This window comes from Ornithodoros turicata, unplaced genomic scaffold, assembly GCF_037126465.1.
Source record: "Ornithodoros turicata isolate Travis unplaced genomic scaffold, ASM3712646v1 Chromosome13, whole genome shotgun sequence".
NCBI classification, from domain to species: Eukaryota; Metazoa; Arthropoda; class Arachnida; order Ixodida; family Argasidae; genus Ornithodoros; species Ornithodoros turicata.
Genome location: NW_026999307.1, coordinates 1924765 through 1996853, shown reverse-complemented (window position 1 = coordinate 1996853; position 72089 = coordinate 1924765). Strand labels below are relative to the sequence as shown.

Genomic DNA, 72089 nt, shown 5'->3' with positions numbered 1-72089 from the left:
CCACCACTCCGCAACTACAGCATATCATCCTGCTGCGAATGGACTTGTGGAAAGAGCCAACAAGACCATCAAGCAGATGATCAGACTGTTGACAGCTACCGGGGAAAAGTGGCCGGACGTACTTCCTTACGTGATCTTCTGCTACAATACCGGCTATCAGGACACCACCAGGTACTCTCCGTTTTACTTGGTGCACGGGCGGGATGCCGTTCTGCCTCTCGACGTAGTGTACAACCGAAGACAGTTGGCCGAACTGCACGATGCGTCTAATTTTGCTGCGCAGGTTCGCGAAAACCTTGCAAAAGCGCGTCAGCTTGCAGGGAAGCACATAAAGCTAGCGCAAGAAAAACAGAAGCGCCTTTTCGACAAACGTCGGATCGACATATCTTTTTAGAAGGATCAACTGGTGCTACTCAAGACACCGCCAGTTGGTGTGAAGAAGAGAAGTGTCTACGAGGGTCCACACAGGATTGTTTCGAAGCTTTCGCCTGTGAACTACGAAATAGAGTTCGGCAGCAACGGTGGGCGAGAGATTGTACATGTGGATAAGCTGAAGCCTTACATTCAGCCTTTAGCTCAGCTACCGCAGACGTAATTCTGTGCTTGAACTTTGTGTAGGAACTGCGGTTTGAGAGTTCTGAGAAGAACTTACTGGGACAGTTTTTAATCATTATCGTCATTAGAACATGTCTAGTAATGTAAATATATTTTAGCTATTTTAACATCGGGTCGATGTCATTCAAGCCCCCGCCATGTGTGACGAGAGGGAAGAAGATGATGCCGGACTGTCTCGTGGTTTGGGGCAAAGAAAGGAGAATAAAGTTAGATGTGAACTGGGACAGACGTGGACTCGCTCTCTGGTCCAAGAATTGACCCGTGACGGTCTACAACGTCACAATATTCATCCTTAATTTTCCTGAGTCTGTCCCATACTGTTTTTGAGGGAGTCTTAGTACTTAAAGAGGATACGAAGTATCTCCACTATTCGCGTTGAGCTCCTCTTCGTATCCGCCTGATTTTAGCCCTGGCATTTTTATTATAATTAAATTTGCTGTTGTAGGGTATCTTCGAATGATACCCCATAGACGGTTTTGTTCTTTACCCAGCTGCTTCGCAATCACTCGTCCACCAAGGCTTTGGGCACTTGGGGAGACGACCGGATGTTTGCGGAATGGAATTAGTGGCTGCCCTTATGATCGTGTCTGCAATCACGTTGATCATTTGTTCAATACCCATACCTTGAGTAGAAGACAGTGAAAGATCGGTTTCTCTCTGAAACATGCCCCAATCTGCCTCTGATAATTTCCAACGAGGTGGACGTGTTGCAAGGGTATTTGAAGGAATAATTTTAAGGCAGCATTTACACATGTTAGTGTACCAGCATTGAGTAGTCACATTGGCCTTGACAGTAATAGCCGTTCTAACATTTTGCCACGCCTATCCACCCTTGTGTTGCCCCACAACTAGCTATCGGCATTAAAATCTCCAAATAAAAGGAAAGGTGGTTCGAGTTGTTTTTGTTCTACCAAAGCTGACGGCGGTAGATATAAGGAACATATAGTTAGCAGCCCGTGAAGACACATCTGAACAGCAACTGCTTCAAGTGTTGTTTTCAGTGGAAGGTGTTTTGCAGGGATACTCTGTGACGTGAGGATAGCAACACCTCCAGGTGCACGTGTTGCACCTACCCGATCTCTTCGTAACAGGTTCCGTCGCTGGAGTGTATGTGTGTGTGTTAGATTCAGATAGGTCTGTTTTAGTGGAAAACAGAGCGCATCTTACCTGTCCGAAAGATCACTGACATCGTCAAGATTCGTGAGAAGCCCTCGACAATTTCACTAAAGGATCGTCATAATAGAGAAAATGAGAGAGATGCGCACAAGAGGTGTCTTTATACTAGAATCCTCTGTCTGTTCCTTGGCGAGGCCTGTTCCGGTACTATGAACGGATGCGGGAACTTTCAAGGCTTTAAGCTTGGACTTTTTCCTTGCCTGGGCCCTCGTTTGCATAGTGGCACTTTTATCCGGGTCGCAACTCGGCTTGCTGGGCTGCTCTTTCTTTCTTTCTTTCTTTCTTTCTTTATTTACCCTCAGGTCTCAGAGGAATTACAGAGGGGAGTGGGGGCAGTGAACATGTCTTCAAGGAGCTTTCGGAAACGTGTAGCATCCTGGACGACGACCAGCGAGGCAGGAAGGCTGTTCCATTCGAGTGCTGTCTTAGGAAGGAATGAGTTGTAAAAATGGTTTGTGCGGCTGAACGGTACGAGAACTTTTTCAGAATGATCCAAGTAATTGGACATATGATGAGGAGGGGATAGCAGTGAGTACCTAGGAAGGACGTTATTATAATAGAGCTTATGAAATAATGAGAGACGAGAGAATTTACGACGTAGAGATAAAGGCGGGAGAGATCCGTTTAGTTTAAGTGAGGTGACGCTAGTGAAACGAGAGTAATCAGAAAAGATGAAACGAGCAGCCCGGTTTTGTAGAGCTTCTAGCTTGTAGTCAAGGTTAGCCTGGTGGGGGTCCCAAATAGACGACGCATATTCCAACTTAGGTCTGACCAACGTAACATAAAGTTGTCTCTTTAGTTCAGAAGGTGCCCTGGAATAGTTTCGTTTAATGAACCCTAGCGTTCTATTAGCACTTATGAGTACGTTATTAATATGGACGTCCCATGTTAGGTTGCTAGTGAGGTGAACACCAAGGTACTTATAAGAACGTACAGAGTCTAGTTTATGGCCTCCAAGAAAATAGGTGTTAAATGGAAGGTTACTGCGATTAACAGGCATGTGTTTGCATTTGTCAATATTTAGACTCATAAGCCAAGTATTACACCAGCTAGAGAGAGCGTTGAGGTCATCTTGTAGGGCAACAACGTCGGACGGAGAAGTGATTGAGCGATAGATAACACAGTCGTCAGCAAACAATCTAATATGCGAGGTAATTGAGAGCGGTAAGTCATTAATATATATCAGAAATAAGAGAGGACCAAGGACTGACCCTTGGGGTACTCCGGACAGAACAGGGACGGAGGGCGAATACGCATTGTTAACATACACGAATTGTGATCTATTATAAAGGAAGTCTTTGATCCAAGCTAGAACATTAGGGTCGATTTTTAGGTAGGACAATTTGTAAAGGAGGAGGTCGTGCGGGACAGTATCGAATGCTTTACGAAAGTCGATGAATATGGTGTCGATGTGGGACTTGGCATGTATAGACGTGAATAAGTCATGGGTGAAATACACAAGCTGTGTTTCACAAGAAAGACCACGGCGGAATCCGTGTTGTGCATCACTGAAGAAAGACGTAGATTCAAGAAAGTTAATGAGGTTGGAATAGATTATATGCTCAAGAAGTTTGGAAGGTACAGAGGTTAGTGAAATGGGCCTGTAGTTACCTGGATCATGCTTACTGCCTGACTTGTAAACAGGGATAATCTTTGCCACCCTCCAGTCGTCCGGGATGCTGCCTGTTTGTAAACTTTGCAAAAATATATTGTACAGCAAGAGACCTGTTGACTCCTTTGTGCTTTTTAGAATTTTAGAGCATATATTATCGGTTCCACAACTAGAAGACATTTTTAGTTTATCAATAAGGGAAAAAATTCCACTAGGAGCAAGAACAATAGGGTCCATTGGAAACATCACGTTATTATTCCTGAAATCATATGAAGTGCAAGCAGGATGAGATTTTGTGAACGATTTTGAGAAAGCTTCGCTAAGAGCAGAGGCGCAAAGGGCCGGCGGTATCGCGGAGCCCTCAACCTCGAGTTGTAATGTGGAATGATCTTTGGGTAAGATGGCGTTCCAAAATAGCTTTGGATTAGTGCGAAGAAGAGATGGTAGGGTCGAGTGGAAATATCTTGTTTTTGCGGAAGCCAAGGATAGTTTATAATCATTAGAGGCAGAGTGATAGTTAGCCCAATGCTCAGTAGCGTTAGTCCTTCGTGCTCTTTGAAACGAACGTTTTTTCCTATTTCTTAGACGTCTCAGGTCACGGCTAAACCAAGGAGAGCGACACGAGACAGGGAAAGTAATACGCGGAATGTAGAGCTCAGTGAGTCGATTGATCTCATTTTTAAAAAGAAGCCAATTCTCATTTACAGATCGCGATGAGAATCCTGCATAGAAGCCTTCTGAGAAGACAGTGAGCTCTTGAATTTCTTCATCGCTCTCAGTTCGCCAGTCCGGGTTCGGATCAGCAACGTCTCGTACCCCGGCAATGTTTCCAAGGACCAAATCATAAAGGGGGTCATCCATGCACTTGGCCATCACTTCTCCCTCGTAATATGGCGTGCTTACTGTCACCGTGTCCTCGGGCAGGTATCTGATGGTGCGGTCTACCAGGTAGACAGCGCTTTGCTTTCCTGTAAAGCTACCCTCCGGCACCAAGGATTTTCTAACTACGACGGTATTACTTCCCGTGTCCCGAAGAACATTTACGTGCTGGCCCTCGACTTCTCCCGGTACAACTGGCAGTCAGTTCCCCTGAAACATTGTAGCCCTGCATGACAACGCGTTCACCACCGGTACTTGCGTGCCATCCTTTATTTCCACGTAGGGAGCGTTTCCTGGCACCGCCTGTTCTTCCGTCATGAAGCACGAGCTCTGGCTGCTTGCAGTCGGCTGGTTGGAACAGTCGTTAGCGCGATGTCCATTCTTCCCGCACTTCCAGCAGGACGTGCTCCGTTGGTTTCTATAGAAATTACTTCGGCAGTCAGCCGCACGATGTCCAATGTTATTGCATAAGAAACACTTTACGGGGGGTCTGGAGTTCCCCTTGCTACCCGTAGGGTTATCTGCATTGGCCCTGCCTTGGTTCTCAGGTCGCTTTGGATCTGACGTTACCTGTCTCCCCAGTCTCGTTTGACGTTGTGCTTGCTGGAAATGGTCGGCCAGCTCCAACATCTCAGCTCTCGTCTTTGACTTTCCCTCCTTCAGATAAAGCGCCAAATCCTGCCTACAGTCTTTCAAAAACTGTTCAGAGAGCATCAAATCTCGCAGGTCGCCGTACTCCTTCTTAATGCTTGCCAGTTCTATCCATCGGTCAAAATAGTTTCCAAGACGCGAGTAATACTGCGATGCCGTTTCTCCGTCGGCCGGCTTGCTGTTCCGGAGCCTATCTCGAAAACCATCAGCGGTAAAACGGAATCGCTGCAACAAAGCCGTCTTGACCTTTTCGTACACCACCGAATCTGCTGGCGTTAGCCGACTAAATACGCTCAGTGCCTCTCCGGTGAGACACATGCTTAGCGCAACGGCCCACTGATCCTCGGGCCATTTTTGTCCCGCTGCGATTCTTTCAAAGCGGAGAATGTACGCGTCAAGCTCGTCCTTCTTTTCATCAAAGGGCGCGAGCAGCTTGTTAGGAGTCAGGTTCCACATTATTCCACTTTGACTGGTTGCATTACTCTCAGATACGACAGCGCTCCCATTTTGACCTTGCTCTTGAAGTCGGAGCTGCATCTCCAAAATCTTGACTTTCATGGCGGCTGCTTCCCTAGCTCGCTCTCTTTCGGTAGCCCTTGCTTCCCGTTCACGCTTTCTTTCTTCATCTACCCACGCCCGGAGCTCTTCTCCTTCCAGACCGAACTCTCTTCCCAAGACTGTGAGTTTTTCTATCTCCATGTTTCTTGTTACTGGCCTTCTTCTTGGCCCTCAATCACGACACTTAACAACGCTTCTCTTTCTCTCACACACTATACGACCTAGACGGCCTCCTGCTACTGTAGCCCTTGCACCTCTTCCGGCGCAGCTCACGAATGACTCGCTACACGAGTTCCGTATTCTCCCAACTCAACCCTGAGTTATTCGGGTTCCCTTCCGGTACACAATCGTCACAGCTAGAACTGTCCCAGACCAAGTTGCGCGACACTGCTCGACACTGCTCAAACTCTAGGCAACACAGCTCGACAGTTTCCCAAATGGGTTCCAAATGACAGTTTCCCAACCCAGGGAACAGTTTCCCAGGGTTCCATGGGTTTCGGGTTGCCTATTGCTGTACCAGTTATCTGCATATAATGTTTGCCGTCGAATTCGAAGTTATTGCATGTTACGATAATGGAAAGGAGATTGGTAAGGACGCGCGGACCGTTAACGTGTTCAACATGACTTTTGAATGCAGATTCGGCTACGTGGGGAATGTTAGTACAGACGACCTGCACCCCTACACTCTTAAAGTGAACTTCACCGCATAGCACACTCCTAGCCAACCATCATCTCAAATGATATCGTTATCCGCCCTGATTTGTTGAAAACGGGGGGCGTCCGCCCTTTTTGTGACAATTATGAACAGCATAAGTGTCACCGAAAAGGCGAACGCCCCCGTTTTCAACAAATTAGGGCAGATAACGATATCATTTGAGATTATGGTTGGCTAGGAGCGTGCTATGCGATGAAGTTCATTTTTACGAGTATACATCATCGATTACGTTTCACCGCCGCGCAAAGCATGCTGGTAGGCACCTATCAATCTTATCAGCGTTTTCGACCTATCAGCAGACGCATTTTTCCCGCTTCCTGCCCACCACAGCAAGAGATAACCTGGAACCGGTCTTTTCGTTACGTCACAAGTTTGTAAACAGAGGGTCGTCAATAGACGGACGTGACACCGAATGTTCCTAAAAGACAACCGGGGGGACGGTAACCTGGGACAGGTCCTGAACGAAATGATTGGTACCCATTAGGTATGACGGCGTTTCTGGACGAATAGGCTTAAGAAGGTAGTCAACGAATGACGAACTATTTTCGCAGGAGTGCCGTTACATGATAGAATTGAACTTCCTGGATTTCCTGCTGTATGTATCTTTGCTAGCATATAAAATGTGCCTGGTTTAGGGTTTTTAGGAAGAAGATATTGAAATGTAGCTATGTCGATCTTCTTTGGAATCTTCACCGTTTTAAGTACTTCAGACATTTTACTGGCGATTTCATACGTGGGCTGACTGGTTTCAGTATATAGGTAAAAATGGGAAACGTCTAGCACTCGCAAGTGAATAAGAAACATTGAAACAATGAAATAATTTATTTTACAAGCTTTCGGAGGAGTCTGTCCTTCCTCAGGTGCGACCACCTGAGGTGCATCGATGCACCTGAGGAAGGACGGACTCCGTCCGAAAGCTTGCAACATAAATTATTTAACTGTTTCAATCTCTTTAAATACTTATCTTGTTTCAGTATATAGTATAGAATGAGTATACGTCGATTCCACGGGAAATACTAATAACGAAGATTAAAAACATAAACTGTGTATAAGAAATCTGTACCGCTGCTTTTAAATTAGCGGAGAGAACGCAGAAATGTATAGATAAGAGACAGGGTCCATACAATGAAGAGAAGAATTCTACATTCTAAAATCTGTACCTCTTGAAAACCCCTTTTATAAGGTACATTTTTGAAAAAATGTACCCTTTGTTTTATGCGGTACGAAAGCACCTAAAAGGTACATCACTTTTAAGGTACTGCCGTCTAACAGGTACCCCCGTATAAGAGGTACAGCCGTGTAAGAGGTACTGCCGTCTAACAGGTACGCAGTTTAAGAGATACATCCGTCTAACAGGTACATCCGTCTAAGAGGTACGCCCGTCTAAGGGGTACAGTTGTCTAAGAAGTGTACAGTCCGCACACAACAGAGAGGAACATGTTTGTGGTGACATAATCCGCACGTGACGTATGGCACGCACAGTAAAATGCACGACGCGCATCATGTATTGTGCGCTTATGCTTTGGTATCGGTAGTGGTAATACACACTCGAAGAAGTGTGCATCTGTAACATGCGCGAAGGCGACCAACGTGTTGCAAACACATGCGGAACAAAGACAAAAGGCGATCTGAATACTGATTCGCTCTTTATTTGACTTTCAGCGATTTCACCAGCTGCGAAAGCCGTGGCTTTCTGTACGGCTTCTGGAATTCGTTGTCGCCCACGGCATATATTTGCAGCAGGTCTAACAACTGGCAAAAACGGTTGGGTAGTTTTTTACGTAGTAAACTCTCAAGCAGCACAGCAGCACAAACTCATATAAGCATGTCCGATGGTTCCAGCTGCACAGCCTCTCCGTCACTACACCAAACAAGGCTCTCCTGCCCGAAAAAGTGTTTCGGTCCCGGAGAGACCACCTCTTCGGGGACGGTCTGGAGAGGAACGCCGCAATTAGTTCGTGTTTGTGCCTTCCAAAAGATTTGTCTGAAACAAGGGAAGCAGTCCACATACCGTTGATATCAGGTCATACTTCTAATTTCTTTGACGTAAGAATACGTCCACATCGGCGAACGTCGGCGATTCTTTTCCTTCATGGCTGAAAAAGTCGCCAGGATGTTGGTCAGCACCACCATAGCTTGATCAAAGCTTTTGCGGAATCTGACGTCGAATTCCAGTATCAGCTGAGAAACAAATGAAGTTTAGATATTAGAGATAAAAATACACTGTCGGCTTGAGCAGTAACATAATAGCAAAACCGATCACTTCGCTTGATTTATTTCGATCGTATGAATAAGTAGTGTTGACAAACTACATCGCTACGCCGTTAAGTGAAGACGTCATTCTGACCCATGGGTGTTTTGCTGACTGGCTACTCTTGCTGGTGCCTGACCTTCCAGCAAAGCAATGCATAAAGGTGATCAGACTTCCCTCCAGTATAGAATTATATAATTTTATTCCTTACTCGGGGAGCTGGATTCGAAAGTATCCATTGGAGGTGGCCATGCCGCGGGGTAGTAGTGTTCGTTATACTGACGGGAGGTACATTGGCGCGCAGAGTTGTCTTAACCAGTGGAGCGCGTGTCATTGGACGCTGAGACGCAGCTGGAAGCGAGGTTGGGATGATGCACTATCCCCTTGAAGGGAGGTCGATACGCACAGCGGATGAGGTCCCGTTTCGGCATCTCCGTTGTGCATACCGACCCTCCCTTCAACGGGATTGTAGATCATCCTGATCTCGTTTCCAGCTGTCCATCAGCGCCCGATGACACGCGCTCCGCTGGTTAAGGCAAGTGTAGCGCCACCGTATCTACATCGGAAAATATTGCAGAGCTACAACTGGGACGATAACCTGCAGCGCTAGACAAGCCTGTAATATTACACTGGCGTGGAACGCTTCTAGGTTGTTAGAACCCCCAATGCAATCGCATACGCACTCTGACAAGCCACTCTAAGAAAAAAAGGAGTCAACCTGAACCCTTTGAGGGTTTTTGCAGCTTGTCCGTAGGGGGCACCTATTGGGGGTGCTAACTTGAATCCATTGAAGGACCCTTTAAAAGGTTCACGTTTGAACCTTTTAAAGTGTCCTTCATTAAACCATTTAGTGGTTCACAACTGCACCCATAAAGGGTTAGTGTTTTACGTTGTAGCCATGTGCAGCCTGGAACCCTCAGAAGGTGCTCCCTACGGACAAACTCAAAGAACCCTGAAATGGTTACACACAGAACTATCTCGGATTTGACTCCTTGATGGTTAAGTTCAAAATATATATTTGCTGTTTCCGAATATTTATTGTACTGATGATTAGGAGCTGACAATACACTGGCACATGAAAAGAAGCATGATCGATAACTCTCATACCAAACGATTTGAATGTTTCAAAGTACTGAAATGACTAATGTTGACAAAGAAACAAGAAAGCGCTTAATCGCTAACAATTCTGGGGAAGGATATATTTATTAGAAGTAAAAAAAGAAATAAAAGGGAGAACGGAATGTGGGCTTGCATTCCGGAAGTAAATACTCAGCAAATAAATGAAAAAATAAATACGTAAGGATGAAATAAATGAACGGTTGAGATAATGTGTATTAGGGTGGGGATGTACACTCATGAATAATGTTCTTTGCAGGCTTATGGCCTCAAGTCCAGTGATACAGGACTTGAGGCCATAAGCTGTATCACATGTATGGAAAACTGACTGCAAACACAACACAATGTACAGCTCGAAGCAGAGTTAACTGGAACGCCGCTTCGACCAGCGGAGCAAGGGGGGAGCCACCCTGGCGGCGTCTAGTAGAAATAAAGGGCGAGGAGGTTTTGACATTTCCATTGTAGTCGGAGGGGTGCTCGCTGTGGCGCGCCGAAGAGTGCGCAATCAGGTTGGCGTTATCAACGCTGGGTTCGTTGGTTTTGGACGACCCTGTCTGAGGGATATCAAAGAATCGATGATATCCCGATGGCGCGCGCCGGGTTTGCACGTGCGAACCAGTCGTCTCTCACCTCTCCTAAACTTCCAAAATTTTAAATGAAGGTGAAGTGACCCAGATGAGGAAAATTTTGAGAAAAAGGATTGATGTGGGACAAAAAAAATCAACATGCGATTTATGAAAGGTGGGAGAGGCAAATTTGGGGAACGTGCAGTCGATGTAGGGACGAACCTCCGCTGACGGACATTGAAGTGAGGACAAAGGTCATGGTGAATTTGTCTAGCTCTGATCATCATTCACTTCTCCAATAATAGAAAGCCTTCACGGTGACTCCCTGCACTGTGTGCCAGCATGCACACAAATATTTGTGTGTACTAATTGGCTGTTCTTCCGAGGAGCTCCCGAGAAATGCGAGATGCTACACCATGAAAGCATTGTTTTATTATTATTGAAAAACTCATTACGATGGTTTCGCGATTACCATTGTTAATTATTTCAAGTCTCTTCGCATCCTCTATTCTGAGCACAGTAAATTTTCCGAAAGAGAAGTTGTCATCTATTTCATTCGATCACATAACGAGCGTTTCGGATGACGCGTGGCCATGCGCCTACCTGTTTCCAGGCGCGTGTCATGACATCGATTCTCCGCATTATCTCAGACACAATCTCCCGCCCAAAACACAAACAGGCGCAGCGTTGATAACGCCAGCTTGATTGGGCACTGTCCGGCACACCACAGCGAACACCCCTCCGACTGGAATGGAAATGTCGAAACGCCCTCTCCCTTTATTTCTGCTAAAGGCCGCCAGGGTGGCTCCCCTCTTGCTCCGCAGGTCGAAGCGGCGTTCCAGTTAACTCTGCTTCGAGCTGTACAAATACAAAAAGGGCATAACACCAATGTAGATGAAACAAGGTGCTAGCATTTTGCAGTGTACAAATAATGACAAATGATGATTTTACACAATGATGATAATGACAAAATGATGATTTAACACATGTATTAGGCTAGAAGATGCACACATATATGTCAAAGTACTGCCAAGTAGCATACCAGTCTTATCCCCCAATCACCGAGAACAGTGGCCAAAATTAATTTAAACTGTGCCAACAAAGATAATGGCAATGCACTCATGGAAACACAAACAAACTGAAGTCAATGCTGAATATGTTGTGGCATAAATTTCCTATGATAGAAGCACACTGCAATGCAAGAAGTTCGTATGGGTTTGGATATGGACTGCATCAAAAACATGATGTAATGTATGATTATGATATAATGTAATGTATGATGTAATACACATTTCACAAATTGTGCAAAACTCTGTTGTCATGCAACATTTGTACCCTGGACTATTATTTATCTTGAACACTGAAAAAACTACTAAGAGGTGCAGGAACACCTACTTTTTTCAATCCTCTTATGTACAGTGAAAGGATGGTTAAAGCTCAGCTCTGCCGATTTTCGACTGCGACAGAATGGAGCCATGCTTGGGCGGTGCGTTCGTTTCCGCACAGGGAGCATACATGCGAAAAATTTTCACCCATTTGTTTGTAGTTTTTAAGAAAACAATTTTTTAAATTTCCCTGGCACGGCGGTCCTGTGGTCGGCAAACCCTGACCAATCCCGGCTTCGTCCTGGCTTAGCCGCGCCCGTGGCTTGGCTAACGCCAAATCGTCGATGCGATGGCGGAGATCTATGGGCGAAGGTGAATGTTTTGGGTGTGTTCAGTGATAATTGCTGTCGTTAATAGCCTCAAAGATAGTTTTGCCGGTCTTCTTTAACAAGCCTTACAGGATGGCCTCGTTGTGCAACGACGGCAGTCGTGAGCGGACATTCTGTGCCCGCACTGTGCTTCATGCTACCAACAAGACCTAACACCTAACGTGTGACCTACTCGTACGCATTCTCAATAGCTTTGGCAGCGCACTATGCGCGGACTTGCTGCGCGTGCAGAAAGCACCACCAAAGCTATTGAGAACTAGAACGAGTACGTGCTCGAAGACGAAGTATTTCTTATAAGAAACATGATAAAACGGTGCGGTGGTCCCCGATAGCTCGTGACAGCTATTTCAGCACGATACAGCGGCCATGACGGAGTGTAAACACAAACTGGTTGCCAGGCAGAGTTGGCTAGGTGTGGCTATCCAATCCGCGCAGTTCCAAGTATGACGTCACAAGTGGAACCGCCACCCGGTAGTTTTTCTCAAATTTCTCACGAAGGAGTATGGAAATTTGGAAAGCAACGTGCGTTTATGAATGAAGTTGGGACCACGGTTCTGAATATCACAACGTCTTCATACTTTCGGAACAGCAGCGGAGCTGCACTGGTGAGCAAGCAAGTGAGCTGGTAATAAGTATCCATGACAGCGAAACCCCAAGACGAGGGACAAGAAGGGACATACATAAACAACATATCAAACACAGCTGAAGGGTTTATTCAAACACAACATACTCAAACCACAGAGACAGAAAGCGAAGCACAACGGGAAAGTGACCAGCTTCCTAAAGGCCGCAGGGAAGGTCACTGAGGGATTGCTGACACAGGTTTTCGCCAATCAAATTCGCATATCAGATTGCTCTTGGATGCAGTTTTTGTTGCACTGGCCAGCCAAAGCGATGTTTAAATGACCAGCTATAAGTGAGCATCCATTGAAAGTAAAAAATAATGATAATTGTTCAAAAATTTTGAAACATTTGGAAATTTGCAAGGGTAGCGTCCATTGTGGAAGGATACTGTTGTGATGACCAAAGAAGGTAACCGACAAAAGATGATTGTTAAGGAAACGCTCTCCATACTGGGTTGTGGAAACTGTGCCAGAGATCCCTCAGTCACCTTTTTTCTGGTCTTGAGGAAGGTGGTCACTTTACTGTTGTGACTCACTTTGTGACTCTTTGGGTTGAGTATCTTTTGTGCGAATAAAACCTTCACATGTTTTTGAGACAATGTGTGTGTATGTCATTCGTCTAAAGGTTTCGCTGTCGTGGACTCTTATTTTCGTTTGGTTAGATGTGTTGCATGAACAAAAATTCCAAGCTTGTGTTGCAGTTGGTCCATTTGATTTCTCACAGCTGATTACTACATAGCCAACAAAAATCATGTATAATAATTTTAGAGGCAAATTTCACAAACGTTGCTCAAGCGAGAAAGCTCTGACCCTCTAGTTATCCCACTATACATGCACAGTCACGTCGTCTCACACGTTTCCATGGCACATTATTGTATACTTGAAATCTGTGCAGAAAGATGCGATACTGGCTAGGCTTTAAGCTCAGAAATGTAAACTCGAAATGTTGAAATGTGTGCTTACAAGGACGCTTTACATGAAACAAAAACGCAGCAATGTAGTTCATGAAGTCGTCACTGATTCTTCTTAGTCCCAAAGAAAAGCTTCACCATTGATACGGACGGAGTTGGCACTGTCGCTGACATTTTGCCACTTCCCACAATTTACGGCCACCGTGGCTATTGGGCTCTGAAAGAAAGTCGTACAGAAACAAGCTATTAAGTGTGTACAAAAATGTGTACCGTCAGAACTAAGCAGTAGGGTAACTAACGCTAACCGCCCAGATTTATTTGCGGTATGCTTATGTACACAACACACAATATGTACTGGATTTAAAAGCACACGTTCTATTTTTTCATTAAAAACTATAAAGGAGCATGTACCCGTCATTCACAGCAGTTTTGTGCTCAGTCGTTTTACGATCTTACATCAACACCCGAACGCACAACACTGCTCTAAGTAAATAAGGGTTTGTTACGTAACCTTTTAACAACCATAAAAATCGCTGAGGTACAAAGAGGCACTGTACAAGCAGTAACAAATGTACGCACGTGACTTCCTTGTGATTACCGATCTCCTTCGATATCAGTATGTGCGCTACGCACTCTTAACTCGGTACCCTTTAGTAAAGGGTAAAAAATCGCAATATTTTACCCTCTATTTCAGAAGCTACCAGGTACCCTCTGAGCGGTACCTTTTATAAAAGTTACAAGGAAACCCACTGATTAGAGGTTACGGCCTTCAATCCTGCACCTGCCCGTAAAGGTTACGCCAACGTGCGGCTTTTTATACAGGATGCTCATTTTTATTCGCAACAGAGTAGCGCTCATTTGGCAGGTGAGTTATGTGAATTTTTGCTAATTAATCGATCCGTAGTTACAGACACACGCGTCAGGAAATGTCGGAAATGTTTGTAACTACGGATGGGTTAATTTGCGAAAATTAACATAACCCACCTGTCAAATGAGCGCTGGTGTGATGCGAATAAAAACAAACACCCTGTGCGTGGGATATGGACAGACATTTACAGAACACACCAAGGTACCAAAATGAACCAGCAGAAAAGGAGATCTTGAACATATGTATATTACAAAAACAGAAGTCTGTCGAGAGGTGGCACATTGTGCACAAGTGCGATTATTCTGATGTGAGGAGAAACCATGGTCGCTTTACCATGTATGTGGAAAAAAGAACTATCTTCTAAGTGAGAAGCAATGCATAAGAGTGCGAGGAAGCCAGCGAATCAAAACAACTGACCTATGTTTGCTAAGCTGAACACACCCAACGAAATGGAGAATTGCAGCAGAAAAAAAAATATTCCACGTTCGTGTTGCAGAGGCGAGCGCAAATGGCAATACAGTATTACATAAAACGCACACAACCTTGAGGAATATGAGTGTACAGTAACGCAGGAGACACTACATTACTGCGTTATCAGCGTTGGAGGCGCTCTGGGACGAGTTTGTGAGGTACTGCATTGCGCTGGTGACGGTATGTGAACCTGCATGTGGGATCCTGGGAACAAAAGTTTGGGCAATGAGAGTAACATTTACGGAACCATTCAAATCCGTACAAAGCACAAGGTACAAAGCAGCATAAATGCGGGAAGGCGTTCACTCCGCGATTGAGTCTTAGAATATCGTAAGAATACAACAAGTAGGACGCTGCGAATTATATATCTCGATGCATATATCCGCAGCTCGCAAAATGCACGCCGGTGTATTGACTTGGCGACCAAGTAAGAGCAGAAAAGTAGCAAGCGTAAGTGGCGTTCATATGCAGGACCGCAAAACACTTGCCATAATCACAACAAACATGCGCTAAGAGCTCTTGCTATCAAAATAACGCACGTACCTAGCACAAAATGTACACTTACCCAGTGTATGAAGTGTGTGAATTAGGGCTGCGGTGGTGACGTCCGTTTTCGGTTATATATTCTTTGCAATCTTCGCACTCACTACACTTTCCCCTGAGAACACCGAAAATATCCTTGTTTGCTAGCGACATCTAGCTTTTCCGTTGTTCCTGACGATACTATGATAAAGGCGAGGAAAACCACTGATTAAAACAGATTACACTTGTTAACGGACGGACGACGAGCGTTAAGCGTTTCAAGGAAACCGCTCTCAGTGTGGATAGACCTAGACCAGGCTCGGCTACGCAGCGAAATCGGAAATCTTGGTGGTTGCGGCATTGACAATGGTTTTCCACCCTTTAGAAAGAAACATACTATCAGTATTTCAGACTGCGAATATATAATCTGTGTTCATACAGCATTGATAACATGTAGTTGACGTATAGGTGACGCTGAAACAGATAAAAAAATAACAGCGTAGATTCGCAACTGTCGTCTCGAATGGGAGGCTGAAACGCGGCATTATGCTGAAAAACAAAAGGAAAACAAACGATAAGAAACTAACAAAGAGATCGTTGGAGATTTCGCTTAGAAGTTACAGTGTCGGAGTAGAGGGTACATTTATAAGTTACAACAAGCTGTTTTTGTTTTTTTCCGAGATGTAACTTCTATTCGTGTTGTAAAGACATGAATTTGGTCTCCTTATTTAACCTCTAAATATACGTTACAGTGGTGTAACCTATAATAAATCTCGAAATCTACGTCTATACAGAAGTTACATGTTTCTAAAAGTTACAATAAAAGGTACGGGTTTAAGAGTGCGGCACACGATACCACATGAGAAATCGATGCGATTAGTACACGACTTCGGTCGTTACATCTACAACCTGCACACTATTCACTATCTACAGCACACATCCACACTCAAGCCCTCGCATAAAATTCCAATTCACTTTAAGCAAGCGGATATCAAAATCGCATACCTTCAAACATGGCGGCGGTGGTTTCGGCATTCCAGTTCACTAGTCACTTTCACACTTTGCTCTGATTCCACGATTATTAAATTACGACGAATTTCCACGAATTTCCACGGCACGAATTTCCACGAATAAATTTCCACGGCATATTACTCATGCGCAACACCTTGCAAATGATAAGAACGCATCCGTTGTCACAGCGAGTTTGGGTATTCACAGCCGTAACTCACCTGAGAAGCAAGCAAGAACACGAACGACATCCAACTTTCCCTACGCCGATGCGTCTGTCGACGCTGCCATATCCGGGATTGTTCTCACTCGAAGAGTTTCGGTTGCATTTCGCGTCGTGTATGAAGGCTAAAATCGAAACGTTTGCTTGTTGTCAGATTACATAGACGTCTAGCTCCAATGAATACCCACCTCTGATGAGCACCTCACTAGCATTGAAACCGACGAGCCGCCATGTTGCATCGCAAATTGTGGAACCCTCTAAAATGCAGATGCACCATTTTCGCTCGGGTTCGTTTGAGAATCTCCTTGACTGGTGTGATAGTACCCCTTTTTGGTTACAATTGCTATTGAAGCTGGTCAGGCACCTTTTTTGCCGTAGAAAAAGTGCATCGTAGTTTTCGAGGCGGAAAAAGGTTCAAAATCTTCGCTCGGAACCTTTTTTTCTGAGAGTGAGCGTTCACAAAGCTCACCCAACATGCACGTAGTTTTAGCGAAAATGAACAACGCTAAAGAGCAACTTACCATCAGGTGCACCTTCCCGGCCTCTGCATGTCCCTTAACCGGTCAACTTAACCGTGCGAAGACGGCGGCTTCCTGATCACAAATAACCTTCACACGAAGACGCGGCTGCACTTATAACGCATGTTTCTTCCGTTGGTATCAAAAGTTCGATTCGCTAGATATGATGCACGATAAAGAAAAATAAGAAACTGACCCGCCTGACCTCAAGAAACCACTGGAAGGTGTGACTTGTCGGTTCGTCGGCAGCTTATCTGCTCCGGAATGTTCTTTTTCTTTTAGTTTTCATGTTGGTCAAAAGAAAACCTGCCTCCTTCACGAACACACGGAGAGAGTTCAATCTCTTTCTGTTTTATCGATGTAAATACGCAATAAGCAATTAACTACGCCTATAATGAATGGTATTTTCCTTCCTCACTGTCTACTCTGTGTTCCTAATATACTTGAAACAGACGCAGAGAATTTAAACAAAAGTACCACGGTTGAGGCTCTTCAGCTGACGACACAGACATGAACGTTTTATCATCTGCCGTGAATGAAACAATCGTAGTTGTAAATCAATCTTTATCTCCAAGTCCGTGCGATGTACATGCATTATCTGACTGCATCAAACCCTTTGGGGCGTTACTTGAACGCAAGAAGTGCTGAAAGCAGTGGAAAGCACAATAAGATTTTGCGCAAGAGGTACTGCATTATGCGGTACATGACACGGTACCTCATAAACTGACCGTGTACCCCATAAATATGCTTGTACCTCATGCATACAAAGCGAGATCCTTTGTCTCGCCCAGTACCTCTTAAAGCAAATCCGGAAAAGCACTGATGTACCTGATATTTACCAGGTACAGCTCGATACACGGTACGTTATAAGGTACCGATTTTAGAGTGTATAGTGAGTAGGACCAACTTTGTAGGAGAAACGCGAGCGTTTAAAATGCTTTAGGAAGTAGAAACTCAGTTGTGCCAATTTTATGCTCCGTACTCCTTCCTTGTGTACCCTCAGTGACACAGGGCTGTACTCCGGGTGCGCGTCTGAACAAGGTTACGTTCCGGAAATCTCACGCGATTCTAGCTCACTCCACCCAATTGCGGGCATGCACAAGAAGTTATTATCGTAGCCACCAAGCAGGGCGTTACGAAACAAACGCTCCTGAAGGAACTTCTTGACAATGCGTTTAGAGACAGGATGCATATTTGATTGCCACACTCCAGATATGGGTCGTCCGGTTCCGGGCATGCGAATAAATGCCTTTCAGAAATCGATACATTATAACCGCACAATATGCTAGGCGTGCTGTAATACTCGTGCATCTGCGTACGGCGCTATGGTTTGAGACTTTTGTGGTTTCTTTTGTGTTGTTTTTAATGTAGAAATAGCAGTACGAAATAAGAGCACATCGGACTCTTTCGCGAATGATGTTTTTTGTTTTGTTTTTTTCTTCTGTTATGTAGTTAGAATTACAGAACTAGTAACAAGAATTTCGATCGCACAATTGCACCTGGTGGCGTGATGAAATCAAGGCATAATTGTACCCAGAGCTGAACTCCGAACCGGTGACTCATGCACACTCTGGAAGTTTCACGCTACGTCACAAAAGCCCCCATATGTTTGGAGACTTTGCTTTTGCGCAGATCGTACATTGATAATGATACCCTGCGTGCGAAACAACTATTCAATATTTATTTAAAGTGCCCATGAACAGAAAGAGCAGCTATAACTATGGTAATAAGCAAGACAACATAAGCGTTGGGAAATGCTAAAATTGCAACATTGGTGTAAGCGTTATGTGACCATATTTCTCCGACCCCAAAGCAAGATTTCGGGGGGGGGGGGGGGAGCTGTCAGTCAACAAATCAAATACATTTAACTTGCTACTATGTTTGGTTGTCTCCTAATGTTGGTTCTTTTTAGTCTACTTATCGTTTGTATATCAACTTGTGAAGTGTGTTTAGCTAGATAGTAGCAGAGTTCGAGGTGACTCGTTACTGTAACTAAGTTCCTTTTTTTGGTAACTTGTAACTTAACTTGGTACTTTTGCGCCGTGGTAACTTTCAGAGGAGCTCGTTCCTTTTTCAGGTAATCAAAGACAGTATTTTATTCAGGAAGTAAGAATCGCTGCCATTAAAATGAAGCTGAACCATTGTGCGCCCACAGGGAGTAAGATGCATAGCATTCGAATAGGCCTCTACTAGAGAAACGTCGTCATGACATTGGTAGACAGACTGGAATCGAAACAAATCGGAAGCACAGGGCTGGGTTCCACGAACTGGCACTTGTTCGCTACCTCCCACTGAAAGAAAAGCAGGACAGAGGGTCGCTTCTCTTTAAGGGACCATATCGTAATCCCCTCAAGACCGTGGCTTTCGAGGGCGACCTTGTTCACCTCTCGCTATCGAGCGTAGTTCAATTCTACCAAATTTTTGGCGCTGAAGAACACTATGACGTCATTTGTTTACAAACAGGGAGAGGTCTATTGTTGGACATAAACGAAAACGATCTAAGCGTGTTGCACTTCTCCGCAGGCAACTCAAGATCTAATTCAACTGCTCACGCGCGCTGCACCTGCGTAATGCTATTTTATGTCCGAAGTAAATTGGAAGTAACTCGTTCTTTTTTATAAGTAACTCAGTAACTGCGAGTTACATTTCATGCTGAAGAACTTCGTTATTAACTTAGTTACATTTTACACACGGTAACTTAGCTTGTTTTTTCTTTATTATTTTTTTAATTGGGTGTTAGTGCCGCGAAGCAACTGTGGCTATGAGCGACGTACAGATGTGGACAGATGGAGAGAGGATAGCAGGAAGGAGTGGGGGACAGTGGGGGAACCGACATTCGTCTGGAAAGTCTTCGGAAAACCCAAGGAAAACCTCAGACAGCACAGCCAGCGGTAGGATTCGAACCCACCACCTCCCAGTCTTCAGCACGACCTTGGTTACCACCAACGAGCAGACGCCTTAGCCCAATCGGCCATGCCGCTGGTAACTTAACTTGTAACGAGTTCTTTTTGACCGGTAACTTCTCAATCTATGGATAGCAGATACTGACGTGGAGGAGAAAGGTGTTCGGCACTCTCGGGCACAAGGTGTTGCCCACATTGTCTGAAAACATCTTACGTGTAAACCTACTCCAAGTAAATTATTGTATTGTATCTCTTGTATTTCGTTTGGGACGTGGGGGTTAATAATTAGTACAGTTTGCAATCTTGATACTGCGGAAAATTGCACATTAAAAACCTTAACCAGAATGTATTTCGTTCACTGTGTCCTCATACTCGTACGGATGTGAACGGGAAATCTTGCCCCGAACTCGCTGTATCGCTCAACTTGGACTTGTATTTCGTCATTACCAGTATCGTTGCGATGATTCGTCATTATATGAAGGCCATTCTCCTCGCGCTATCGCCACTAGCGATGAAACTCCCCCATTCAACATCTCACAATAAAGTTGTTGCTGTTCTCGTTGTTCTCCTCCCGCCGGGGCAGCTTGATGAGCAAAGCGTGCGCTAGCAATATTTCTTTTCGACGAAGTACTGTCAAATGGATGGCTTGATTGGCCAACACGGCATAATATTCCATTGGCTAGATCGTGAGGAGGTGTGAGCCAGGAGAGGGCAACGTGGCAGTAGATAACCTTTCTTTACCCACTTATTCGGGAATCGTTGCACCCGAAAGCGGGACGAGACAACGCCCCGAGCAGGCTGTTGAGGCATCGGGTCCACGACCGCAAAGTCGGAACCTGTTCCGCCTCAATCGGGACGTCTTGTCACATCATTAAAGAAGCTACCAAACATGCCGTGACATGCCTCGCGGACAAAGACAGAGCTACACCTTGGACTCTTCCTTATCTCTTTCGAAACAATGTTTACTTTCGGAAATGTTATTTTTTGCCCTGTCAATTTTAGAAATGTGACGGGAATTTTGACAAAAGGAAGGAAGGGCCTGGAACAGTAGGTGGTGCCCCAAACAAAGTTATCATGCCGCAATCGGCGTCATTCACTGGAAGTTTGCGCGCAGTAATGTTTTGGAGAGCGCTGTGTGTATACTTTAAACAAAACCAGCGCGTCTCAAATGCTGCTTGTCCACACGTGGTAGTCGTGCGTGGATGGCAGAGATGCAGTGCTCCACGATCCGGGCGCCAGACTGTGTTCATGTATCAGATGAACAATAGAAGGACTTTCGCAGAGTGGGGCTATATAATAAGAATAATCATCCAAAAATTATTGTTTATAGACTAGGGGCTTCAATGTACAGTTGTCGAGAAATTGTCCTTCCAAAGGTGCCACGAATATATATGCATAAGTATATAGGGGCCCTTCCCGTGCCCATATTTGTGCCATACATCTGTATATAATTCTTGCTGTCGACTTCGAAATTATTGCATGTTAGGGTAATTGTAAGTAGCTCGTTAAGGACGCACCGATCGTCGACATGAGCGCCGTCCGAAGGGGAACACGAGGGCAGTTATCCCCTCCCCCCCTCCCCGCTTAGTGAGCAAACATTGCCGTTGCATCACAATCACAAACTATGAGTCTTTCTTTTTTGACTTGGTTAACATGGTGTGGTGTGTAATGAAGTTTTTCTGTTGCACGTTGTTATGTCCTGCCTTTTAGATTGGGCAGTTCCAACGAACTGTAAAGTGATCCGTGATACCCAGTCTTCTTTTCCAAGTACTACGGTTAGCCCGTAGCCTATACTGTATTTGGTCTCTTCAGACGCTTTGTACGTCTAAGAGGATACTGAGATTATGACTATTCCGGCCACCAAGGACAGACGAGGTAAATCATGTCGTGGGAATGTCGGACTCGGAGTAGCCAGGCAGTGGCAAAACAGGCCCGTTTAAGCCCCGGCAACTTTCCCGCAAGTGGGAACAAAGCTATTGGCTTGCTCGTTTGTTATTTGTTGAAAAGGAGACAAGACAACTCCTCGTTTAAAGGGACTATCGCACCCATTTCGGTCGATTACCTTGATATTCCTCCTTGATCTACTGGAATGTCTACTGGAATGTACCCCGCTTGCGTACCAATTTCGGTACTCAATTGATACAGTATAATATTGCAACAATTCTTAATAAGTACATCAAGAACGGTATCGATCTTGCGAATACATCATTTACAACTCTAAGAGCCATGTTTGAATTCTGACAACTTGCAATTTCTCTTGCGACTAATATTTTGTTACTAGGCCGGCCTTGCATCAGAGTCATCTCTGTAACTTCTATTTCTGATTAATTTCGTTAGATTTATCTAGTTTTTGTTTTGTTATGTCTGTTATTGTGAATTCACGTTGATGCAGTGCTAGCGATTTGTTTTGCGATTTGCTTTATTATAGTTTGCTTTATATAGTTGCACAATTGTTGTGATGCTGCTGTACGTTATTGAAGGGGCGTGCCCTCGTCAAGCTGCAGTATTGCCGCTTTTTGGCCGCCTCTAATCAACTGATGTAACATGTTGTGTCTATAATAAATAAAGAAAGAAAGAAAGAGAAAGATCTTTGACAATGGCAGCGAAAGCCCGTAGTGAATATGTTGGTACATGGTTAGGTGGGTAGGTTGGTACATGTTGGTGGTACAGGGTTACAAGAGATAGTACCGAGTAGGAAACGACCAACAATATCGACCGTGCCGTCCGTGCGCAATATGGAAAATCCAGGGACATCTCCTGAATCCTGTGCCGATCCGAATAGTTCAGAAACTCCTTTTGAGGACAACACCCAACACACGCCCAACACGGATGTGTCTACAATGTCTGCCGAAACATCTGCGGTGTGCATCGCAGGTACATCTGGGGTAAGAACTCGAGATTTCGGAGGCGACGCGGCAAGTTCTCAAACGTTTGACATTGACATCGGGACATATATGTGGAAGACAGAGAGAGAGAGAGAGATGTGTTTAATGGCACAAAGGCGGCAAAGGCCAAAGAGCGCCAGAGCTATGGTGAGTGTGTGGGCGATGATGATGAGAGAGAGATGATGTGGGAGAGAGAGAGAGAGGAGGACGATATCAAGTGAGTGCTGCAGTTAAAAGCTATCTACAAATATGAGCGATGAGATGATCGAGGATGAGAGATTTACAGGATGAGTTAGGCGACAAAGGCTAAAAGCGGAGCAATTCTGACTACATCTACATCTGACTACGTAACCGACACATGGTCAGAAGCTGGATAACATTATCAAACGGCACAAGAGGAGTATCACCCAGTAGAAGGGTGGGGGGTCTCCCTCCCGCGGCGACCCAACCGTAAATGCGGGAGGGGGCTATTGCGGCAAGTACTGCCGGGCGATGAGGGCGCCAAGTTCCCGACGCCGTAAGGAAGACAGAGAGTTAATAGAGGTTCCTTGCGGCTCTCATTGCTAACCGAACCATGGAGACCAAGCAAAGCGTACAACTTCAAGGCAGATGTTGATGCATCTCGAAGACCATTGAGTGGCTCGACGAATACCACTGGCTTGCATATTCATCAAGGCAAAAAGGCGCGTTCTGCCGTCATATCGTGTGCTATTTCGCCCTAATGTCGGCCGCGATGTCCAAGGTGCTTATACATCGTGTTATCGTGCTTATATCGCACGAACTCTGTCACTATACAGGGTGTTTCACTTAAGAGTGACCCCTAATTATTAAAAAAATATGTACTTGAGATAAAAATTAGAAACCCTCTGCGTCATACTTGTGAAGGTTTTTCCCGCCTAAACAGGTGGTTTCCATCAGTGTACCTCATTAATTTGTCTAATTAGCTTAATTGAACTCAAAATATTCCCAAGGAAAGGCAACGTGTTTTTGGGCTAAGTAGAAAGCCCATGGCCACAACACCCCATTTCAGTCACAATTACAGGATGTTTCACGATCTTTCTATAAAAGTTTGACACCCGAAAACACGAAAAACTGCCCGAAAAACCGTCGCTCATCAAGGCGCGCAGGTTCAAGTTGCCCCGCCTAAAGTATAAGGAGGAAAGCACAACACAGGAAACAGCACAGAACATCCGATGTCGGTGATTATCGGTAACTGATGGGTGGGAACAGATAAGCTTGCGAAGACAAAATGCGTGATTGGCCCGGTCCCCGCGCCCTCGTTTTTTTTTTTTTTTTCTTTTTTCTGTTCTTCTCCAGCTGATTCCATGCGCAGTGGGAGTGTCTTCGGGCCTTGCGGATAGCACCTCCACTGATGAAATCTGAAAACAGGCTTGCAGAGATGGCACGTTTTCGGGTGTCGAATTTTTGTGGAAAGTTCGTGAGAGATCCTGTAATTGTGACTGAAATGAGGTGTTGTGGCCATGGGCTTTCTAATTAGGGCAAAAAAGTTACCTTTCCTTGGGAATTTATTTAGTTCAATTAAGCTAATTAGACAAATTAATGAAGAACACTGATGGAAACCACCTGTTTGGGCGGCAAAAACCTTCCCAATTATGACGCAGAAGGTTTCTAATTTTTATCTCAAGTACAATTTTTTTTTTAATAATTCGGGGTCATTCTTAAGTGAAACACCAGAGTGACACAGTTCGTGCGATATAAGCACTTTCATGAGTGTGCGCTAACACAAGTGGCACAGAGAATCCACCTGAAGGATACACCATTTATGAACATAATGACGGAGAAAGAGGCGAATAAAGACACCTGCGGTTCATGTTGAGTGAGTGAGCGAGATATTGTACAGTAGAGAATTCTCGTCCATATTGATAGATATCACATGTGCTGAAAATAAACTGCCGCTTCTTATCTTTGAATTTCTGCCATTCACCCATTGCTCTTGAAAACCAGTTTCTGATAGTTTCTGGTAGCGATGGGCTACCAACCTTCCCGACCGCACTCTCCGAGTCTCTTAGTCAGCCGTACTCTCGCCCTTCTCGATATCGAAATTGCTTGGTCCCTGGCCCAATCCAGCCCAGCAACGATCTGCGCTCAAAGCCCTTTTGACATTTCTGGACACCATCAGACTTCGATCATTATTGTGAAGGGGTTCATTATTTTATTCCTCACATCCTCACCAGCAATGGGGTAGAGTATCGCCTCTCGCGATGAACCTCTCCACTCTCCATCTCGAAATAAAGTTGTTGTTGTTTGAAAACCAACGACGAGGAGAGTTGAGAATATCGCTGATAAAACGGGCAGCAGCCCAGCAGGAGTGGCGATGGCGAATGTAATATGCCGAAAGGCAAAAATTTGAAGTGAAGCGGTTTCGAGAATACGCTCGAACCAGGGATTACGCGCATTGGACGCAAACAGCAAAACGTGAAAATTCCGCAACGTATGGTTTCTGAGTCAATACGATGTAGCTGTCCACACACATAATTAGACGCCGATCCCGCACCGTGAACCCGCTCCCCACACACAATCTGCCCCCCCCCCCCCCCCTGGAAAATATCCTGGCGGTGCTTATGATCGTAGACCTCTTCAGCTATGCTTTTGAATGTAGAGCTGGCGACAGCTATTCCATCTGTGCCGGGAATGTAACATCCTCTGTTGTTAACAGACTACCAGAGTAGACAGTAACCCGAGACTGGAGGATTGAACTGTTAGGAATAGCAGCACAAGTCGGGAGACGAGTTCAATTTTTCCTCTCTTCTTTTTTCTTACAAACAAACTGTACCTGAAGGAAATGATTGGTATCCTTTACGTACGACGGCGTTTCTGGAGGAATATGGGGAGATATGTTTAACGATGATAGAAAAAGGAAGGGAAAGGAAAGCTTATCAAATCAATACGCTTATTAAGAAGGTAGTAAACGAATGACGAAATATTTTCAGTGGCAGTGGCGTTACATGATAGAATTGGTCTTCCTCGATTTCATGTATCTTTGATAGCATATAAGATCTGCCTGGTTTTGGGGTCCTTAGAAAGAAGATATTGAAATAGAGCTTCGTGTATATTCTTGGTGATCTGCAACCTTTGAAGTACTTTAGACACATTACTCGCGATTTTATTTGTGGGATCAGTGGTTTCAGAATATACATATATTTGGTTCTATGTATGGTTTCACACATATGGTTTCAGAATATCGGAGCATATACATCTGTTCCACAGGAAATAGTGAAAATTAAGATAAAAAAACATAAAATGTAAATGAAACTTCTGTACCGCTGCTTTCGATTCAGCGGAGAGAACGTAGAAGTGTATAGATAAGGGACAGGGTGCATACAATGAAGAGAACAGTTCTATGGTAAGTGGGACCAACTTTGCAGGGGAAACGTCCATTGGGCCAAGTATCCACTCCGTACTCCATCCTTGTGTGCCTTCAATGACAAAGGGTCGTAGCCCGGGTGCCTCTGAACAAGGTTACGTTCCAGATATCCCACGCGATTCTAGCCCACTCCAACCGATTGAGGGCATGCAGGGGAAGTTGTTATCATAGTCACCAGGCAGGGCGTTAAGAAAGAAACGTCCCTGAAGGAACTTCCTGCCAGTGCGTTTCGAAAACAGGATACAAATTTAACTTGCTGCACTCCAGATATGGGCCGTCCGGTTCCGTGTACACGATTAAATGCCCTCCACAAATCGGTACGCCCGCACAATATTCTTGGCGTGTTGCATGACTCGTGCATCTGCATACGGTGAGTTTGGACTTGAGCTTTTTTTCTTCTTTTTTAAGTAGAGACAGCAAGAAGGAACAAGAGCACAAAGGACACTTTTGCCAATCAGGTGTCTTTTTTTGCCTTTTTTTCCGCTGTAGTCACTCCTATATATACTGTAGGATTGCACTGATTTCTCAGCACCTCGAAAAATGTGTGAATTAATTGGTCCTACTGTCCATGGAGAAGTAAGAACTAAATGTACAAGGAATTAATGTGTCAGCAGAGCGAAGATATGTCTGTCCTTTTTTCCCGGTGTCGTTGTGTTCTTTTCTTAATTTCTGTGTTGGCTTCTGTTATGTAGTTTTAGTTCCTGGGTGTTAAAAAATTGCGTTCGCAAAATTGCACCTGATGGCGTAATGAAATAGAGGCATAATCATACCAAGCTAGATTTCGGGTTTCAACGTCACTGGCCGGGCTCTTCGCTGGATTGCTGCTTTTCTTAATGGTCGGTCTGTTTTCGTGAGAACAGCAAAAGGCGACACGAGTCTGCATACATTGTCAGCAGGGGTACCACAGGGGAGCGTACTCAGTCCTTTACTTTTCAATGCTGTCATGGCTGCCCTGCCTCGTCTCTTGCCCAAAGGGGTATTTGTTAGTCTCTACGCAGATGACATCTGTATATGGTCATCGGGAAAGCAGTGGCCTGCTTTACAGCGTCGCCTTCAGACTTCACTTGATCGCGTAGTGCACTTCCTGCTGGAGAGAGGCATGGACCTGTCTTCAGAAAAGACTGTAATGCTGCCTTTTACGCGTCGCCATCTTAAAAGATTTCAGCTACAAATTGGTCATCATCAGGTACGTCGTGTACCACATCACCGCTTTCTCGGCGTTACTCTCGACCGGAGTTTGTCATGGGTAGCGGAGGTGCGCTGTCTAAAAGCAAGAGCTGAGAGTCGTCTTAATGTCCTTCGTTACTTATGCGGATCCCGGTGGGGCACATCTCCTCGGGCAATGCTCAGCGTTCACCGATCTCTTATAAGTCAGATGGTTGCGCATCACATCCCCTTGCTACACAACCTCCCTGTTACCACAGAGAAGGTGTTAGAGTCTATCCTAGCAAAGGGCGTCAAGCTCTGTCTTGGCCTTCCTCGAGCAACGTCAAACGGTTTAGCCATGGCAGAAGCACGGGAACCACCTGTATCAGCTCTCAGGATGCAAGAAACGTTCCGCCACTACGTGCGGTTGGCAACGCGTCACCATCGCCATCCTCAGCTTCGAGCCATTATGAGTCGTCACCACTCTTCTTTTACCCAAGCTCTCCAGACACAACGTGGTCTTATTCCGAAACACAAGCCACATGCATTACCAGATATCCCAACATGGGTCCTACACCCTCCTGACGTAAGAACTAGTGTGCCTGGACTCCCGGGAAAGAAGGATATACCAACGCATGTTCTTCGTCAGTTCAGTCTTGAGCTACTAAACAGCTCCGCAGGCAGGATGCAGATTTTCACGGATGCCTCTACGACATCATCCGGCTCCTCGTGTGCATTTGCTATCCCGGAGGCGAATATTGAGAGAGCGGTGCGGCTGTCTCACGTCACCTCTGCAACGGCCGCTGAACTTTATGGAGTCCTCTTGGCAATAAGTTTCATCAACTCACAATCTTCAGCTGCTCGCTGGACCATCTATAGCGACTCAAAATGTGCGTTACAGACCCTAGCTACCATGTTTACTACGGGATCTCTGGCGACACCAGCACAAGATGTCTTACACGCACACCATGCAGCAGTTTTAAAAGGTCATGACATCCAAATGCAGTGGATCCCTAGCCACTGTGGCATTGCAGGTAACGAGGCTGTGGACGCTGCTGCACGCCGGGCTCTTCAACTAAGGCGCGCCCAGGTGTTGCCCATTTATTTCACCAAGGGTGACGCGGGGCGAATGCTGAACGAGTTAAAACAAAGAATGTGCAATACCTCCTGGTTAACAGGATCGGCTCGGGATTCGCTTCTGTATAAGGTCGACCCAGGGTTACGCTTTCGAGTACCACCTTCCTTTACGCGACAAACGACAACTGTCCTACATAGGCTACGGCTCAATGTACCGTACAGCGCACGTCTCCTCTTCAAAATCGGAAAGCGAGACTCTCCGAACTGTAGTGAGTGTGGCGTTGTAGAGGATGTTGAACACATCCTTCTCAGGTGTCAGAAGTACGTCGATGCTCGAAGGGCATTAGAGACAAGCCTCTCTCGTTTGGACTCCCGAGCCTTCGACATCACGAAACTATTAGGTCCTCCTTCGTCCGACAAGGCGCTAAGGGCACTTGAAGACTTTTTGCATGCAACCGGGCTTATGGACATCCTATGACACGGTGAATGTGTGATGTGTCCTGTGTGTGCCCCCGGTGATTCCGCCACTTTACTCTAACTTGGGCGCAGCTCTTGAACTTTTGACCTACATGTTGAACTCCATTATCATCTCTGTTCGTCTCTGGACATCATCCTTTTGCGTTTTCATCATCTCATCATCAGATTGAACTTTCTGTATTAAGTGTACTGGGGTAGCCAGTTTGACTTCGTCGAAACTTACATCCCCATTTTTTTCTTTATTCACATCACATCACATCACATCACATACCAAGAGCTGAACTCCGATCCTGTGACTCACTGACACTCTGGAAGTTTCTCGCTACGTCAAAAAAGCCGCGTATGTATTTGGCAAATTTGCTTTTTCGCAGATTGTACATTGATAATGATAACTTGCGAAACAATGGTAATAAGCAAGACAAAGTAAGCGTTGTGAAATGCTAATATTTTAAGAGTATTCTGGGGAGTCGTGGTAATTGGTGTAAGCGTGTTGTGACCACATTTCTCCGACACCAAAGCCGGACTGGAAGTTGGGGGGGGGGGGGCTGTCGGTCAGTAAATCAAATACATACGAGGGGTGTTCTAGTCAAACCAGAGCTTTTCATATTTCGCAAAAGTAAAATTAACTTACAGGCGAGCAATTAGTTTTATTTTTCGACGTAATCTCCAGCTGCACTAATCCCCTTGTCCCAACGTTTCACGAGGGCTTGTATGCCAGCAGCGTAGAAATCCTTACCGGCGCGTAGCAGCCATGATCGGACCGCATTCTTGACCTCATCGTCGCACCTGAAATGGCGGCCCCCAAGGAACGGCTTCAGTGGCCCGAAGAGATGGAAATCGGTGGGGGCGAGGTCTGGACTGTAAGGGGGATGTGACAGCAAGTCCCAGCCAAGTTCCTGTAAGGTCCGTGTCGTGAGATGCGCGGTATGCAGGCGTGCATTGTCCTGTAGGAGGAGGACTCCTTTGGTGATGAGACCCGACTGCTTTTGCTTCAGCACCTTATGCACATCCCTGAGAACCTGGCAGTAATATGCACTATTGATCGCATTATATGCACTATTCATATCGAGACATGTTATCCGTCGGTCCTTAAGGATCAGGCGCTCCACAAGTTGGATGTTCTCTGGAACTCTGACACTGGGCTCTGAGCCGCCCCGGCCGGGATCGTCCTGCACTGATGTACGGTCGTCTCGGGACCGTTTGCACCACTCAAACGCTTTGCTGCGGCTAAGTGTCTCGTGGCCATACTGAGCCTGAAGTCGTCTGTGAATTTCGGATGACTTTACGCCTTCATTCACGAGAAACTTCATGACAATTCGCTGTTTGGTGTGCGCGTTCACCTCGTTGTCGGCCATCTTGCCCAGCACGTGCCTTCTGTTTTGCACAAACTTTGGACCACCAGGTGGTGAACGACGCGGCCTGCCGCGTGTGAAAATGACGAAAAAGAAGTATCGCAAGCCATTTGTACATTTGACTTGAACGCCCCTCGTAATAACTTACGTGAGGCCGACAACGGCAAGCCCTTTCAACATCACCACCACCACCACCAATAACTTAGTCGATGACCAATGGTATTATGTTTGGTTCTCCCTTAATTTGTACTCTATGTTGGTCTGGAAACAGGTATCGAATCACACTTACGTTAATACCCTTCATCATTAATACTGTGTGCACGCTAGCATGTTTTGCCAGAGAATAGAGAGCACAGTCGTAGGGGAGAGCCCCCCACCGAACGGGGAGATCCTATTGGATTATCACTGTCTGCAAGATACCTTGTAATCGAGCAAACAATCGAAATTTACATATTATTGTGCAATCAGTACCAGTCAGAGTTGTTGTTCCAAGTGCAAAGAAACTAGACATGCCGCTTCGGAACGACAGGCATTGCGAGTTTCGTAGTCATTCGTGCTTCAGGACGTGTTAAATCTACCTCGCAATAGAGAAGTATGCGCTGAGAGATTAAAGGAGCATGGAAATGGTATTCATGCTGTATAAAAAACGTTCGTATTTCGGGAAATGGTCGATGAAAAGCATACGGGGAAAATATTTCAGCTCAAAAACGTCCCACGACAACGCAATTTAGACGTAAAAAACATGCCGCGGCAGGAGGTTTCAGGATTCCATTCCCAGGCCGTTCCTCCAGTCCTGTGACGTCCGCTCAACCGCTGGGAAAGAGTCGTCTGCTGTCGACAGAGCAACGTGCTATACTTGTTCGCTGCTATCATTGAAGAATATCAAACAGGAAAATAAACGTTTTGAAAATGGTGTCTGTTTGCCGATCGCACGTTACGGTGGTTCTTTCATCATCATTGCGTGCGTCTACGAGTAGAGAGTACGTACCGTATGTACGTCGGCATCAGCGTCTCATATGTGGCGGTGTTCAATGTGTCTCTTTGCGGTTTGGTGCGTCTCTCGTTTTCATTCCATTTAATGGAGGTAGAGCATAGAGCTTGTATAATTGCACATGTACGTGTATTACACAAATGTGTGCTTCGTTGAGGAGACCTATACAGTGACGTCGTGTGGAGTTCGAGGTTTCGCCAATAAAAACAAAAAGCACGTGAGACTTTCACATGCATCAGGTTCCGGCAAATGATCCGGCAAGAAGTAGGTGCCTTGCCTTGATTCAACGCGAGCATGTTCAACCTGGCACTAAACTCTGAATATGCAGTCTACATTTCAGTGAGACTGGTTACGAGTCACCACCGAGCGTCGTGAAATCCGTTGGTGCCATTTCTGAATCTATCTGAAGCGATGTGTTGCCCTGTCGCTAAATTTACCTGACGCGAACGAGCAATGCAAACGACAAAGCATGCCAAGGACATTCGTTGACGTCACTTAACACCCACGAAGAAGGAAAAGAAAGAATAAGGACCTGCACCACAACCCGAGCTGATGAGCAGAAGCGTCTGTCAGCAGATACTGCGAGAAAAGTACGCAGCAGTCGACGCGCCGACCTCCACCAAGAGCCTGAGCTATGGTGAGCCACCATACCTGCGCATTGCCTCCTCTTCCTCTTTTAATTAGGAGTCAAAATTCGTCTGCTACTGCGATTCACCGTTCCGCAAATTCAAGAACCCGCAAACGATTGCAGCTCACCTGAAACCTGCAGACCCAAATATTTAGACAAAAAGTGCAAGACGTTTTCAAAAAGGCACTTTTGAGAAAGGCTGATACCGTTTTGCGCTTTCTTTCAAAGTTTTTTCCGTTTAGTACGCGGGGACGTTCAGTCACAACTTGTGGATGGCGGTTGTTCTTCTCCATGGCCACTTTGCCTGACTTTGGCCTGGCCTGACTTTGAATTGTTGCGTCACGTGGACGAGCGCGCAGGCTTTCTGTATCTATGTGGTGTCGCCTCAGCTGCCGCCGCCGCAGTGTCAGTGACCGATCCCGGCTGACGTCATTCCTGCCCTTATGAAAATGGGTGTTCAGTTTCTGTTTACTTTCTACAGACCAAGGTCAACATGGAAAACAAACATTCTTCAGAGTTTGTGTTGCTTTCATGTTTACATCATGTGTTTACTTCTTGTTGACTTATGGCCCTCAACTTTCTGTAGACATTTGGCTACAGAATAGCTGTGGAATTTATTGTTGTCTTTCTGTGTACTGTCAACATAATTCTGGTAACACCATCCCGCGTATGATGTGAAGACTTTTTGTAGACTTCCTGTGACTCCACTCTCTCAGAAATGAACTTCACCGCATAGCACACTCCTGGCCAACCATCATCTCGAATATCGTTATCTGCCTGAAAACGGGAGGTGTACGCCATTTTTGTGACAATTATGAACAGCGTAAGTATCACAAAAAAGCCGTGCGCCTACCGTTTTGAACAAATCAGGTCACATAGCGATATCATTCGAGGTGACGGTCGGCTAGGAGCATGCTATGCGGTGAAGTTCATTTTTAAGAGTGCATATGTTCACTTACTCGCAACACGCATAAGATACACGAAATGGAGTACTGCAAAATTATATATGTATCTACTTTATTCCGAAAATGCATACCTTGAAAGTGGTATCCAGTGTCGACACAATCATACAAAACATCCCGCGCACACAGTAGTTACGTATTTCATACGTACACATCCTTCGTGCCACATAGTGTCGCGTCGCAAAATTGACAGTCAATGATCTGCTGTTCTTCTGGCGACCCACGGTGAAACAGCTGGAATTTCAGCGCCAGCGGCGTCTCTGAAGCGCTGGAGAGATATGTGTCTGAAATAGAACGCGCAATCGCAAATTAGTAACGTTCAAACACAAGTGAGTAAAACTGAGTAATACGGTCATAGCAACAACAAAGTTGGTTCACCCAGCTTAGTGTTCAACAAAGTAGAGCCTGCATGAAGGAAAATGAAATTAGCAGAATCAACACCAGCCACGAAGTGTACACTTACCTGACGGGACGCAAGACTGCAGCCGCTGCTCGAAACAAACAAGAAAACGCACAGTCATGGTGTGAATACATGTGAAGCTTAATCACACACTTCGATCACACAGCTTACCCATTACGACGCAAATTCATATCCTCATTTGCTCTCTCATGGTCTGCAACAACGAGAATGAAATTAGCAGAAGCAACACCGGCCACAAACTGATACTTGTACACTTACTTGACGGGACGCAACACTGCAGCCGCTGCTCCGAACAAACAACAAAAACCTACAGCACAATAGTCATGGTGTGAATACATGCGAAGCTTAATCACACACTCCGATCACACAGCTTACCCATTACGACGCAAAATCATATCCTTTTTCTTTCATGGCCAGGCGCTGCTCGAAACAAACAAAAACGTAGAGCACAACAGTCATGGTGTGAATATATGTAAGGCTTAATCACACACTTCGATCACACAGCTTACCCATTACGACGCAAATTCATATCCTCCTTCGTTCTTTCATGCACTGCAACAACGAGAATGAAATTAACAGAAGCAACACACCGGCCACGAACTGATATTGTACACTTACCTGACGGTACGCAAGACTGCAGCCGTTCCTCCAAACAAACAACAAAAGCCAACAGTCATGGTGTGAATACAAGTGAAGCTTAATCACACAGATTACCCCATACGACGCAAAATCACTGCCTCTTTTGTTCACAAATGAACGAGCGAGCGCGGAGACCGTTCAAACATGTTGCAACCGTTCAACGACATTCCGATGATGCTAATGGCGATGACTCCTCCGTGACGAGGCGAGGGCGAAGCACGGAGGCGCAGAGTCAAAATGTGGAGCAAACTTGTCACATGCGCATGATCCTCATGTGGTCGTATAAGTATGAAATATATTGCATAATAAACTGAAATATAAATAATACGAGGAAGCGCCTTCCCAAAGCCAACGAAAATGTATTTAGAGCGTTAGTGTGCAGCTAAAAGGTGGCAAAGTGTCATTTAAGCTACATTTGATCATAAGTTCAGATTGAAATACCGCTTTGTTTAGTGGAAAGACGGTAACACTGATCTGTCTACCTCCCGGGAGGGGTGTATACCCAACATGTTTTTTTTTTTTTTTGAACGCACCCTGAAATTGCTAATATTGCCCATACAGCCTGCCTCCCAATGAATGGATCACAAATATGCCTCTATACATATATACCGCCCCCCCCCTCCCTTAGGAAATGCTCGGTACCCCCAGAGCTGATAATGCCGTAATTAATAATACAAAATCCATCTATAAAATAAAACGGTCGAAATAAATACTCATTACACAGGTGCACAGAAAGTCCACAAAGCATCAACAACGACACCTATGTACATTGTCCACACAAGGTACACATAAGGTGTTCAAAAGATTGTCAACATGATGTCAACAGCAATTCCTGTTGACTTGATCAACAAGAAGTCGAAGTCAACACACTGTCAAGACAGGAAACAAGAAGTCCACAAGAAGTCTGCAGAAAGACAAAATGCATTTTCATACGGGTGGATCGCTCCACTGAGTGAATGCGGGTGCTTCGTCACATCGTGAGGAGCATTCTCTGGCTTCTCACGTGGATTCCACAGAAAAGGGGAGAGTTTCTCGCGAGAATCAATCGTCTGACGTGGGCATAATATGTTCGCTAGGACAGTATTTATTAGAGATGGGACGAATCCAGAATTTCTCGAATCCGAATCTAAGGAAGGCTCTGCGAATCCACGAATCTTGAATCTTTCCAATCCTTTCTTTAAAAAGAGTTGTAAAAGTCAGGGAAAAAGTCTTCTACTGAAAAGTGTTTTGACTCAGAATTTGGTATATTTGTTTAATAAAAAAACAAATTTCGGGACAAGACATACCCACCCAGTCAGCGCAATTGTTGCAGTGACATTGCACCAATATCGCCATGCAATATTGATGTTATGTTGCTAATGACCGCTTTCGTCATGCTGCAACAATGTTGTCGAAACAACATTGCAGAATTGTGCTATGTCACGCTGCAATGCTGGTGTGACATTGCTAAAGACCGGCTTCGTTATTTTGCAGCAATATTACAGCAACAATATTGCAAAAAAATGTAATATCGTAATGTTGATGCAACACTGCCAATGACGAGTTACTTTACACCGTTACAAAATCACCGCCCGAGGAGTTTGTGCATACAGTGCGGCTTACATATTCAGTAATCGTCCTGCTCCTGAGCTGACTTCAGGAGAATGATGCCGACATTCGTCATGAAAGTCTACCGAGAAGCTCTGGGAAAATCGCAGACAGCACAGACAGGATTGGAACCCGTGTTACCTCCCTGTCTTTGAACGGAAGGCGATCATTCTAACCACTATGCCACGCGAGGTCTCAAGTGCTGTGATCGCACTGATGCTATGGAAGAACGCCATACTGAGGGTCAGCGCGCATTCACACGTGCGTAAGAATGGACTGTAATTAATTTCAAGTTCTCGGTCGGATTAATTTTCTTTGAGATTATGTTGTCCTCGTCTTGATCCTTTTGTCCATAGTCATCTCCCATGGTATGTCCGCAGTGTTTTCCCAGAATATGCCTCTCACAATCTGAATTAATTCTCCCCATAATGGTCACACTAATTGTAATGTTACCTCACTGCGGCACGTGAAACATTGCCTGAGCAACACAATCGTAATGTTTCTAAAATGCATCGTCTCAAAATGCTGCACCAACATTGAATAGAGGCATTGTGGTAACATTCATTTGTGCATGAAACGTTGCCGTAAAGTTTGAACACGTCGTCAAAAACAAACTGACAAATGATGGGTGAACGTCACGGGAAATTGAAGGTTTCACATATTGTTTATTGGTGGAAATTACAGATAGAACAAGATTGTGCAAACATTGCGTTACTGGAGCACTCGGAACAAGCGCCTCGGAAATGCTGCATGCAAAACGTGCAGCATTGCAGCAATATGTTTGTCTCGATGTTGCTACAATGTTTCAGACGTTGCCTAGAAGTAACATTTGTAAACTGCGACGTTTCCTCAATGTACCATGTGCAACATTGCACTCGCAAGAGGATCACACTGTTAGCTCTACGCATCCTTCGATATACAGCAGACACATTGATATAATGATAGTGCTGTAACGTTAAGATACGGTCGCTGATGCACTATTTTGTGAGTAATGCTATTGCAACATTGCATTAGAGTTGACTGCCAAACACCACATCAGCAATGTAACTGCGACATTTCTTCAGTGCAGCACAAGCAAATTGCTTCGGAGACACAATCACACTGTTACCTCCACGCATCTTTAGAAATACGACGAAAACATTGAAATAAAGAGTGCACAAACGTCGAAGTTACTTTGCTGATTAAGCGTTTTGGAAGAAACGCAATCGCAACGTTGCATTGACATGCGTGAACAATATGTAAGCGCGACATTACCTGAGTGTAACATATTCATCATCGCTTCAGTAACATCGCTATGTTAGCTTTACGCGATCTTTGAGACATAGCATGAATATTGAAGTAAGTATATTGCTACAACGACGAATGTGGGCATCAAATATCGCTGCAACACTTCACCGTTGAGGTAACATTGATGCAACTCATTTGCAACATATTGTGCTGTCTGGGCATATACATCTTCCTACGTGTAACTTATTTAACATGTTGTTCATCGACTACAGGAGATACATAAACTGAGGAGTCTGAATTCCCTCCATAAAATTAAGAAACAATCAAAGGAAAAACAAGTTACTTTTAAACTTCTAATATCGGAGCTTTATGTTGTGGTTTTGTAGCGCCGCGGGAATCGCTGGCCAAGCAGGCTTGGAGACGCCGATTTTAAACAGAAACAAGCATAATTGGTTGGTGGATTCGAAAGATTCCATTCGCGGTTTGGGCAATGGGATTCGGATTCGCGAATCTCGAATCCCTGCCTAGGATTCGAGGATTCGAGGCTTCCCTGATTCGGTCGGCACATCCCTAGTATTTTTAGTGTAAATACATCATACAGTGCTGGCACATTTGAACGCTTTCAAAGAGATAACTTTTTTTCTTCTCACGTTCCATGCTCCTTTAAACCGAATGCCGGATTCATAGTTAGCTCATGCATTGTGAAGCTGAAAGTGAACATGTTCGACACAAGTGGTGTCTGGTTGGGTGAGAACTATGATAGTAACGAAAATCTCCAACCAAGTTACAGGACGGGGATACCCGACGTTTCGGAGCCAGTTCGGCTCCTTCCTCAGGGGTGACTGTAGTGGCCGTTGGCAGCAGCGTTCTTGCCGTGGTTCGAATTTCGTGATTCGCCGGATTGTTTTTCAGTCACGTGACGGAGGCCGCTGACGTATACGCTGGGTAACGCTCCAACAGCTCGGTTAACGTTTCCAGGTGTGGATTGTATATGCCAGGACTCTACAAACATTCTTTTGATCTGATTACTCTCAAGGTCGATGATGCAGGCGTTTTGAAAGTCGATAGGATGGTCTCGAACTTGACAGTGTTCAGCGAGAGCGCTTCGTTCGATGTCCGACTTCCGTACATCATTCTTATGTTGCCGTAGCCTTTCGGGGAAGTTCTTTGTCTCGCCGATATATGATGCGCTGCATTTGGTGCATGGAATTTTATAGACTACACCTTGTGCTTTTTCTTTCGGTGGGCGATCTTTCGGCCGCGGTATATAGTGTCCGATTGTTGAGACGGGTTTGTGAGACACACGTATTCCTTCCTTAGCTAGTATACGTGTCAGAGACTCGCTGATTCCCTTCACATATGGCATGGTGATTCGTCTAGTCTGACAGGGCTGGTCGTCAGTTGGACGTGGTCGGTTTCGGAGACCGCGAGCTTGACGACGGGCGACTCTCTGAACAAAGCTACTTGTGTATCCGTTCTTTTTTAAATCGGAAGTGATTGCTGCTGCTTCTTTTTTCCTGTCTTTCTCCGACAAACAAATCTTCTTAGCTCTCGAAAAAAGGGACGAAACCACCGAAGCCTTGTGACACGTAGGGTGATTGGAATCAAACCTTAGATATCGTCCAGTATGAGTGGGCTTCCTGTACACGGTGAACTTTAGGTCACTTCCTTCTCTCTTTACGAGTACATCGAGAAAAGGCAAAACGTTGTCCCTCTCGACTTCCACGGTAAACTGGATGGATGGCTCGATGCGGTTTAGGCGTGCCAAAAACCCGTCAACATCGGAATTCTTCAAAATACAGAAGCAATCGTCTACGTACCGTAAGAATGTTTTCGGTTTAATATCGGGGGATTGCAGGGCCCTTTCTTCAATTGATTCCATCACCAAGTTCGCTGCGGTTACCGATATTGACGCACCCATTGCTGTTCCGGTAGTCTGCTTGTAGTACTCTCCGTTGAATGAGAAGTACGTTCCGCTGAGGCAGAAATCTAGGAGGCGGCACACTTCGTGAACGCTGAGGTTGGTTCTAGTCGCCAGGTCGTTGTCCCTCTCAAGTGCCATCCTGGCAGCGTCCACTGCCAGTGGGACCGGCACGTTCGTGAAGAGAGACACAACGTCAAACGAAACGAGGCACTCGTCAGCGCTGATGGTGAGTGGTGAGACGCGCAAAGTATACTATGAAAACAATATCCGGAGCTCTTTGGCTGCACGTATGGCATATGTATGTAACTCAAACATCGCCATGCCAGTACTGGACAGCTGTTTCGGCCTTCTTGGGCCTCATCAGCAGTAAGCAACGATGCGGCCCAAGAAGGCCGAAAAGAAGGCCAAAGAGCTCCGGCTATTTTTTTCATAGTATACTTCACTGGCTTTGCACTGGGCTTTCAGTGAGTGAGTTATCTCAGCCTGACGGGAAGAATCACGTGTTACGTGACTTTCTGACGCCATCCACTCAAACGTTGCCTGCCTGCGTACTGCTGATGAGGCCCAAGAATGCCGAAACCGCTGTCCAGTACTGGCATGGCGATGTTTGAGTTACAGACATAAGCTATACGTGCAGCTAAAGAGCTCCGGCTATTTTTTTTCAGAGTATACTTCGCTGGCTTTGCACTGGGCTTTCACTGAGTGAGTTATCTCACCCTGATGGGAAGAATCACGTGTTACGTGAGTTTCTGACGCCATCCACTCAAACGTTGCCTGCCTGCGTACTACTGATGAGGCCCAAGAAGGCCGAAACAGCTATCCAGTACTGGCATGACGATGTTTGAGTTACAGACATATGCTATACGTGCAGCCAAAGAGCTCCTGCAATTTTTTTCATAGTATATATATATATATATGTGTGTGTGTGTGTGTGTGCTGTAGAGCAGCGCAAGTCAGGAATGAATCGGAAGGCATTTTGGTTCTCAGTGATTCCGCCCGCGCGCAAAAAAAAAAAATCAGAAGAAAAAAGGCCCCGAGAGCATAGCTTTCAAATCTTGAGCTTTTAAGGTTTTATATTTCACCAACGGAAGCGCGCGAAGCATTGAAATTTTTTGGGAACTATGCCATGTTTACGAACTCTCAGAGCACCTGAACAAAACACGTAAATATTTTTCAAATTCCTAGTTAAAAATATCCAAATGTGCTCCTTAGGGCATAATTTACTACCCTCTCTCTTTGCGTCGTGCCCAGGGTGTCGGAGCGAACCGAAAACCGGAACCGAAAACCGAAAAAAACCGCTATTTTGGTGCGAACCGGAACGGAATCGAAACCGTATACGTTTTTTTCGCTCAGGAGGGAAACCGAAAAATATATTTAACGGTTTTCGGTCCAAGAAAAAACTTCACCGGTTTGAACTACGGACAGGCGAATGAAACAGACGTCGTGTGCTCTGAAGTCATGTCACGGATACTATACGAGGGTTACTGTTACGGTGGAATGTATGTCGGTATACTATGACCCTTAGGCTCCCTTTGTAATGGTTTATCGTTCGCGCACGCACACAGACTTAGAGCTACATGTGACTCTCTAGCAATGTGCCGTTGTGTTCGTTTTAATTTGATCCTCCCAAACTCTCCTCAACTAAACAGCGACCCAAGAGGGCTGCATAATGGCTTCTTTATCGGTAATGTCGCGCAACGCGTTCCTTGTTTGAGAGCAGCTAAGTTGAATACATTTACGTATACGCGAGGGCAAGCCCGTGCGAAGTGGCAACTCTTTTGTGGACAGGACACGAAGAAAATGAAACGGAGCCGTCGAGCGCGTTTGTGAGTGAAGGTGTTCCTCGATTTGCGTCGTATATATACTCGTGCGGTGGTGCTTGCTGGCTGGACAGTAGCAACAGACATTCGGATGGGACGCGATCGCTCCAACTCAGCAAGAAAGTACAGGGTGTGTGCAGAAAAATGTAACCCGCATTTTTACATGTAACTCGTTGTCTACTTAGCCGAGGAACTTCCGGTGGCGCACGACGGCGTATTTATGCGTGCGAAAGCTACAAAAAAATCATGGAAGCCATACTCAGTGTAAAAAAATAAACAGAGCGCGAAAACATGGGCTTCCCCTTCCATGCATTAGAATAGGGCGGTCATGACAGTGCATGGTAGTGCATTTCGGTCTCAGGAGAGTTATGTTCAGGCACCGCTAGGGGTACTGCCGATGAGCATCCAATGTGGGACATCGTTTCGATTTATGCACCGATAGCTCCCCTAGCGGTACTTGAACACAACTCTCCTACGTCCACCATGTTGCCCTTTCACATACACCCTGTTGTCCACCATGTTGCCCTATTCTGGTGCACGGAAGCCGACGTTTTTGTTGTCCCGTTTATTTTTTAAGCCGAGTATGGCTTCCACAATTTCACTGCAGATTTCGAACGCATAAATGCGCCATCATGCGCCACCGAGAGTTCGTTAGTTAGGTAGGCAACAAGCTATGGGCCTAAATGCGGGTCACGTTTTTCTGCACACACCCTGTACTTTACGTATGACATCACGACAAACAAGTCCGTTTGTAGTATACGCTTCAAGAAAGGAGAAAGCCCATTTGAACAGACAGTAACCTACAGGAACCAGGAGCTACCAATTTCACAGCTGTCTATTAATATTAAATACCATGTATGCGGAATAAACGGGTTTACATTTTGTAACATCGATTTTTTGTTGTGGGGATGAATATTCCCAGCAGAAGCGGAACCGGTTAATAACCGGTTTGAACCGTTATTTTTTTGCTCCGGAGCAGAACCGGTACCGGATCGTTTATGATGTAACCGGAACGAAAACCGGAACGAAAAACGTTTCGGTTCGACACCCTGGTCGTGCCCATCCTATACAATATACGAAGACAGCCCGCGTACCACTGTATACGTAGAGGAAGGGCTGCACCACAATCCGATACCAAGCTTTCTCTTTCAACGAGATTCCGTTTTCGTACGCGGGCGTCTAATACAGGTCAGTCTCGAGAAAAAGCGATATTTGGCCGCCCGTATCTCAAAAACCCAACTTCCATGTTCTTCTTTCTTTTCTTTTTTTTCAAGCTCTCGCACATATTTAGACCGACATATCGTCTACACGTAAACCAGAAATGATTTTTTTTTTCCTAACACAACTAAAACTAGAGCGTGTCGAGGTTAGGATCCCTTGCGGATAACGCACAAAGCCCTTTCCCATGGGGTCACCTGATTCCCGGTATGCTATAAACAAATTATAATGCTGATTCCGGTGTTCGCATGCTCTGGATGGAGAGCGTCTGCTGGGCTATATTCTTTCGGAGAAAATCTGACATGGTGTCCACATCGCCTTGCCTGAGTTGAGATGGAATCACCCAGTTTGGAAAATCCCGGGCACACATGTGAATACATGTGACATGTAACCAGTGGCGTAGCCAGACCTCCAAGGTAGGGGGGGCTCGATACGAATACCAGCCCCAGTTCCGACCCCCCCCCCCCCCCGCCGCGCTGATACTGGGTGCGCCTCCACAAACATACTTGGGCATACCGCAAGATACAACTGGAGATACAACTCTAGCATAATTGATTTGAACGTTCACAATGTAATTACGTTTAGGCTGTCATGAGGCCGTGTTACCAGATTCCAGAATGGAAGTATTTTGAAAGGCTCATACTTAGAAAATCATTTAGAAATGTAGATAGACGCCAGGAACAAGCAAGAACTTTCGCGATCGTCACACTGGTCCCCCTCCCGGCCCATATAGCATTTTCTCCTCGGATTTGCACGGTTTGCGTGGGTCGGCCCGTGGCAGGTAGGTGGGTCCCGTGGTAGGGGGAGCTCGAGCTCCCCCCTAGCCCCCGCGTGGCTACGCCACTGCATGTAACCTGGGCGCTTGACTTAATCGAATGCTACTAATATATACAGGTCGAGGAAAAATGAAAAAAAAAATGAAAAAGATATGAAAATGGCAAGAGCACAACATTTCATAGGCAGTGCGAGAAAGTAGAACAATGCGGGCAGCATAACCAATGCGAGAGCCCATGTGCAGCCTGATGGATTTGTTAAAAAACATTGTAAGGAACACACGATGTTTCAAATAAAACTCCTTGTCACTTATGTCCGCTCGGTTCTATTCTCAGCTTGCGTTTTTCCACTACAATATAAGTTACATTTAACGTTTACGCGACCTGCTACTATGTTCGAGAAAACATATAAAGGATTCCAAGCGACAGGAACGACAATAGGCCATTTGCAGAAGTTTCAGGGAGCAGCGCGCGCTCTAGGAGGGCATGACAGGAAACGCTGTGCAAAGCGACAGCCACGGTGCATACACCCAGCACGACGACGACGATCGGAGACGATAGCAAACCGCTGTCGTTTTGCATAGCATTTCCCGGCACGCCCTGCCAGGGTGCGTGCTGCTCCCTGGAACGTTTTCAAATCGCCTATTCAATATACTTTGCTTCACAGGTGCGACACTAAAATGACGTCTTGAACAACATCCGCATGTCAGTAACAAAACTCACAGTTGGGTACTTTTTAACAATTAGCGTTACGGGTGCCACAGAACCCCATTCTCATTTGTGCTGTTCTTGTGGGCAGTGATGTGAATTACACAACCACGCCTTCTTCTCACTCACCAACTGTACTTTTCTACCATGTCTACGCAGGAGCCAAACGGTAAACTGCGTGAAGTAACCATGAAGGCCACCATTATTCTTCTCGTGTTGCTCATCGTTTCACGTAAGTCGTTGTTTGGCACGACGCTGGGGCAAATAAATAACACCATCTTGTTTGTCTAGTTGCAATGATCCAGGAGATCTTGGGCCTTAGGTTCCCTATGGAACCTCGCATGTGGCGGGTCTTGGGATTCCGTAAGTACCACCCAAAGGCAAAATCTCTCATTAGGTTAACGGGGCACTAAAATGCAAAAACAACTTGTTCTCAAATAAAAGTCCGTGTTTCAATTAGTATAACGCAAGCAAAATTAGTTCACACAGCGCTGCCGTTTAGAACAAAAAGGCAATGAAAAGAGAGCCGTCTTTGGCGGAAACGAATGGATCCTTAGGAAGCAAAAATTGCGGGCATCCAATCAGACAGCAGGAGAAGCGCGCGCATGAGTGTCGTGTGCGTGTGGATTTGGCGGATCCGATCCTATCGTTGTTTTACATGCGCGGTATGACGCGCACTGCTGGATCTTTCAATACCAATTTATTGAATTGTAGCCCACAAACGTCCTAGTGACAACAATATTATATTCGCATCATTCGGACAGCAACACCAGTTCGCCTCGTAGTCGCACTATGTTCTTCGCCGGAACTGCAGCATGGAGTGGCACGCGCGTACACGCGCAGCATGGGCTAACAGCACCGATGCACAAGCTGAAACGACGTTCACTACTTAGTACCGAGGCAAGAAAGAGTCCGGCATAATTCTTATTGTAGCTTTATAACGGAATCAAAGTTTTCAGTTACGACAACAAGTACGAAATCAACATAGTGTGTCACGCAATTTCATGTGAACTTGTGCGAGCATTTTAGTGCCCCTTCAAGGTTTGCACCTTGCTCATTATCACGTTGTCCAAAACGATGCAATGAACGTCCATTAAGTTACTAAACAGTATAGCTATCCCTGCCTGTTTCTTCACTTTTTAGGGTTCTTCCGTCGGCATGCTGTATGTTTCCATCTGCACTCCCCACCTAAATCTGATTGTGAATATTTTTTTTTTTCGACTCACTTCGGTCATGAAGCGGAAAGCATTAGGTGGAAACACGTCCCGAAAGCCAACACTAGCGCCATAGCTTTGATTATTCGGCTGTTCAAATGTAGAGGAAAATCAACGGACAAATGAACAATGTACTGTTTGGGACACCGTTGTCTGAAATTTCCAGCCCGTGGCGGAGCGGTTCCTTATCGGCAGTGAGCATGAAGCGGGTGTATATCGAAATAAAGTGATCGAAATCCCCACCGCATAAAAAAAAAAGTACTGTAAATATATGTTATCTGACTATTAAATGCAGTGTCGCGCGGGAAACTGCCAACAACGAACTTAAAGGACCATGGAAAGGGTATTCAAGCTGTCTAAAAACCGCTCGTATTCCGTGCAATGACCCGTGAAAAGCATACACGGAGAACATTTCGGCTCCAAAAGGTTCCACTAGAACGCAATTTAATTCTAAAAAACGATGCCGCGGCGGGAGGTTTCTGGGCTCCATCTCCTGGCCACTCCTCTTGTCCTGTGACGCCGCACCGGCAATGCGCCTCATTCGCTGCGAAAACTTCGTCTGCCCTCGACAGAGCGACATGCTATACTTGTTCACTGCTATTCATTCAAGAATATAAAACAGGAGAAAAAAAAGTTAGAACGAAAACGTTTTGAAAATGGCATCTGTTTCCCGATGGCAAGCTACCGTGGTTGTTTAATCACCACTGAGTGAGTCGACGAGTAGGGAATAGGAACGGTACGTACGTCGCCGTCGGCATCTCGTATGTGGCGGTGTTCAAAGTGTCTCTTTGCGGTTTGATGTGTCTCTCGTTTTCGTTCCATTCAACGTGACGATGTTGAACCTGATACTGAACTCCGAATATGCAGACTACATTTCACTGAGACGGATTATAAGTCACCACAGAGTGTCGTTAAATCCACAGTTCGAGGTAACTCGTTACAAGTAACTCGTTACTGTAACTAAGTCACTTTTTTGGTAACTTCTAAGTTAACTCGGGACTTTTGCGCCGTGGTAACTTTCAGAGGAACTCGTTCCTTTTTCAAGTAACTTTGCCAAAGTAACTTAAGTTAAGTTCCAAGTTACTTTTAGCTCGCTTTTCACTCACGTCCACATATTTTCTTGCTTTCTCTCCGGTTCCTTCATGGCATTGTTTGCCATAAAACGTGATAATCAATCAATTACAGCAATTTATTCAGGAAGTAAGAACCGCTGCCATTGAAATGAAGCTGAACCATTGTGCGCCCACACGGAGTAAGATGCAATGCGTTCGAACAGACCTCTACCAGAGAAACGTCATTATAACATTGGTAGACAGACTGAAACCGAAACAAATCGGAGGGAGAGGACTGGGTTCCACGTACGGGCACTTGGTCACTGTCTCGCATTGAAAGAAAAGTAGGACCGAGGGTCGCGTCCATTTAAGGGACCATATAGTAATCCCCTCAACACTGTGGTTTTCGGGCGCAACCTTATTCACCTCTAGCTTCGAGTTTAGTTCAATTCTACCAAATTTTGGTGCTGTCGAACACTATGACGTCATTTGTTTACTAAGAGGGAGAGGTCTATTGTTGGACATAAACGAAAACGATCTAAGCGTGTTGCACTCCTCCGCAGGCAACTCAAGGTCTAACTCAACTGCTCACGCGCGCTGCACCTGCGTAATGCTATTTTGTGTCTGCAGTAACTTGGAAGTAACTCGTTCTTTTTTGTAAGTAACTCAGTAACTGCGAGTTACATTTCAGGCTGAAGAACTTCGTTATTAACTTAGTTACATTTTGCAGACGGTAACTTAACTTCTAACAAGTTCTTTTTGACGGGTAACTTCTCAATCTATGGTTAAATCCTTCGGCGCCGACTTCCGTATCTGTCCGAGGCGATGTGTTGCTCAGTCGCTAAGTTTACCTGATGCGAGCAATACAAACGGCAAAGAATGAGCACCTACACAAAATCCAGAGCCGCTGAACAAGACAGATCGACCGGTTCGAACTCCATGTAACCTTATTGGGAGAAGCGTCTGCCAGAAGGAACTGTCAGAAACTACGTAGCAGACGGACGTTCCGAATGCCGCCGTGTCGATGATCGATCGCAGCTGATGTCACACAGCGATCCCTCCTCTGAGTGGATGCAGGTGTCTCGTCACGTCGTGACGCGCGTTATCTTGGCTTGTCACGTGGCCTCCGCCGACAAGCGGAGAGGTTCGCGCGAGCGGGGGAATCAGATGTCTGCAGTAGGCGCAGTATGTTCACTAGGACACTATATATTGTGGAAAAACATAAACATTGGCGACACATTTGAACACAGTCAAAGGGAGATTTTTTTCACCACTCTACATGCTCCTTTAAAATAACCTGGACATTAAAATGCAAGCACCGAACTTGAATTAACCTAATAATAAACTAACCAACATGCTGCTCCGTCGTGTCCAGCCTGCTAAGCCTAACGGCCATCGAAATGTGGCTTTCTTTCGCTAAAAAGACTTGGACAGACATCGAAAACTCGTGAATTTGTGTGGTTAGGTATGGGTAAGTCGTGTTTTAAAATACGGCATATCATTCTTTAAGAAGCAATCCAGTGTTATCCTTGGTTTTCCTTGTATCAAGTACGTGAAATTCGTGATCGGGGATTTCGCAACCGGGAATATTGAGGTCCTCCCCACGAAGGAACTACACCAATGCCCTCCCCTACTAGGCTGCTGTTCCCAGCAGACGATGCCGAGTGTCCGACGATTATTCCTCCCAACAGGTGGCGTTGCATAGCCTTCCGTCGGAGACTGTTTTGGTACATTTTCTTCGTGCGCTACACCGCCAACAGGGGACCGTTCCGCCGCGGGCTGCAGATTTTAGACAACCGTAACCCAAACAGTACAAAGAAAAAGCCGCTGAAACATGCTCGATCCATTGGTGAATCCGACGGATGTGCGCTTGAATTAAAAGTTGAAAACCCTTTGGGAACTCCCCTTCACAACGATACACAACCCTTCAACGACACTTCACAAACATTACGCATCCCCTGAGACGACCACGAGCGCCGCCAGGTTTTTTTCCATGGGGGGTAATGGGGAGAATGTTTAGGGGGTAGTGCGTCAACTACGCCCACAGTTACGTTGTCTCGACTCAGAAACCCTACGTTTCTGGAAGCCAAGGGGCAACGGACCCCTTGCCCGTCCTCCCCCCGTGACGGCGCCCATGCACACGATCCTACACAACGCTAACGCAAGACAGCATCTGCAGTCAAACGATCCTTTTGGGCTCGCTCCGATTCAGCTTGGCGCCGCCGCCTCGCAGCCTGAGACTTCTTTCGCCGCTGCTCCTCCGCACAGCTTTCATAACCCATGGCGCGCCCACGCAGACACGCCTGAACCTGTCGACCACCACAGATGTTCTGCCGAGAGCCGACACCCCGCGTCGCGCTATTCGCGCGCCCTCTCTTTCCCTCTTCACTCACCGCGCATGCGCGCCGCGCCGTGGCTACAGACAACTACGCCGTGATTCTTTCGTAGCAATGGCTCTAATGCTAACACATTAAAAGACGAATCTCAATGACGTAACGCATGCCTCCATAAACCGTCGCTTTTGCAGCACCGAAGAGTTTCGCCGTTATAGGAACCTCTTCAGCAATACGTACCAGGGGAACATTCGACGATGGGATGTCAAATGTTTACGTGCAAGCGGATGTCCTCCCGTCATGCTGAGAGCCTCCTCAAACCTCATGCAAAGCGAGTGGAATATGTGAGGAGAAAGAGAAGTGAGACAGAAGAGGGGATATGTGAGGAGTCGAAGCTGCACGCGTAATGTCTGTGTCTCAGGCGATGGAAGACTAATACTCAAACAGATCTACCTATGTTTCCCGACGAAATGGAAACCATTATTCGTGGAAAATATCGTCTTGTTCGTCATTAGTCAACAATTAAATTGTATTTTCACGGTATATGAATTATTCTTCGCTGCATTATTTATCGCACAATTTCATTCTTTAGTTAGTGACTTTGGCAAAACAGAAATGTTGGATTGCGCGCTGACAGGTGATAGATATACGTTTCCAGTCGTTTTCTTGACGAAAAGCAGATTTCCAGGCATTCCAAGAATTTATTGATCTGCGTTGAATTTGATGAGAAGTGTCGACAAATATTGCGTTTCAAACATATTCCTCGCACTTCCCCCTGAAATGATGTCATTATTCGAACATCAATCTGATTCCTGTTCTTATTCCTTAGAAAATGACTGCGAGTATTATGCTCACGGAGTGCGCAAGGAGTGCTGAAGAATGTGCTGGTTCAACAAGCATGAAACGCTTCGACGACATCATTGTCTGTGCAAGCCAAGTGTTTCATTAAATATATTCTTCAGCTATGTCTGGTGAATTTTAATTAAGTACCAATTACGTTCGTGGGCATACTTACTATGATACTTACCGATGCAGCGTGCTACAATGTAATATATTGCTGCGCACATTGGGTCTGCACCACTGGATGCTGTTCACGAAATGTTGACTTTTATCTTCTTTTACTTGGTATAGATTTTGGTATGGGGCACTAGGTAATCAAAGCGAACAACTACGAAGTGTTTGCGCCTGTAAACCCCGATCATTGACAGGAGATCAACTGCGTTAAAGTGGTGTGGCGTCATCTCCCTTGTTACCATTGTCTTGTTATACTTATTTGCCGTGTTTGTTACCGTTGTGAACTTGCACGATATTGCGAACATTACTTCTGAGTGCGTCCGGTACAGTGATTCTCAAATCGCAAATTTTCAGCGCCCTGTCCCCTTGTGCTTCCTGCTGTCCTCTCTCCATCTGTCCACATCTGCACACCCCTGGTAGCCACAGCTGCTTCGCGGCACTAACACGGAATTAAAAAAAAATGTTTTCCACACAGTGTAGCAGAAGAACCACCGAAATACAAGTGTATTTATCTGCTACTGTTGTGACTAAGTCTCTTCTCTTAACATTTCCACCAGTTCGTTGATTTTCTTCCGTTCTACTATGCGTACTATGCATGGTTGCATGTTGTGCATGGCGTCATCGATATCGTGCCCATGCAGTAGTCTCTTTCCTCTCCGCAGACGCAACCTACATTACAACTTGAGACTGTGGCGCCCTCTGTGAGGCACGGTGGGAAGCTCATTAGCGCTGTCTTATCCCAACGTGAACCTGGGTCACCCTCTAAGTGGGCGGAGGCGCTTTACTCGATCTTTCAAGCACACTTCCGCCAACTCCAGATCCCCCCCCCCCTTTATACCTCCGCTTTACAGCTATCGCTGTAAAAACAATCTAGGATCTGAGATGCACTAAGATCCACCTGGGTCCTCCTGCATTTGTGCAAATATGTGTTGGTCGCTCCATGCAGTTAGTGAAGCTCGGATGCTGACTCACTGCAGCAATACCTGCCTTTATGCACGTTTAGCAATTTCTGCAATATAGCAGGTTCTCAATGCAGGCAGCAATATAACACAACAAACGGGCCATGACAGTGGTTCTCAACATTCCTCGTGCGCACCCGTGACTGTGACTGTGCTACTTGAGATAATCTTGTAAATCAGGCAAAGTACAGGGTGTATGCTATAAAGGTCAGTCACATTTTCGCGCGTGGCGCGATACCTACTTGACAGACAGACTTCCGCTGCCGCAGAGTGAAGAAGTTACGGCAGGAAACCCTACAAAAAAATCGTCGATATCAGGCACTGCGTAACAAAATAAATACGGCCACGCAAACTTTCGTCTTCATGCATTTCCTAAGCGCTATTCGCTCCGAGATCGAACAGAGTCGGCGCGCTGCGGAGAATCGATGAACTACCATTGTGTGGACGCGTCGTCTGCTTTTACACGTTTATTCAGCGCTTACCGCTGTAGGTGGAGCATTGGCGAACCGAACAGTATCGTACCAGTGATCTTCCGGTGAATATATACTAGAATTACGGAAAAGATCCATCAACTCCGAACATCCGCCCACGTGTTATCCACACTAGAAAGGTGACAGTTTCGCCCCCTATAGGTCGATCTCGCAGCGAATATCGACGTAAACACGCAAGTCTGCCGATAGTTGTTTGTAGCTTCCGCATGGGACGCTAGTGACGTTGAATCCACATGTGTACGCTCCTGATCCGTCAACTGGCGCACAGCAAAGCACAAAGGATACAAAATACGACAGAAACAAATGGAGCGCGAACAAATATAATAACAGGAATAATAGAGTCCAATGAAACTGTATAGAGACACAAAATGAATGAAATAAAAACGTTAGAAGGGCGGCTAAAAGTGTCGTTCTCGCAATAAAGCAATCGCAAACAGACTGCCGTCTGCTAAGAGAAGAAGCAGAAATGTTTCGCTAGGAAGCGGCATACGAACCGCAACATGTGCAGAAAACATCTAAAACAAATCGTATCAAGCTTCGTTAAACGTAGATCTCAATGAGTACCACGGGTACGTACCGTGCATAACAGAAATACGCGCCCACATGAGTTTGTTTCGGATTCAACGTCACTAGCGCTCCATGCGGAAGCTACAAACAACTATCGACAGACTGGCGTGTTTACGTCGGTATAGCGCATAGGAAATGCATGAAGACGAAAGTTTGGGTGGCCGTATCTATTTTGTTACGCAGTGCCTGATATCGACGATTTTTTTGTAGGGTTTCCTGCTGTAACTTCTTCACTCTGCGGCAGCGGAAGTCTGTCTGTCAAGTAGGTATCGCGCCACGCGCGAAAATGTGACTGACCTTTTATAGCATACACCCTGTACATGGCAAGCAATTGAGAATTGTCAAACAACAATGTCATTAGGAAGATCAGGAAACGTACACGCCATGCCGTCTGGGTGTGAAACGACAAGCATCGGATCCCCTGTTGTCCGAAGCCCGGTCAGTGCGTTCTGAGTCCCCTCTCTTCGCAGACTAATGGAGCTGTTCTTCCTTCTTTTCCTGATGTCGCTGAGAATAGTGACGTTCAATTGTAGGGGGTTTAGCGGTAACCCCAAGCAGTTTTCGGCGTTGCAATGGGCAAAAAGTTTTCGCGCTGACGTTCTTCTTCTGCAGGAGACCCGCCTGTTGTCGGCTCACGCAGTCAGGCTGTTAGAGGCGGATCATACTGTCAGGGTTTTCTTTAGTCACGGGTCACCGCATCAGGCAGGAGTAGCAATTATATTGTTCCCCTCTTTCGTTGGTAACGTCCGGTGGTACGACCGTGACAGTGACGGCCGGGTGGTCATGGTGGAGGCGGACATGACGGGGTGTTTGGTGCCGCTTATTAATCTGTACGCCCCCGCACGGCGCGTAGAACGTGCGCAATTTTTTCGCAGCCTTGACTGCTTTTTCCTAGGTAACCGCAATATTGTGCTTGCGGGTGACTTTAACTGTTGTATTGACGGTTCCGGCAGTAGACATCGGCCAGTAAACCTCGAGTTAGCCCGTCTAGTTGATGATCTCGGGCTGGTCGACCGTTCAGCTATCTGCATTATGGGCAATACCAACACACATGGTGCAATACTAGCGGTGCACACAGCCGCATAGACCGTTTCTATGGTTCTCCTGGGCTGATGTCGCATATGAGGGAATGTTTTGTTTGTCCGTCCGGGTACTTGTCGGACCATGACGGAGTCCTCCTTCTCCTTGGTGGGTTTCGGCACCTCCGTGGTGGTTCGGGTTGTTGGAGGCTGGACGTCTCTCTGTTTAGTGACGCTGAAATTCGTGGCAGTGTGAGTAGTTGGCTTAAGGCTCGGTGTGCTATGGCTTCCTTCACGCAAGAGTGGTGGGAGGAGACTAACATTGGAGCCGCGAGGCTTTTTCGACAGTGGCGGGCTCGGCGGGCGCGGGAGAGCCGAGAGAAAATGCAACACCTTCGGCAAGTGCTGTCAATTTTGCGTCATCCGGGGTCGAGGGGCCCTGGCAACGACGATGCTATCCAGGGGCGCGTTACCGAACACTGCGCGAGCTTGCGAGCTCGCGACGCTCCGCCTTCCGCGTCGTCTTCGCCATAGCAACAGGGCGTTCACGTGACGCTCACGTGGTACTCTTCGCGGGTGGCCAAAAAAAAACCCGTTTTTCGAGAACGGCGCAGCTACTGCGCGTGGCAGAGGGTAATCGCCCGCGCAGAGAAGGAAGAACAACGCAAAACTCCTCGACGTTCGCGTTGCAAATGGCGGACCCGGTGGACTTGTATCTGCTTTTCCTCGAAGAAGGTGTTGCTGAGGAAGAACCGGTACGCAGCTTCCGCAGTCATCGAGATGCTTTCGAAGCGTTATCGGAAGACGAGTTCATTGCTACCTTCCGATTGTCGAAGGAAGCTGCCAGGGAGGTGTGCGAAGCTGTTAGGCCGGACTTGCAGCGCAGTAAGTACACGATCATTCTTTGCGCACGTAACAGCTCCCCATTTTTAAAATATACATTTCAGCCCGAGAATCCCGTCGGACAACTCTGAGCGTAGAGCGGAGAGTCCTCACAGCCCTTCGTTTCTACGCTACTGGAGCTTTCCTTGGAAACATTGGAAATGAGGAAACGATCGCCTGCAGCAAGCGTGCAGTGTCACAGGCTGTCCATGAAGTTAGCGAAGCCATCTTAAAGTACCTTGCGCCCAAGTACCTGAGGTTCCCCACAACTCCTGAGGCGAAGCTAGAAGTGAAACGTGGCTTTCATGAGCTGGCAGGCTTCCCAGGCTGTGTCGGTATGTGACCACACATGATATGTACGCATGAAAAGGCTAATGCGAATCCTGTGTTATCTTACGTGTTTTCAATACACTGATTTTCGGTGCAGAGGCGTTTCGTGCGAGACAGGGGTCTATGTCAGTCACTATGTGCACTGTGACTCATAATGTAGTACAGTATACATGCTGTACTGATAAGTTACGAGTGATCACACATGGTTCGAGTTGACTGTCTGTTGAAATGTGCTGCCTGCGACATATCCCAAAAAGTGTGTTCATGATTCCAGGGGCTATCGACGGTACGCAGGTAGCAATTTTGCAGCCAAGCATTTTCGACCCGAGGTTTGTGGATGGCAATTACTATTGCCATAAAGGCTACCATTCCATCAACGTCTTAATGGTATGTGCCTTTTCTGCTCAGAATTTCAGTACCATGCATGTCTCAAACCAGTACGAGGCACAATTGCCCCATGTCTCTTTCTCTTCTCCAATAATGCTTTCTTCCATTTTGCTGTCCGCGAAGGGCACCTACAACAAGGTTCTCATTAAACATGTTTTCATATACCCAGGTTTGCGATGCCTCCATGCGAATACTCTTCCTGAATGCCAGGTTCCCTGGTTCATGCCATGACGCAGCTGTATGGGCTGCCTGCAACCTCCGTCAAGCCACCTCAACCGTATTTGAAGAAGGAGAGTGGCTAGTTGGTAGGATGCGTTTATCTGTTTATAATGCAATTTGTACTCTTACAGTACACAGTGCATTACACTTCAGATTCAGTTCATTTCAGCAATCCATACTTGAACTAAGCAGCTGTATTCCATTAATTAATATACATTAAGTAGTGGGTTAATTAACATGGATGTATTACACTGTTGCACATTGTATAAAAGAACATCTGCCTTGCTAACTATCAGTTGTGTGAGCACTTTATTGTGTTATTGGATGAAGGGATAAATTGTTGTGCCAGATACAACTAACAGCATTTATTTTCATACACTTTCATTTACATTATCTACAGCAGCATAACACATTGTCAACATGAATATATAAACACGCACAAACTCCTCCCACTTCCTGCTGTCCCTTCTCTATCCATTTGTCTGAATTTGTGGATTTTCAAGAGAATAAATATAACTTTACAACTATTTACAGGTGACAGTGGCTACCCCCTCCAACCTTGGCTGATGACACCAGTTCGTACACCAACGACACCGGAAGAAAAAGATTACAACGATGCACACAGCAGGACCCGCGTGTGCATTGAACAATGTTTTGGGCTGTGGAAAATGCGGTTCCGATGCCTCCAAAGGTACCGTACGCTGCACTTTGCTCCTGATCGAAGCTGCAGAATTATCAACGCCTGTGCTGTGCTTCACAATATGTGCTTGGCGTACAACACCCGTGAACCTCTTGATAATACAGATGAAGGTGATGCGCCCAGTGGGGAAGGGGCAGAAGCTGGTGCAGTAGGGGAGACACAGGAGGATGGAGCACAGGAAGAGGAGGACCATGACTCTCAGCCTATGAGAAATCGTGCAGCACAACTTAGAAGCCAGCTCATTACGCATGGTTTTAGGCGAAGAAGATAACCTACCTCATTGACTGTCATTTCGTCTGTCTCTCTCCAGGTGATAAGCGAAATATTCGCTCATAGGAGTGAGCAGCTGCAAGTGATAAGCAAGCTGCGATATGTGCAGAGACGGGATATTTTGTCATTCACGAAAAACAACTGAGGCAGAGCTGTGCTTGAGATATTTTAAAATGTAATTATCTAGCCAAGTCAACCCCTATTTATCCAGACTTCACAGATGTGGATCCAGCACCACACTGACAAACAGCATGGTGATAGATTCTAGTCCATTCAATGTTCCTTCATTCATCCGGGCCTGAGTTTCTGGATCAGACTAACGATTTTCTGAAAATGCTTAGGAGATTGCCCAACAGCTGCCTTCACATATCCGGATTGGAGGGCTCAGTACAAAGTGTGCTACATTTGTGTGCGGTATTGAGTGAGAGACAGTGTGCGACCTATATTTCATCAAGGCAGTGTGACAACCTTGAAGAATTTCCCCTCGGACCTGTGTAACATGCATTGACCAAGTCATTTGAAGCACTGAAGAATGGTGACTGTAAAACTTTCAACAACACCTTCAGCCATGCACATCACTTTGTCAGTTAATGTGTACAGTAATTTTATGCAAGTGTGCATTGTACCGTTGTTGTACTGTAGTGTACTGTTTCATACCTTCTGAAATCAACATCTTCTTTACTATCATCTAGTGACTGATCCCCTCTTGAGTTCTATTCATCAGGATACTTCACTTTCGATGCAATTTTTGTTGTAAATTACAAGATGAAGATAAAAAAGGGTTGACTGTAAAGAGGGCAGTCAAAGACTACCGTACCTGTTTTTTTCATTACATTTTCTTAGTCCTCTGCACAGCTGTCGTCATGAACTCAAGTGAGAAATACAGTGTGCACAATCAGTACTACCACTGCTCAACTGATCAAGTCAGCTGACATGCTACTTTAATGTGCTATGACTACTATTATTCACAATCATTCAATCCTGTTTCTCTTACTGACAACATTGTCCCATATCGGCCTTTGTATACAACGGTTCAACTCTACCTGACAAATTGTGGTCAAACAGTTGACCGTCTTTTTCTGCTCTTCCAGGAGAGCCTTCTGCTCGCTGAGCAACTCTTGCTGGCGCTGCATGAGTTGCCCAGCAATAGAGGGAGGAACTCTTCTCCTCCGTCGTCGGCATGCACCACCTGTGCCCTGGCGCCTGCTGTCAGACGGAGGAGGTGCTTGGTCCTGTAAACCAAGGAATCAGATGTTTTTAGAATAGTGGCTGGACAGTTTTCACCATATTGACATTACCGTCTCGGTTGGCTCAGCACCAGCAGGACCGGCCGAGGTCGACGGTACAGGCTCTTCCACGTCCTGAAAAAAAAAATATGTACAACACATCACTCTTTTTGAAGGAAGGAGGACTCTATATAAAAAGGATGGAATGTGAAGTGTTCTCCATTTGGGTGTGCTGTTTCATAATTGCTTCAAAATCGTGTTATTCTAAGATTACTGTACATGTCTTACAGCAGAGACAGGAAGTCTCACTTCCATGGCTCCGGTTTCCACAGATGGCTCCACTCCTCTGGGAAATCCTGAGGAGGAGTCCCATCCAACAAGGGCCATCACCCTCTGGTCGAGTCCAGACAGGTGGGCAGCGATGTCCACAGGAGTGGCCCCCTGACTGGTCACCACGTACCCACTGCCTCCACCCGTGGCCTGCATTTTCCGCGTCATCTCCCGTGCGCGGCTGCGCACACGGTACCTCCAGTCTTTCCAGAGCTGCTGCCACCCCTTAGCATCTTTATTAAATGCCCCAACAGCATTAAGGGTGGCAGCAATCCGGTCCCATTTGGCACGGCGATCAGCTGCTGTCTCACCCCGGAGGAAGGTGCGGTTATTGCAGAGTTCTGGAGCTTCCTCCAGTAGTGACAACAGCAGCATCCGTTGTGCCTCGGTTGCCATGGCTGTAAAGGGAGGAAAAACATTTACATTGACAACATTTACACTTACATTGATATGACGCGTGTCAAACTTGAAATACTGCATGATTAATAAACTCCCCTCAGGTTTATTCATTTGCATGCAACTGTACAATACGCTTTGAACATGTGAATGGAGGCAGTGGGTCATGTACAGCTCTTGGTGCAGCTGAAATTGCATGTATTCATGCACTAGCTTTAGTAATGTTTAGGTGAGCCTGAATAGGTAGCTGTACAATTCCAGCATGAACAGCATTTACACGAAGGATGGTGCAAGCCTTTCGCCTTTTTCTTTTCTTTGTTTCAGATGTTACTTCATGTAGATGGCTGCTTACTTTATCAATTGCACTAGAGAGGAGGGATCGCTATTGTCGCTACATCTCCCTATTTTTCACCATACTGCTGTTTTTTTTTTTTCTTTATTCAAAATAATCATGGTAAGTTACTAACTACACCCCTACAGTAGCGCGCCAAGACAGACTGTGTGAAATGTTGCTTAAATTATACGCCGGCGCTAAAGGAAGGCACATCAAAATGAAATAAGAACAACTTAACGACCCACATCATGTATCGTGTGTACCGAGAGTGTTAAACTGCGTTGCCACGCACGTAAAAGTGTGGTCGGCGCCTGCTGCAAGCGTATTGTACAGTGTGATATAACTCGCGTCAGTGGAAGAAGTTCAATACGAAAAGCTCGTCATGACAACAAAGTGCAGCATGCGAACTTGCGAAACAATACGGGAATGTAGCTACACGATTTCATTTCGTTGATTTACATATTCATGGCTTATACTAAGTCTTGTTGGGATATAAACTTGCAAAAGGTGGTATACGACTGTGCGATAGCACAGGCAATTAATTCTGAGAATACTTTTATACTTACCGGTAAATATTTGGGTTGTTCACTTTCGCGAGATGAATTTGGCGGTTTTCTTAGCAGACGACGAAGAGGTGTTCCCCCATTGGTCAAGTTGAAGAATAAGACAAACCACTCAAATGAATTGCAGTTTCGAGGCGTACTCACAATTCTTTTATTCATATGAACAAAAGTATACATTGTACTTCAAGTTTATTTCAACCTGTTGTTATTTTATTGCTGTTACGAGACGCACGTGTTGTCGAGAGTTTCTTCGCTCCGCCACGGCTCGCGATGCGATGGCGCAACGGTAGTGTTACTGATCGTGCGACTGCCACCTGCGCAGCCCCGACGATGGGCGGAGCGTCGCGAGCTCGCAAGCTCGCGCAGTGTTCGGTAACGCGCCCCAGGACGTTCTGAGGCGTCTTGCCTCTCTAAAGATGCCTGCCTGGGAACACTTTGCGGCGTTGCAGGCAGCTGAGCGCTGGTCACAGGAGTCCTGCTGCTCACGCCTTCTTCGCCTCTTTTTTCGTCGCTCTCCAAATGCTGTTCCGGAGTTGGTGATCTCTGGCGGGTCTGTTCAGGCTAGTCCTGAAGCCGTTCGGTCAATTTTTCGCGACCACTTCGCCGCCTTGTACGGCGCAGTCGTGCGTGCTGATGCCGAAGCGCAAAGCTTTCTGCCGACTCACAAGCACTTCGTCCTTAGCGCAGATCCGTTTACTCTGGACGAGTATACGGCCGCCGTTAAGGCCCTGCGAACTGGAAGGTCTCCCGGCTCCGATGGTCTCCCAGCCGAATTCTATAAGTTATTCTGGCGTACGCTCTCTGGCCCGCTGACGGCGTTATTCAATGGCTGCTTGGCGGACGGCCTCCTCTGCCCGTCCATGCGAGAGGGAGTGGTAACGTTACTATACAAAGACCCGTCTAGAAAGCGGGACCCGAATGCGTATCGGCCTGTTTCCCTACTTAATACGGACTACAAGATTGTTTCGACCGCAATTCTGCGTAGAGTTTCCTTAGTCCTGGGTCTTGTAGTTCCCCCCTGTCAGGTCTGTGCTGTTCCTGGACGGTCAATCAACTTGCACACACAGGCCCTGCGTGACGCTATCTACTGGGCGCACAGCCGTCAGCAACCCGCGGTACTGGTGTCTTTCGACCAGAATAAGGCTTTTGACAGGGTGCATCATGGGTATATGTTCCGTGTGCTGGAGGTGGCTGGCTTTCCTCCCGTCGTGGTGGACTGGATTAAGGTCCTATACAGAGATTCCTCTGCCGTTGTCGGCGTGAACGGGGGCGTTTCCGGTAGGTTCCCCATCATGACCGGTGTGCGGCAAGGCTGTCCTTTGTCCCCTGTGTTTTATACCATGGTGTTCAGTCCTCTCCTAGAAACCTTAGCAACCTGCCTTCGTTCTGTTATGTTTCCGTTGCGGGGCTCGTGGAACCTCCCTCTTTTCGCGTATGCAGATGACCTCTCCTTAATGCTCAGTAAAGAGGACTCCATAGGTCGTGTTCTCGTTATTTTAGAGAGATACGGTCGAGTATCGAATGCGCGAATCAACAGAGAAAAAAGCGCTGCGCTGTTCATTAATGTCACTCCCTCCTGTCCGTCTCCATTCGGGATCCCTGTTAGGAATGAGATGCGGATTCTTGGTATTCACTATAACAGGGCTGGGGTCTCTTCTCTTTCTTGGTTGCGTGTTCACGAGCGCAGCGTCTCGGTTCTCACGGATTTAAGGGGGCTAGTGCTCCCTGTCACCTGTAGAGCTCGCCTGGCTGCGTCGTGGTTCCTGAGCAAATATTGGTATCACGGGACAGTTTGCCTTCCTCCTCGTCAGGTTTTCCTTGCAGCAACTCGTACGGCCTTTCGGTTCATCTGGGGCAACGAAGCTGAGTGGGTATCCCGTGCACGTATGTACCAGCCGAGAGAGGTTGGCGGTTTGCAGGTTCCGCACGTAGGAATCAAGTGTCTTGCGCTCGGGATAAAGGCAATTTTTGACGGCCTTAGTGACACTGGCCACCCCGCCCACGATCTCCTGCAATACTGCTTAGGTCCTGACATACGTCTGTTTCGCCGCACTTGAGAGAGTACGTTTTGAACGTCCGTCGCCTACGCGCATCATTCCCGTCGGAGGATTTCTTTGTCTGGTCCGTCAAGCAGTTTTATGCCGCTCTTCTGAAGCTCCTTCCGACGGCGAGCTCGGCTGTGCCTCGCCCGATCGCGTGGCGTCGTATACGGCCGGCTGGTTGGATGCGCGCCGTGTAAGCTTGCAGTGGCGTCTTGCGCACGACGTTTTACCTCTCAGGACCTGGTTGTCTCGCTTCGGTTTGATCAGGCCTTTTTGGCCTTTCTGCCCTACCTTTGAAACGTCGGAGCATGCTTTTCGCAGTTGTCTGCTCCCGGATTTTTTGTGGCACAAGGCTGAGGTGCTTTAGAGCATTCCGTTCATTCGGTGGGGCACGGTCCAGTTACTGAGCTCGCTCCCAGTTCCCGTCTGCGATAGACGCCAGTTTGTACTCCTGGCGGTAGAAATAAACTACCAGGTCTGGATAGCACGCTGCATAGTTGTGCACGGTGGCCGTGCTCGCACCGCCGTTGAGGTACTCAACAGGGTCAGAGCGGGCATCCGTAGAGTGCTATACAGGGAGAGAGCAGTCCTTGGGGCCGTCCAGTTTGGTAGGCAATGGCAAACATCAGCGACCCTCTTCGAAGAAAAGAATAGTAGGTATATCATCCGCTTCTAATATCCTTCGTGCTGCTGTCCCACGAGCAACTCTCCGCGAGTTTTGGTTTGTTGCGAGATGTCATCTAGCACGTACATCAATCCCAGATCTGCCGTGAGCTCGTCTTCGGGTGTTGGCGTTGCGATGGTTGTAGACTAGTCCGTTTGTTGCGTTAAAGGGAGCCAGCCAATATGGCTGGTCTTCCACGATGATGCCAATACATATATACAAGAGGACCTTGTAATGGAGGGTTAAAGAAAAGCTTGAAGCTATGCACAAGTCCCGTGCATGTGCTGCCCTAAACCCGTGGGTGCAGCATCTTTGTAACCACTTTTACGGGTGCAGTTCCAATTTCGAAGGAAATACAGAGAAGGTGTAATTTCGAGTGCTCTTCGAATTTCTGGTGCTTTTTTGCTTGGGAGCCGCGTTAACCGTGGTTTTCCCAGCTTTTCACGATGGACAGCAACCCGCCGCTCCGTGAGTGCTGTTTCGGCGTTCGGATTCCGGACGTCGCGATGACGGACGACCCCGTCGACGCAGTCTTCGATGCCGTTGGTCCCGGCAACTTTTACGGGATCTCCCACCGTGGTGGAAACCTGTATGAGGCGGGTCTCGCAACGTGGTCTGTTCTGGACCGTGTCCTGGAATGCGGCCTGATTGTCGCGGAGCAGCCGTGCTCCATTGATCTCTTCGGTCCAGGCTTGGTGAGCGTGTTGTGTAAGATGGTCCCGTTATACATGCGGGATGAAAATCTGATCCAGGTCTTGAACAGGTACGGTAAGGTCCTGAAGATGGAAGGTGTGACCTTCCAGGACAGGAAGGGGAGAAGAACTCTGCGTACGGGCAATAAGAAGGTCCTGATCGAAATGAGTCGGAAGAGTCCGCTGCCCAATATCATCCGGGTTGTTGAGGCTCTCATCCAGTGCGATTACCCGGGTGTTATGCGTGTGTGCCGTCTGTGCAAGCAAGAGGGCCAATTTCGGTCCGCCTGTAAGGTGCCCTTCTGTGAGCGGTGTTCCAGCTTTGGCCATACGACGGATGAGTGTGGGTCCCGCTGCCGTCGGTGCCGCAGTAGGCACTCCCAGGGCCCTTGCCCTGCTCCGGCTTCTTACGCCACCGTTGCCAACGCCGATTTTCCGCAGCTACCTCCTGTGCAGCGGCGGGCCAGCCCTCCTCCGATGACGGCGGTTGTTTCTGCAACGGGGATTGGGAACATGCATGAGGAGCCAGCGACAACCCCAGGGGATCGAAATGAAGCTGAGGCGCAGCTGATGGCGCCGACTTTGGCATCTCCTGTTGACCCGTTTGTTACTGAAGCTGCTCCATCCGTCTCGTCCCTCATTCTGGGTGGTGTTGTCTCAGACATCAGAGGTAGTTCGGATAGTGAGGCCACCATTGTTTCTGTTGCCCCGGAATCAACGGCACTGAGACGCAACGTGGGCGACCAGTCCATGTCCGACAACTCAACTTAGGTGAAAGCAGTATGAAAACAGTCAACAATGGAGTAGCCCATCGGAGGAAGAAACGGAAAACGCAGCCACCACTCGTTCGCGAGCTGATTGGCTCGTAATCAGAAAGTTCGTAGATTCTACACTTACTCTTGTCTGCTGGAATTCTTTAGTGTTAGTGCTGCTCTGATAGCCCTTTTACTGTATTCCATTCCTATTATGCGCGTCAAAGTTGTCACTCTAAATGTTAACGATCTACGCAATGTCGACAAACAAGCGGACGTTGTTAGCTTTGGACGACGTTTGGGAGTGCATATTTTGCTGTTGCAAGAAACTCATTTCTATTCTACGCGAGACGTCACGCAATTTAAAACTCGATTCAATGTTCCTGTTTATGCCATCTTAGGGTCGGCAAACGCGTGCGGTGTTGCTGTGGTGATCTTGGACCGGGTATTGTTGAATCGTTTTTTCTGTACGTACGATGCCGAAGGTCGGCTATTGTGTTTTGATTTTTATGTAGGAGATGTAAAGTATCGGATTGTTAACCCGTATTTTCCTGCGCGGGCTACTCACACCAACAGTTTTTTTTCTTCGCTCGACGAGACCTTATTGTCCACAAGAAACGTCATTCTTGCGGGCGACTTTAATTGTGTTATCGACTCGCAGGTAGATGTCATAGGCCAAGGTCAGGGGCGACCTGTATGGAATGCTCAGGAATTAGTTCGGCTTGTGGAACAGTTTCAACTTGTTGACACCTGGAGAGTGGTTCATGGGCCACAACTTGTCCTGCGCCACTTGGCGGCGTGGCATGTCTGGCTCGCGCTTAGACCGCATTTATATTCCTGATAGTTTACGCGACAAGATAATATCTTGTGACCATCATAGCATTCCTTCGATTGCTAGATACAAGTTTGACCACTCGGCAGTCCTCCTGGCCCTTGACCTGGACCAACCGCCCGCTCTGCATCGTCCCTTTTGGCGTTTAGATGGAACACTGCTGTCTGATAGTGATGCAGTGAGTGCGGCCCGCACATTACTGTCTGTTCCTGTCTCACCCCTTTTGCGTCACTCGCAAAGACATAAACGCGATCTGCGTACCCTTTTTACTAAGTGTGGAAAGCGCCGTGCAAGAGAGCGAACGCGGGAGTTTAACCGTGTGTGCGACAAAATACGGGTCGTTCGGAGGGGTATTCCTCTCACCATGCAGTCTCAGGATTATCTCGATGGCCTGATTGCTAAACGCGATCTTCTGTTGAGATCCACCTCGACTGCTGCTCAGTTGGAACGGGTACGCAGCCGCTCAGTGTCAGGAGTTCAGATGTACCGCTTCCTGCAGGAACGGAAAATGCATAAGACGAGTGTTCTTACCTCTTGACTGTTACCGAACGGTTCTGTGACCACTGATCCTTCAACGGTCTTCCAGACATTTAACGAGTTCTACTCACGTAACCTTTCTGCAGGCTGTCCTCAATTCAATAGTGACGATCCCTTTTTTTGACATTCTTCCTCGGTTAGAGAGCGTGGACCAGGAGATTCTTCGCGCTCCTCTATCAGCAGAGGAACTTCACGAAGCTCTAAGCCATATGCGTCGCGGTACAGCCCCACGTCCGGACGGTTTGCCAGTCGAGTTTTATCGAACCTTCTGGAGAGATTTGCGACCTTTTCTCTATGAGTTACTCTCATCCATGATGACTAGTACGAGAATTCCAACGTTCTTCACGTTCGGTCGTATTATCCTTGTTCCCAAGAAAGGTGTTGATCTGTCGAACTCGGGCTCGTGGCGTCCGATCACCTTGCTGAACACTGACTACAAGCTCTTCATGTCGGTGTTGAGCCGGCGCCTTTGTGCCGTTTCCATGAGCATTATTCATGAAACTCAAGGCTGTGCAGTCCCAGGCCGGGGAATGTATCCAGCCTTGTCAGGCATTCGCGATTTGCTGGAGTATACTGGTCGGAGCAATGGCAGCGGTTGTGTCCTCTCGTTAGACCAGAGTAAGGCTTTCGACAGGGTCCTGCATTCATTCTTATTTTGCGTCCTTCACAAATATGGTTTCCCTCGTGAGTTTTGCTCTGTAATACAAAATATTTACGAGTCCCACACCAGCAGCCTGTTCTTCAATGGACGAGAAGGCCCTCCTTTCAGAGTAGCCTGCGGCGTCCGACAAGGGCGCCCTATGTCACCGTTGCTTTTTGTTCTCACGTTGGACATTTTTGTCCGACACGTTCTCGCCCATCCAGGCATTCGGGGTCTCCCAATACTGGGCGGTGGGGCCATTAGGGTCACCTTCTTTCTGCGGGATTTGGAGTCTATACGTAACGTCTGTAAAGTTTTTCACCAATACGCTCTCCTTTCAGGCGCTCAGCTGAACTCATCAAAGAGCAAGATCATGGTATTGGGTTCTTTCTCTGTGCAAGCCGTGGTTCCGTTCGCTCAGTGTACGGTGCTACGGCCCCTGGGGATCCTTTTTGACAGGCGAGGGATCCACACTGCAAACTGGGACTCCGCTATTACCGCTGTCAATGCGAAAGTGCGGTCGGCACAACGCTTCTCTTTCAGCTTCGCTGAGCGGAGTTGTTTTATTCGTTTGTCCTTTGCGCTCGTTTGTGGCACTTGGGGCAGTTTTTGCCTCCTCCTCCTCGAACTGTCATTCACTTGAATGCCATCTTGTTTTCGTTCTTTTGGTCTGGAAGGCAAGCAGTGGTTAACCGCCCAACGTTGATGCTTTCAGTTTCTTTGGGCGGCTGGAGTATACCAGACATCTCGGTTATCTGTCAATGTCTGGCGCTTAAGGTTCTGTTAAGGGTACTTCGTGGTGTCACGTGTGCAGCGCACCCGCTGGCAGCGTACAGACGCGCTTTCTGCCAGGTGTTCCTCCACTGGACAGTCAAGTAAGCGCTGAAGCACCTCTTCCGCTGCATGGCTCGTTGGTGGACATCTTCTGTCGGATACATCACCACTTGCGGGACAGGGATGTCTTGGAAGTGCCTGCTGTCCGGATTTCTGAGCGCCTGGCACTGACGGCGGACGAGGCTCGTGCCCGCCTTCGTAACCTGCGTCTTCCCTTCCGAAGTCGCATGTTTAACGACCTCCCCCGTCCGTCACGTGACTTTATGTGGCAAGCCTGATGGGATGCCCTGCCTACCATCGGGCCCCTCTCTCGGATGGGTGTAACAAGAAACTCCTCTTGTTGCTTCTGTAATAGAGTAGAAACCTTACACCACATATTTTAGGAATGCCAGGTTTCAAGATGTTTCTGGTCGCGAACTGCGCGTTGTGTCTCGTTGCGGTGCCCGTTAGAGTGGGGTGCCGTCCGTGTCGCACCGCGATCGGTAACGCATCGGCTATGCCGCTTGGTTACTTTTTTAGGGTTTCATGTTCTCTGGAGGGCCCGTAACAGGGCGGTGGTGAGACGTGCGAGTTTCCTTCCGGTCCTGGCAGCAGTAGCATCCCTTCGTGGTGAGGTGCGAAACTTTTTGACCCGTGAGTTGCACCACTTGGACCTCTCTGCTTTCTCATTGACGTGGCTAGCCACGAACGTGTTCACCGTGAAAAATTCTTTAATATTTTTCACGCACTGTTGAGTCGTCTTACCACTCTCCTTCATACAGTGTTAAAACATCAAATGAAAGCTGGTCTTATCTTTCCTTCTTAGTCCTCTCTCTTCACTAATTTAGCACAGTATAGGTTTTCTTCCTCAAAGTTTCAGTGGTTCATTGCATGTAATGTAATGTAATATAATGTATATAATGTATGTAATGTAATGTAATGTTCTTCACTGGTTCATTGTATGCACTGTTCTTCGCTGTCTCTTTTTATCTACCATTAGACAGCGGGTTATCCTCCTTTGACTATAGCAAATGTTATTCCTTCCGAGGACAAAAAAATTACAGTCTGTATACCACTGTTATTTACTGCTTGCACTGTACATATCATCAGGTTAATGTAATAAATTTTCTTTATATAACGAGCAGTAATTCAGGAGACAGTGTGTACCAACTTCGAGGTAACGTGTCTAGGTTTGACCCGGCACGCTACCAACATCCATGACAGCCATGAGGGACCACGTTTTGATATAAGGATCATAGGGAAGACATTTAGCCATGACGATATTTTCTTTTCTTGGCAGAGGATGTAGATCACCTCCTCAGTGAAAGGCTCATAACTTGCCAAGGTGTGAACTACAGTGAAATAGTAGCGGTCTGCAAAAGTCCTGAGCCCGCACCAATGACTGCAATTTGACTAGGTATCAGGGAAAACATGGGAAATTTATAATGAGAAATTGGGAAAGGGTTACGAAGATGGCTTTGCGCAGAAAACGTCTAAAATTTTTCTTCACGTGCTTGCGGAGTCAATGATGGTAGTGATGCCTCTGAAGAGAAGCCTCTGCCTTGGCATGTCCCCACCTGAGGCTCTTCTTAGACTGATGAATAAGTAATTAACTCATGTGATGTCTGATAGGCGAGATGATAGCCTATGCTCTCTTTGAGCTTATGAACCGGAATGTGTTTGTAGCAAATACATGTGCCCTGAAAAAAACATGCATACATTTCGTTACTGATTGGTGGGAGGTGAAGCACTTGCAAATTGATATGGACGCAGTTGTGATCTTGAAGTGTTCACGACTAAGCCATCCAGTGTACCTTTGCGGAGATGGCAGGCATTCAATGCTGCCCACAAGCACCTGAAAGAAATGTGAAAGCTTTACCTTAGTGAAGGGGAATAAACATACACTTTGTCAGACAGCACCTACTGCATCACGCACCAAGAAGGCGAAAGCCTTTGTATGCTTCAGAAGGAAAGTTTCCCCTTATAGCATGTGCAGCACCTGCTTTGAGAACTTTTCTGCAGTGCTTTCCTCGTGGTCCCCAGAGCCCCCTGGTAAACTGTTTGTAGGCGACGTGCCCTGCTTCCATGATGGGGGAACTTCCTGCATGTACCATGAGCAGCGTATGCATTATAATAACATGTAACTTTACTCATAACAGAAACTGAAGGCATGCGTCAATGAACTCGCTTGTTGACTTCGCTGTTCCTTATACGAGCGAGTTTAGTCAAACCTCAACCTCCATTTAAGCTATAGGAAGTTGAAAACTTCTTCCGCTCCCTGCTGGTATGCGAATCTTTCAGCTCTTCTGTTTGCTTTTCTGGCTCACTGTTTGTCCTTAATGGACATTCCGTATGGTAGCCGTACCTCGCTATATCTCAAAGGAAGTGGAACCTTGCGTCTCTAACAACTAAACTGCAACTTTACGCTAAATACCTATTTGCACCCTCCAACACTGTAGCGGGCAAGGCTATAATCCGCAAGAGCAATTAAGTGTCATGGAAGGGTTATCCTCCTTTGACTATAGCAAATGTTATTCCTTCCGAGGACAAACAATTTACAGTCTGTATGCAATCCTTCAAAAGTACTGCCTTACTCTGTATAGAATTCCAAGCTCCTGGAATTACCCACACTCAACAAAAAAGAAAAGAAAACGAGACGTTGCGCTCTCGAAAACGCAATAAAGTATGCATTTCCACAAAAAAGTACGTAGAACACTGAGCTTCCCCACATTTCCTGTATTCATTCCTATAGGATTTGCAACTTCGATGTCATCATAGCACAGAATCATCTTGGGGTGTTATGCTGCTTGTGTTCAAAATCTGTGTGCGATGTAACCCGCAGGCCGCCATGAAAATATCTCACTGTGCCTCTGATTGGACTACTCTTAGCACCGCTAGACAGCCAATCACACAGATGCGGATGTTTCATTAAATTTCCAATGAGACTCCTTATAGGAACGTAGTATGTCTTTTTCCTGTCAAGCGGGATGACTTCGTCAGGAGGAACATAGATTCCGCGTTTCACATACCCGGACTTTCTGTGCCTGTCACTGCGTAGTGATGATAAGTCACAAGGAATGTTGTGTTTGGTCAAAATGCTGGCCACAGACTTAACTACTGTGTCTATGGCCTTCTTTGATGTAGTGTGCTGGAATTCCAATGTCCCGCAAAGATCGTAAACAAGTGCCTCACCCACTCAACACACATGGCGCATGGAATGCAAATTCAACGTTGAGTATGATTGTAGAATGTGGAACGCAAAGTGTCGACATCAGATTTACGTAGGTTACACGTGAAATTTCACACGCGGACCGCACTGCGTAAATCTAACGCATATTCCTTGCTGACCGCAGCGGTAAAGAGGATAATGTTAGCGTGACGCTGATTCTCTGTACAAAAATTACACCACAAGGAATGTGGATTGCGCAACGTTTTTCCTGCGCTCAACATATCATTACAGACGTGTCTGAAGCTGGAATTGCAAGGGCACCCCCTGTAGGGGGTGCACAGTCAAAAAAAGTTAGCGGGGTGTCACTGAACTTTGGGGGTGTAGGGGGGTGGTCTGGATAAAGCACTGACGAGGGGGACTCCTCCACCCCATGCAAAGCCTCATAAAACACCTCCTGAAATATTTTCCTGGCTATGCAGCTGCATCATTATGACGTAATTGTCATTGTTGTCCATAATTCTTGAATATGTTTTGAATATATGAAAAAAAAGTCTGCTTGACAGCATATGTCTTGCTGTCATCATCAAACAAAAGCATATGTCGTTTTGTTCAGCACCTTATATACTTTTTTTTTAATTTCAGTTATGACATAATTGTCATCGTTGTCCATAATTCTTGAATATGTTTTGAATATATAAAAAAACGTCTGCTTGACAGCATATGTTTTGTGGTCATCATCAAACAAGAGCATATGTCGTTTTGTTCAGCATCTTATATACTTTCTTTTTATTTCAGGTGGACGTAAATTGTAGAAGGCAGCAAGTGGGGGAAAAGATCATGGTCATAGGTCATGTGACTCCTGGAGCTCGCAGTGGGCTCCCTTGTGGAGTAACTTTTCAGAACACACAGACTCACAGTTTGCTCACAGAACCAACGAGTAGGATGTTGCTCGAATACTGAGACAAAATGGCGTAACACATACGAATATCATGTGACCAGCATGACAATAAAACCATTTTTCATGAGGGATGCATGAAACACTGTCGCAATATTGTGTGCATGAACCATTGTGTGTGACACAAGCCGTGGGGACACACCGCCTCGGGCACACTTTGGGAAGCATAAAACACAGCGATTGCTAATATAGTGGATGATTCTTTTTTCTTTTTGGCCGTGATGAAACATCTTCGGCCGAAATGAGACTACCTTCGGCCGCAATGAGATTTCGCCGTAATGAGACTTTGGCCGTAATGAGACTTCGGCCGTAATGAGATGTTACCCACGGAAAGGGTGAACGAAGAATGAAGGTCAAGCAGTCTCCCACAACCATGAGAATACCACGGGTGACCGGGGGGGGGGATATGTTTATTATATATAAAAAAATAAGAGGGAAAGGTTAGCCACCGGTATGGCGGCTTGCTATTCCCAGGAAAAAAAGGGAAAAATAAAGGCAAACAAAAAGAAAAACAAAGGAAAAGGAAAACAAATAAACAAAAGGAAAAACAAAAGAACAAAGAGGAGAACAAACATGAAACTGGTCACAGTTCACCCAGAAGGCCACAGGACCGCAGAAACTGGGCAAGTGCCTTTGTCACCTGACTGTCTTGTGTGGGGCCGAGCAGCGTAGCTAGAGATAAGTCCGAAACCGTCAGGCGAGCGATGCGCGACCGTAGGAGAAGACGATGTTGGTGGTAACAAGTGCAGTAGAGGAGTAAGTGCGGGATGTCTCCTTCAACATGACAGGTGGGGCAGTTGGGCGACGAAAGGTGGCCCATCTTAAAGAGGAGCAGTGGAGTCCGCGCCACATTCAATCGCAGCCTATGAAGCAGGGTGACCGGATATGTTCCAGAAACTGTCCTTAAAGGCGCGGGACAAAAGACCGTTGACGAATTCATTTCAATGCTCTGTACTGAAGGCGTCCCTTGATCACAACTTTCTGGCCCACAGCTTGGTCTTCACGGTGGCTCTGTACACATCTAGCAGCCGCGATGGTGCAAGTTCCTGTACGACGGGTATAAGTACGTCAAAGAGAGAAGGCGCGATGACAAGGTAATGTGGAATATTTTTTAGTACACTCTTAAGTGCGATATCTGATTTCGTTAACGTGATTTATTCGTTTCGATCCAGTCATTACACACCGAGCTATGTCGAGCAATTGTACGGGATGCTGGCAGTCGCAAGTCAAATTGGCGTCTGGTCGTGTCCGTGTTCTTTTTTTTTTCGTTTTTCTGTCCGGGGTTTAATTTTTCATCATATGTATCGCAAGTTAGCCTTATTCACTTCTAACAATTTTTCAAGTCTATTGGCAGTGCAGCCGAAAAGGAGAACGCAAGGCACGGCTGCACACAGTGAATGCTGGGGTGACAAATCAAGTAAACAACACTGTCATGCACGCAATATGCTCGGTTCGCAAGTTTCCCTGGCGTAAACGCAAAGAAGGAAAGAGCTCGCGTTACGGAAGAGTGTAATCAGCATATCCTTGAATAAAGTACCAATTTTGGCCTGTTGATCACACATGATAAAATCGCTTAAACAGTGCTAGAAACACTAAGGGCGATACAAGACGGAGGCACTGTATAAAAGATGTAGGAAGCACTTCTTCAGTAGAACATTTATAGACAAGTAACAACTGTACAGCCATGCATGCGAAAACACAGATTTCAAGGAAATGTAGGGGTAGGGGAGCGTTATTGTTTGAGGAAGTGAGGCAGATGAGGTTGCTTGCAGATAATTGTGTTAGATCGTGTTCAGTATTTTACTCTGATAAGATACACGAATTTCTTGAAAACACGAGGTAGAAACGTGTGTTTGAGTGGAGTGACGTGGGGCTGAAGTGCTGTCTAAGGTGTTGGATCATTAAACATGTGTTGAAAGTGCAGTGCATCCGTTCCATATCGTCCTTGTTTTGAGCACTGTTTTAGCGATTCTATCAGCATATCGTTGCCACACTACTGCAAGCCTATCGCAACAAGCGCAGTATCTGCCAGCTAGAAAAACCATCAGGAGAAACCTGCGGTGAGTCTACGCATGCAGTGGGCTTTGTTTCCTCATTTTCTTTTCTTCTCCTTTGCTGGCACCTTCAAGGTTGTTCCTGAGCTGTGCTCTCAGTTGTATACCATTCATTGTGCAGTGTCAGGAAGTGTACTACCAACGGCATATGTACTGATGACGTCAAAACCAGCGCGTGCTTACGAAAGCTCGCTAAACGCGCTCAAGAACATCTGTTCCCTTGACGGACAATCATCAGTACTTTTAGATTACGAGCAAGCCGCAATTGTTGCTTTTGAAATTCTTTTTCCCGGTGGTGGTGGTGGTGGTGGTGGTGGTGATAGGGCTTGCCGTTGTCGGCCTCACGTGGGCGTATGTGGATCTTTTTCCCGGGGTGTCAGTGAAAGCGTGCTTTTTTGCACCTGTCACAATGTGTGTATAGAAGACTGCAGGCTAGCGGCTTGCAAGAAATCTACAAGGATGATTCTGAGGTGAACATTCAAGCCAGAATGGTCGCTGCCCTAGCTCTTGTGCCGGAAGAGGACGTTTCCTTCGCGTTTGAACGGCTCTAGTCTGTGGCACCCGACTCCTTGCAAAGTATACAGTTAGGGTTCTTCGTTTTCAGGTTTTATGATTTTTCAAATTCGTGAGGGAAAAATCGGGTGCTATTTAGACGCGAGAATTCGGTGAGAAATCGGGCGCTATGATCTCCGTTTGATATGTCACCGGGGAAGTTTCGTGTGAAACGAAAGGCATATGAAACAAGCCACTGCTGTGACACTAGGACGAGTTGCAAGAATCTTTATATTCCCGCTCGGAACTGATCCAGTGAATCACCGCAGTATTCAAACATTTGCCCGAGCTCCACAAAAGTTCGTCTTTGCCTCCTGCAGCAGCAGGAGGGGATTATAGAAGGAGGACAAATAGCTCTCTTTGCTGGTATTATGATTTACTTTTCTTATGGTTTACCGACAACGACAAGTTGAAGGACAGCAAGGACTTAGGGTAGATATCGGGTTTTACCCGAATTCTTGACAACATGTTCGGGGGGGAGGGGGGGGAAGAACTATCTTGAAAAATCGGGTGTAACCCGAAAACGAAGAGCCCTAAGTATACTTGATTATTTTGAAGAGAACTTCCTTGGGAGGCCCTCTGTGAACGGAAGAATACCGGAAGTTTCGAGCCTCTATCTGGAACCACTATAGGAGACGGTGCTCAATGGCACCGAAGACGACTATAATTCGGCGAAAGCGTGGCACATAGAGGCTTCCAAGCCCACATGCAGTGTGCCAAACCTAGCCTGTGGAAGTTCCTCGCTGTCCTTCAGAGGGAGGACAGCCTGTCTCTGCACAAGCTGAAGAAACTGATTGCCGGAGAGCGCCAACGCCTATCGAAAAGATACCAGGAGTCCGCTCGACGCCTTCAAACTCTGGCGAGAGAGTACATACAGGAAAATGTGCTCCAGTTTCTTAGGGGGGGGGGATATGTTTAATGCAAAGTAAGAAAAAAGAGAAGGGAAAGGTTAACCACGGCGTGGGCTTGCTATTCCCTAAT

The 72089-nt window shown here is 46.4% G+C and overlaps 1 protein-coding gene and 2 long non-coding RNA genes across 3 annotated transcripts; 2 read left to right on the top strand and 1 right to left on the bottom strand.

The window, feature by feature from the left end:
- The first annotated feature begins 26440 nt into the window (after window positions 1-26440).
- LOC135372182 (uncharacterized) lies at window positions 26441-48686 on the top strand. The gene is made up of 4 exons (XR_010415859.1): window positions 26441-26540; window positions 43280-43352; window positions 43412-43483; window positions 48549-48686. It is a non-coding gene; the product is annotated as an uncharacterized LOC135372182 (long non-coding RNA).
- LOC135372168 (uncharacterized) lies at window positions 33108-33420 on the bottom strand. The gene is made up of 3 exons (XR_010415852.1): window positions 33375-33420; window positions 33267-33291; window positions 33108-33208 (listed from the first exon to the last, which is right to left on the bottom strand). It is a non-coding gene; the product is annotated as an uncharacterized LOC135372168 (long non-coding RNA).
- Window positions 48687-51043: 2357 nt separating the features above from the next.
- Window positions 51044-56406, top strand: LOC135372111 (putative nuclease HARBI1). The gene is made up of 5 exons (XM_064605821.1): window positions 51044-52654; window positions 52717-52986; window positions 53256-53368; window positions 53538-53673; window positions 54122-56406. Exons 1-5 carry the CDS (start codon window positions 52462-52464, stop codon window positions 54556-54558), a joined length of 1149 nt encoding a protein of 382 aa, XP_064461891.1. The 5' UTR covers window positions 51044-52461; the 3' UTR covers window positions 54559-56406.
- Window positions 56407-72089: the final 15683 nt, after the last annotated feature.

What these genes read in the sequence shown, in the direction of transcription:
- LOC135372111 (XM_064605821.1), top strand. Translation starts at nt 52,462, where the DNA reads ATGGCGGACCCGGTGGACTTGTATCTGCTTTTCCTCGAAGAAGGTGTT. An exon ending in TAGGCCGGACTTGCAGCGCA is followed by an intron (nt 52,655 to 52,716) that starts GTAAGTACACGA and finishes TATACATTTCAG; the next exon opens with CCCGAGAATCCCGTCGGACA. An exon ending in AGAAGGAGAGTGGCTAGTTG is followed by an intron (nt 53,674 to 54,121) that starts GTAGGATGCGTT and finishes AACTATTTACAG; the next exon opens with GTGACAGTGGCTACCCCCTC.